This window comes from Akebia trifoliata, unplaced genomic scaffold (assembly GCF_017979445.1).
Source record: "Akebia trifoliata isolate Shusen 1 unplaced genomic scaffold, ASM1797944v1 Contig00268, whole genome shotgun sequence".
In the NCBI taxonomy this organism is placed as follows: domain Eukaryota; kingdom Viridiplantae; phylum Streptophyta; class Magnoliopsida; order Ranunculales; family Lardizabalaceae; genus Akebia; species Akebia trifoliata.
Genome location: NW_028236916.1, coordinates 1 through 51542, shown reverse-complemented (window position 1 = coordinate 51542; position 51542 = coordinate 1). Strand labels below are relative to the sequence as shown.

The 51542-nt window shown below is 37.9% G+C and overlaps 1 protein-coding gene across 1 annotated transcript; it reads left to right on the top strand.

Annotated features, from left to right (window-relative positions):
* Positions 1-8467: 8467 nt before the first annotated feature.
* On the top strand, positions 8468-51537 carry LOC147381773 (glutamine--tRNA ligase, cytoplasmic-like; the record flags this gene model as incomplete). The annotated part of the gene is made up of 23 exons (XM_086429994.1): positions 8468-8768; positions 8858-8908; positions 9006-9077; positions 9306-9405; positions 9783-9878; positions 20776-20837; positions 20960-21061; positions 21170-21265; positions 21635-21787; positions 21872-21927; positions 23226-23316; positions 23413-23499; positions 23653-23850; positions 23955-24053; positions 41738-41869; positions 41971-42107; positions 48655-48754; positions 48834-48929; positions 49758-49858; positions 49939-50041; positions 50149-50238; positions 50338-50467; positions 51422-51537. Coding segments are annotated over exons 1-23 (2400 nt in total), but the record flags the coding sequence as incomplete, so codon positions are not given.
* Between the last annotated feature and the right edge of the window lie 5 nt (positions 51538-51542).

The window sequence follows — 51542 nt, the reverse complement described above, 5'->3', positions numbered from 1 at the left end:
GAATATCTATGAACTATAATCTCTGAAATGAAAGGAAACAGAAACAACATACCATCTCAGCCTACAGACGTGACTCTCGCAACGCCATCTCCAGCTCTAACTCCTGGATCTTGGCTGCCTGCGCCTCTATACGAGCCTCCTGCTCCTCAATCCGAGCAGCCTGCTCCTCCACCTCCACCCTAGAGGCCCTCCATCGGTTCTCCATCTCCACGGCCCTCGCTGCCTGAGCCTCAATCACATCATAACCTTCTCGAAGACGACGAAGATCATTGGCCTGAAAACAAGAGCATCGATCAAGTGAGACAAGGATAGAATGAAACGCATAAATTTATACAGAAAAGAGATAATGATAGAACATATACCGTGACGGCATGCTCCTGTAGAAGGACCCCTCCGATCTTCGTGATCCCGGCTCGGGCGGTGACAGCAGGCATGATGCACCCAATAGAGGCCTCTCGAAACCAGGGCTGATAGTCACCACCTCTCACCAGTCCAGCAGCATCTACGCCCCTCGCCTGGGCAAGATACTCATCCACCGTCATCGCACCCGAGATAGGCTCAGGTGAAGCGACAGGAATACGAAGACTCCCGTCATGCTGAAAAAACAGGCGCTCCCCTAGGAAAAATGTATACCTCTGCTTTCCAATGAAATAGGGGTAGTGCTATCGCCTGGTGTTACGCCGATAGGCGTTCCGCACCTCCTGTCGCCCGCTAACGGTGCGGGGTAGGTCTCATAAAGTGACAAAAAAGATCTGTAAAAGAAGTAATCAGACAGCAGGAACAGACAATTTCAAACTTAAAAGAGTAAAGGGAAAAGGTTCAGATACTCACGTCTCGAAGACGACATCGGTCAATGTGGGCCCAAGCACTCCTATGGCTGCTCCTAATAGCCTGGCGTCTCTCGTAGCCCAAAAGGCGCCCAATGGATAGTCCTCATCAGGGTGGCGACGAGTGGGCAAGTAAAAAGAGAAATATACATGAACAAAAATCTGAAGAAAGAAAGAAAAGCGTCAGATAATGAATGAGACACCAAGAAAGAAAGTGAGAAGAAATGAAATGGAGATCCGTTTTACCTCAACAAACTGCCAGAAGAAGCGTGTGGAGATCCCAGCTCTACAAGGTGCAGTGATGCCCTCCACTACCCGATCCAAACCAGCAAGAATAGTACCATAAATGAGACTCCCCCAGTCGAAGTCACCAATGTGATCGATATCATGCATGATTGAGAGGAAAGTGGTGGAAACAGAAGAATCATCCTCCAAGAAGAAGCAGCTACCGATGAGGAAAAGAAAGCAAATGCGGAAGATGATGTCAAAATCTCTGTCTCCAAATCAGGCTGATCTCTCTCTATAGGTATGAGGGCCCCATCCTCCCCCTCAATCAACAGCAAACCCATCAACACCTCTGTACTGATCCTCCCCATCTTCCCCACCATAGAGGCAGGGACTCTAGTAAGGCCCAAAAGCTCGCCTACCTCCTGGACAGATAGCATGGCCAGGGGCAAGGGCTCTCCATCCATCGCTATGCCGGTAATCGCCACAAAATCCAGGGCCTAATGCCTATCTCCACCTCAGGTATGTGGAAAGAATGGGTAGCTGGGAACCATCTCTCCACCATGGCCAAGAACAAAGGTCGGTCAGCCCTAAGAGCCGGAATCTGCAAGAATGCGCCGAAGCCCACCGTCGAGAACTAGGTCCGGATATCATCGGAAAATATGGCAGCTGTGGAAAGAAAGGAGCTCCACCTGCCTCTGAAACTGGCTGAAGGATAGGGGGTAGGAATATCCAATCTGACAAGCATCGACACATGCCTCCCCAATCCACGAAGAAGAGAGGTATCTGGAACCCTCTCACTCTCTTCCACAGGGATCTCGACCCTGGGAACCTCTCTACCAATTCTGCCGGCACCTACAACCCTATCCACCCGGCCTCGGTTGCCACGTCGACCTCTACCGCCATTGCTACCTGGCAGGTCCTCGGTTGGACCACTCTGAGAAGTGCTGGCCTCATCTGCCCTGCTACCAGATGAAGAACCAGCCACCGATGATGAATCAAGCCTCCGTGACGGTTGTCTCGGCCAACCGTACTCTGTCGCCACGCCGGACCCCAGAGCGAAACGGGTCCGAGTCCTGGGCCTCGCCTCCTCCTCCTCGTCCGAAGAATGTTGTGCTACTCGAGTCCATCGCTCCCTACCCATCTACAAGCCGCCAAGAGGTCAAATCAACAACACAAAATCCTACTGTCACGTATCTCAATGAAACCAACCCAGTCAACTCAGTCTAGCCCAGCTTAACCTTATCAACCCGATCTAACCCAGTCCACTCAGTCAAACCCCATCAATCTGAGTCAAACCTAGTCCATCCAAGTCAAACCCAATCTAATCTGAGTCAAAGCCCAATTAACCCAGTCAACCCATTCAACCTAGTCAACCAAGCCAACCTATCCAACTCAGTCAACCTAAGTTAACCCAACCGAAACCTAGTCAATCCAGTTTAACCCAAGACCAAGTCAACTCAATCAATCCAAACCCCCCACTAAGTCTGGTCAACCCAAGGTCAACTCAGTCAATCGAAGTCAACTCGGTCAACTCAATCAATCTAGTCAAAATTAGTCAATTTACTCAGTCAACCCAGCCAAAACCCATCAAACCCACCCAACTCGGTTAACTGAACCCAACTCAGTCAATGAAAGTCAAACTCAGTCAACGCCAGTTTAACTCAAATCTAACTCAGTCAACCAGTCAAAATCCAGCCAAACCCAGTTCAAACCCGTCCTACCTAATTGAACCCGTACCTATGAACCATCACAATCATATCGAAGGATCATTTGAAAATAAGTAAAAACATGGGTTCTCAAAGCAAAACAAAATATCCATAAGCGAGAAACATGAAGAGAAAACAAGCATGGTCGAAGATTCATTCGAATAATTCCCAAGCAGTCCAAACCCAATTCCAAACGGTCCCTAATTACATCCCTTTCTCACCCAAAAACAATTTCCACATTACTTTTCTTCTTTTACCCAATCTATACTCTCACAATCCCCGAAATCAGTCCTAAGACAATCCCCTATCCACTTCTAACCTTTACCCCCAAAACAAATCCTAAACAATTCCCTAATCCATGCCTAACCTAGTCCCTAAAACCATCCCTAACACCCATTCTAAACAATCCATAATCAGTCCAAACCCACATCCAAACAAGTCCTCAGCAATACAAATCTAGGCCTACCTCTCGACAACTCCTGAACATACCCAATAGTCCCTATACAATCCCCTAAAATAATCCAATTTCAGTCCCTTAAACCAACAACCCAAGCAAACCTCCCCCTTTCAAGCCACCCAACCTACCATCATGGCCTCACCAACAAATTCAAATGTCAAAAAGACCAAGCCAGCATCCAAACCCCTCACCATCCTACCATATAAACCCAAACCAGAAAACCCATTCACCCTTAATTCAACCATTCGATTCCTAAAAATGCCAGCCACCTGCCATCATCCAACCCCGAACCAATCTCAAAGGAATCCAAACACCGACAATTCATAAGTCAGCCCCACTTCACCCCAACCGTTCTTCCAAAACCCCACAAACTATTCAATCAACGCGTCATGATCAACGCCCAGCATCCAAAGAAACTCTCCTCTAAAATAACCGCAAAAATTTCACAAACCCATCACCACCAACAGTCCATGCACTCAATGCCAATTAAATAATGCAATACCAATCAAAACGGAGTAAGTGAGATAAGGAGATAGTAATCGATAATTTCAAAACATGATAAACGTTTCAAAAGGTAAGCACGCTCATATCAGACGATCATGAAATTACAAAAGCATCACAACAAAAATAAATCCAAATGAAAGCATCAAAATGACAAAAAGAGGTGCCTAGGTCCGAGGCAGATTCGATATGACTGTCATCATAGGCAAATAGGAGCAAGAAAAAGAAGAATAAAGCGAAGATAAACTTACCTTAAACGCGTAAAATCGTAATCTACCCACGTCAAGATGCCTTCCAAAGCTTCAAATCGCTGTCACAAGCACCCAAAGGCCGCATACGCGTTCCGAGTAATCCCAACGACCACGGCAAGGGTCCAAATCAACGAAATCAATGAGAAGATGAAGAGAAGGGGAGGAAAATCATCAGAAAAGGGAGAGAAACCGCTGGAAAATCGAAGAGAAACCAAAGAGAATAAAAGAAGAAACCGAAAATGAGGAGGCGCGCGGGATTTAAAACGTTCAAAATCGTACTGGTCTGTGTTACCAGTATGGGTAAGGCAGGGTTTGTTCTGTCCGTGTCACCAGTACGGATAGAGGGAATTATGTCATATCCGTGTTATAGGCACGGATGAAGCAAGATAAGGTGAAATCCGTTCCCCAAGAACGGATAAAGCAAAACCAAATGATATCCGTGTCCGGAATACGGATCAACGTTAGTTCAATGCTATCCGTGCCTTAAGCACGGATAAGTCAATAAATAAAAGGGAAAAATCAAAATAATAATAAAAAATCAAAAAATCAAAAAAATAATTAAAAAAACAAAAAAATAATAATAAAAAAATAAAAAAATCAAAGGTCAAAAAAATCAGAAAAATCCTTTCGAGTTGCACTCAATTTCGATTCTTTAAAATACGACCGAGAAATACCCAAATCTCAAAAATCACTAAATCTTCATCAAATCCAAGGTCTCACACAAGCTTCGCGCCATCGAGACTAAGGAATCAATAAGGTAACTCTGTCAGACCCCGTGCTTGAGTAATCATTTTCTACAAAAGTCATTAATTCGACCGGTAATTCGAAGTCGTATTTTGCAAATTTTCGTCTGGCTCGTACAAATAGGGGTTTAGTCTATTTTTTGCAGTTCTTTGCACACAATTCCTGCAAAGAAGGGCAGCTGTAGACACTCCAATTTGAAAGGGCCTTTACTCGAAAGGGCCCAAAAACTACAATTTTCCAATAAACTGGGCCAATGGACCTCGAAGGCCCGAAGCATTAAAATCTGACATTTTTGTCAAATCAAAGCCTCTAAAACCTCTGAACAGGTTAGTAGGTCCACCAAAAAACTCGACATACTCCGCTTCATTCAAAATATCGATTTTCCAATAAAATAGGCCAACGGGCTTCAAAGGCCCAAAAAGTTAAAAAGTGGCAATTTAATTGAACCGAGGCCCCTAAGACCTCCCAATGGTCTAGGAGACCTACAAAAAGGGTTGTGACCCATCTTACACATGTTCAACATCACCGCTCCGCCTTTATATCCAAGAATAACCGAAGGCTCGATGAAATTCTCCAACGGGCCTAAAAAGCCTGATTCGTCAACATGTGGCATTTTAATCGATTTAATAATTTCTAAAAAATCCTAAAAAGATAAAAAATGAAAAAATGTGAGACTTGGGATGCCAACTCCTCTTCTACTTCCACCGCTCCGCCTCCGATTCCGCGAACACTCTACTCATCACCTCAGTCTCTTATCATGATTGCCACATGTCCTCATCCCCTTAATCCTCCCAAAATTCAACCAACCAATCTCTTACACTACCCATCCCTCCAAATCTAAACACTTTACCCCTTCCATCAATCCAACACTCAATTAAACACCTAACACTTTACACCCCCATTCTCTTCATCAACCATCACTCATCTCACCCCACCAAACATTCTACCTAAATGGATTTGGGTAAGATCCAAACCATTTGGGTTAAAACACAACCCACTTTCCTCATTACACAAATACCCTCACTTTCATTCTAAATTTCATACCTTCCACTCCTAAAACCTATGCCATTATCCCTCCTTTCATACTCTCACCCCATTATACCCCTAAACCTCCTCCAAACATCTATAAATACCCCTCCCCTCATCCCAAAAATGGTTACCAAGTCTTAAGAAAAAAAAAGATAACTATTACTCTACCCTTCTCTCTACTATTCTCACCATCAATCCTCTAAAAAAAATACTTCCGTACTCTACTAAGAACTCAAAAGGACTTAAGAAGACCTAGAAGAAGAAAGAAAGAAGAGAAGAGAAGCTTCAAGGTGGGTTCAAAATGTACTCCCCCCCTCTCTCTCTCTACCCTCTCCTCCTTCCTTTTCTATCATCCCCCTCCTCTTCATTTTATTTTAGATGATTTAGAATGAATGGACCCCAAGGCTAAAGGTCTATAAGGGTTATTTCCATCAATGAAATGACCCTATGATCAAGCTGAAAATAAATCCCTACTTAGGGTACAATTACACGACACGTGGCACTTAATTTTTCACTTTCTTTTAAAATCAAAATGACCGAGTTCTTTGAGGTTACCGCCACTTGGAGGGGAGAAAAGGGTGTCTAACACCTTCCCTTTTCTCCAACTGAGCCGCTTACCCAAATCTCAAGGCTTGATTACCCCTTATTTTTTGGAAAATGTACATCGAGTGACTATTCACACCCACTTACAACATGAATGGTGGTGACTCCAAACCATAGTAGGTGTGGCCATCGTAATGACGAAAATCACGTATCTACAATAATAATTTTTTAATTTCGATTTATATTTGTAAGGACTCTAAGAATTGTCCAATTTTTTTATATTAATTGTTCAATATTTTCAAATGAAATTTCATCATTTTGTTTAATTGAAATTATTTTGATTGGATCATTTGAAGAGGTATTGCTTACTTGTAATTTTTTTAAAAAGGTTTTAAAATTATTTTCATTTATCAAATTATATTTAAAAATTTTTGTTTTAGTGATTGGTCAATGATTTACTACTCATCTTGCAATACTGTTTGCGAGCTTTACCACTCAACTAGGAAGCGTTGGACCTAGATCTAAATTATAATATAATAAATAATTAAAAAACACTCAAAAATGATTGTTTAAGGAAATATTTTGATAATAGGAGAAGTCAATTTTGAAATAACTATTTTATTAGTTGTCAATTAAATCATGATTTTTCAAAAAATCACCAAGCTTTTTAAAAAAATATTTGATTTTTCAAAAAATCTCAATTAATTATAATTTAGTCTATGACTTTTTGAAAAAATCACAGATTATTTTTATTTTTAGCATTTTTGAGTGTTTTTTTAATCATTTATTATTTGATATATATTACATAATTTTTATACGTAAAAAAATATTTTTATTTTTTAATTTATATCTAATGTTTTTTCAATTTTATAGACTTTTTTGAATTATACTGTGGTTGAATTATTCTCGAACGACTTTGTCACTAAGGTGATGTTAAAGGCACCCCAGTTACTCATTAAGGCAACCCGTGTATAAAAGACACCCCAATAAATCTATTTTCTTGATTAGGGCACCCCATCTTCTTTTCCAATTTGAATAGAATATTTGTTTCCCTCATCCACCAAAGTCACCATCGTCGGAGTTCCTCCAAAAAATGCAGTGTTATTCCTCATTTTCGACCCACTACGCATCAATACCAAGGGAACATCTTATCGAGTAAGTTTTAATCTTTTTTTGTTTTCGTTTTCTTTCCCATGAATAGTACCCACCACTTAGGGGTAAATTAAGTTAGAAAGGATTTTAAAAAGCCTATCAAGTGTTTGATGCTTTGATTGAACTTCTACCTTTAATTCGATGTTCTGTCATATGTAGACAAAGTAAATCTTTTGAATTATTTAAATGAAATGAAATATGATTTAAATTTGTATTTTTTTATTATAAAATGTCGACATATTACATATCGACAGAGGTCAACATTAATTTTTTTTAAATGAAATAAAAACGTTGATACTTATATGTTGTCATATGTGAAAAATATAGCATATAACAAAAAAAAAAAAAAGTCCAGTGAGATGCCGACAATTGAAAATATCGAAATTTCCCATGAAGTGTCGACATTTTTTTTGGAAAACAAAAAATGTAGACATATGTTAAAAATATCGCTATCTCATGTCAACATATAAAATAAGAAAACTTTTACGAGACAAAGCTTTAACTTAGATTTTTTTTAATATAAATAAAATTAAATAAATATATAATTTATCATTGACATTGAAAAGTGTGATTAGATGAAATTATTCATCTTTTGGGATGAAGGGTTTGAAGTCCAACTCCATGTACACTGTCTTCCAATTTTTTTTTTTCTTTAGTTAGGGATTTTAACAAATAAATAATAGATAATATGATGTAGAGAATATAAAAGGAATGAATGAGGAGTGATGAGGGTGAAGAGAGAATGAGATGGTATTGGAGTTGGTCAAAATATTTGGGGCCGGAAAAGCACCACCTTGATTCAAATCTGATGAATGAAAAAATGAGGAAGATTTTAATCAGGTAATATTTATGGGATGCCCTAATAAGGTTAAAAACTTAAAAAAAAAATCATAAGCCTTCAAGTGTTCGGGTTGTCCTTATTAAAACCGTGGGTTGCCTTAAGCATCACCCTTGTCACTATGCTTCAAATCAGTCCCAACTCCCAATTCTCCCGAGTCGATTCGATTCGTTCGTTTTAAAAACCACGAACTCATTTGAACGAGTCAACTCCTAGAACGTCTTCCCCACGCATTGCATTTGCAAACCCTACCCCACGTCTCCACCTCCCGAACTTGGAAAACTTGAAGTTCATTTTGTAGGGTTTTAGGAATTTTTTTTTTTTTCTTTGCAAATCAAATAGGTGAGTCAAGTCCCCAAAATGGTAGTTAAAGAAGAGAACAGCGAGAAATCTCTGGAATTGTTTCTGAAAATTGGTTTGGATGAGCGAACTGCACGTAACACTGTTGCAAACAATAAGGTCACCGCAAACTTAACTGCTGTCATCAACGAGGTATCGAAATTTTACAGTTTAATTTTGCATTTATTTATTTATTTTTTGAGTTCCTAAGCTTCTGTCTCAGAGTTTTTATTTTATTTTAGGCGTCCGTGAGTAGCGGATGTAGCAAGGCCATTGGAAATCTTTTATATTCGGTAAAATTTTCGCTGATTAACTGATTATTATTAGTGATTTAATTTAATTTAAATCTTGATAAAAGGTGAAATAATTTTTCAAAATTATGTGAAACAGGTTGCTACAAAATTCCCTGCTAATGCACTTGTACATCGACCCACTTTGCTCGAATACATTGTCTCGTCCAAGGTAAGAATATGTAGGACAATTTGAACTTTGGGTTGCATTGACAGTCAATACATACCCTATCGGTAGCCAACACAACAAATTGTTCTCTAATGGTTATACTCCTTTGTGTATAACCAGTATATACCAATTTGTTGATTTACTGCGGCTTTCCATTATTCGAATTGTGTTCTCTAATGGTTATATAAGATGCTTTACAATTGCTAATCATGATGAAATATGATGTTGCAGATAAAAACTCCAGCTCAGTTAGAAGCAGCTTTGTTGTTTCTTGGGAGTGTTGGTCAGGAGAAATTTCAATTAAATGAATTTGAAGAAGCTTGTGGTGTAGGTATGGTGCCAAACAATTTCTAGACCAAAACATAAAATAAAATAAAATGAATACATAGACTCAAATCTATGAATCTACAACAAAATCAAGAACACTAGGGTGCATTTGTATTGAACTCACAAACACTAGTGGGTGAAATTTGAGTTTCTCTTCCACAAGAGACTTATTGATACTACCTTGCTTGTTTAGCAATCCATGTTCTACAATCTTCTCTTGTAAATAATTTTAATTACTTATCAAATTTTTTTTTCTTAACATTTATTTCTCTAAGCATATTCTATGTATAGATCATCGTCAAGTTCTTTTTGGAATCGATGTTTGTTTTATCTTTTGACTTGAGGGTTATTTTGTTTTAACTCCACGTTACTTTCAAGCAGGAGTGGATGTTTCAATAGAAGAAATTGAAGTAACGATTGCTAAGGTTTTGGAAGAGAACAAGGATGCCATCTTAGAGCAACGATATAGAACAAATGGTTAGATGTCTCATCTACTAAGTTTTTGAAATGGTTAATTACTCTTTTCTTTATGTTGTTTTCCTTTCTTTTTTGATATGCTCTAGCATATAGTCTATTCCATATTGTTGCTAATTTTACTCACATGTATTTCCCTCCTTTAATTGTTTAATTGTTGCTTGTATCATTCACATTTATGGGGAGAGCTGCTTTTGATTTTTGTAAAAAGAATGGGCCCATTATGTTTCTTCCTATTACTTTAATAGAAATTCATCTCTTATGTATGTATTATGAAGGTGCCACCTTTGTGAGGTCGTAAAGTCTACTTGTGGTAATACCACAGAGTTGGGATCAAAACCCTGCTTCACCCTTGAACTTGTAAAAAAATGCATGTATATATGTAAAAAGATTTTTGGTGATCAAACAACTAAATCCCTGTGATTTTGTAAAGGAAATATGGCAAACTAGTCACGAAAGTAAGATATTGAAAACCTAGAAGGAGTTTGATGGTGGAAAAAATGACAACCAATCACATCATGATTTATCTGTGGTGCATGGACAAGTACGAGCATCGAAGTTTGACATGGGTGCGAGGGTCAAATTGATGGGGACATTAGATCATCATTCTAAATATTACCATAGGAGGTAACCACGACTGTAGCGCCCCCAAATCCTAACAGGAATCTTCATGATCTTGTGCTAGAATCCAAGGCACTAAATAACACTCTCCATAAATGATAATAACATAAATAGTCAACACAAAGTTATGATGATAACATAAAAATGGAAATATAGTAAAATTGAATTATAAGCATGACAACATACCCACAAAGTATCTGAGTCCATGAGTATTCAAATATTAAACTCAAACTATAATAGTAGAAAGAAATGGCATAATATCGCCAATATATGAGTCTTCTCACTAACATCAAATCCTACTCTCTCACTAAAAAATAAAGCAAACAACCCTAAACCTAAACTGCAATTGGACTAATAGAAATAGTTCCAACACTCGCTTGGGAGTGGACTCTGATCGTCCGTGTGCCCCACAAGCTGGAATTCCTCTAGAGACTCCTCAATAGAAGGTGAATTTGCAACTGAAATGGTAGGGTGAGCAACGACTGGTTAGCTCTTAGTCAGGATCCGATTGTCCTAGATATGAAACAATCAATCATTCTAAAGCATTTGAAACACATGCAGGATTTTTTAGTGTAAATATGAGCAAAGTTATATGTAGTAATGTTGCAAACATAACACTTTGTAAATAATTTAATTATAATTCACATGACATTTCTAACAGAATTAAATACAAAAAATAGTAGTGTAGTTGATAAGAATGTTGAGAATCATGAGTAGATACCTTCCAGTCAGAATCCGATTATCCTAGACTTCACCAGTATGGAACTCCACTGTTAGTACCTGATTTTGTGGCCGGTCATTGCACTTATTACATTTGGGTGACCATTTATCCAGCTTAGGTTGGCCGTTGACTGTGACCATAAGGTATAGGTCCTTTCACAAAGTGTTAATACATTCGACTACTCTAGACTGTTAATGATTATTGATTAGCCATCTTCATATAAGTTTATTAGGCGAACATATGATTCTCGTAAGACATTTCTACTTGTTTACAAACTACCTTTACATTACACAGTTCACTGGTAAAGATAAAATGAAACTTCTCGGATCTCAATTATGATGCTACTCTCTTATGCATCTCATACTACATAGGAGTTTACTATCTCAACCGTACATCCTAGGATAGTATGTCACTTCGGAAATGAAATGACATGACAAACTATCCTTTCAGGCATTCATAGACTCTTTAACAGATCCCAAATAGTTACATATATATTCTTTTCTTTTTGAAAATAAAATGAAAATTAACATAAAAGTGTGTGGAATCGATATCTAGTTTCCTACCATGCAACCGCCCAACACAACAAATATAAATAATGATCACATTATCATTACTCATACAAAACAATAAATAAATATGCACCATCGTCTTACGATAACATAAAGTAAATGTTAACTCTGGACATCTACTCGCCAACACACTTATCCAAAGAGAATCTACACTCTCTGTTATAAATTCAAAGTCATCCCACCTATAATGTGATTCTTTGGAACTTTAACATTCAAATCATTTTCTTTTCAAATTCAACCAATATTGTACACGTTTTGAAATAAAAGCTTATAATAAATTTTGAATATTAAAATTTATTTTTCTAAAAACATTTGAGAACATGAACCAAAATGGGCTTCTAAGGTGATTCGCACTAGGTCGGACGATCGACACAAGTTTGGGTTGTCGAACCTGAGAAGTGCTGAATTTTCACTTTGTACATGGGGCTTTGGGTGGGTTGACCAGACCCAAGAGTTGCTCCCTTTTCACTTTGTACATGGGGCGATGGGTGGGTCGACCAAGGTTTGTTGATTGGTTGACCAAACTTTCGTGGGTTGACTGAGCAGAAGGGTTTTGTTAACTTCTACGACTTTTGCTGCAAATTCACCCGACTAAAAAAAAATCAATTACAAAATAAGATTCGATAAGAAATACACCAAACAACTAATTCTAAACATGAATTTTTGTAAAAGGTATAGTTTTTCCCTAATTTATAACAAAGATATAGGGTTTTGAATTGAAAACTATAATGAATCGAAAACTATAATTATTAGGAAGATCTAGAAGTTCCCTATTTTAGATCCAAGTTATAAAGTCCACGAAGAACGCGGGAGATTGAGTTGAGTCGGATGTTTGGGGCAATGAACCTACAAACTTTTGTCTATTAAGATGAAGAGAAGATTACAGATTTACTAGCATATTCTAATGCATGCATATACACCAAAAATGATACAAACACACACCCATAAGAAACTAGACACTTTACAACACTCCCCCTCAAGTTGGAGCATAAACATCAAACATGCCCAGCTTGACAGTGACATCCTGAAGGATGGATGGTTCGACAGCTTTAGTGAATATATCGGCGAGCTGATAAGAGGACATGTTGAACCTAAGTGAACCATCTTGGACTTTTTCAAGGACAAAGTGTATATCAACTTTTATATACTTGGTTCAATTATGCATAACAGAATCAGAGGCAATCTTTTCTGCTCCTTCATTGTCACAATATAGTGGCATAGATCTTCTGATAGGAAATTCTATCTCACCAATAAGAGATCTAAGCCAAAAAAGCTAACATGTACCAAAGCTAACATGTACCATGAGCAATAGCCTTATACTCAACTTCAACACTCGAGCGAGATACCATTGGTTGCTTTTTTACTTTTTCATGCAACCAAATTGCTTCCTAGAAAGGCACAATATCCTGAGGTCGAACGACGATTAGAAGTAGATCCTATCCATTTAGCATCAGTAAAAGCAGTGAGATCTAAATGACCATGCGAATGATATACAAGTCCACGGCTCGGACTAGATTTGATAAAATGGAGAAGACAATGAACTACTGTGAGATGGGTAGGACGAGGAACATGAATGAATTGACTAACTATATTCACAACGAAGGCAATATCTAGTCGTGTGAGGGTAAGACAAATCAGCCGACCTACAAGTCGTTGATAGGTATGTGGATCAGGAAGAAGATCATCCTCAATCTCATGTAGAGATAGCTTCGGATCCATAGGTGAAGTAGCCGGTTTGCAACCAATCATACCGGTATCGCGTAAGAGATCCAAGGCATACTTCCTTTGCGAGAGAAAAATGCCTTTCCTGGAACGAGCAACCTCAAGCCCAAGGAAATATTTTAAGGGGCCCAAATCCTTAACTTCAAATATACGGCCTAGTTCCTTCTTCACATAAGTGATGAAGGATGAGTCATCTCCAATGAGAATAATGTCATCAATGTAGACTATGAGGATGGTACGACTTGTGGAGCTAGGATGAATGAAGACAGTATGATTAGAGTGACATCTATGAAAATCCATGCTCATCACCACTTCGCTGAAGCTATGAAACCAAGCTCTAGGTGACTACTTCAAACCATAAATAGACTTGTTTAGTCTACAAACCTTCTTCGTGGACTCCCCCTGAAGCAGAAACCCAGGTGGTGGATCCATATACACCTCCTCTGTGAGATGCCCATGAAGAAAGGCATTCTTCACATCTAACTGATAAAGAGGCCAAGCCTGATTAGCTGCAATGGAGATAAGGACACGAACCGAAGTAAACTTTGCCACAGGAGCAAAGGTGGCATCATAGTCAAGGCCGTAAGTCTGTGTAAAACCACGAGCAACAAGACGAGCTTTGTACTGAGCAATACTACCATCAGAGTTATGCTTAACAGTAAAGACCCAGCGACAACCCACTGTTTTTTTTCTCAGGAGGAAGAGAGACCATGTCCCATGTCTGATTACTTTGCAAGGTAGTCATTTCGTCTAGCATAGTAGTTTTCCATGCAAGATTAGCAAGAGCAACAGAAATCGTATGTGGGATAATCACAGAGTCAACAACATAAAGAAATACTCGATAAGGAATAGAAACAACCTGATAAGAAACATATCTAGCAAGCGGGAAATGGGTTACACACTTACGAAGAGCAATAGGCAACTCAAGAGCAGAAGTATCAGTAGAACTAATAGTATCAGTAGGAATAAGAGAAGTTGTGGGTGCAGTAATAGGGTGAGAAAGACCTACCAGAGGTGCTTGCGTGGAGAGAGGTGGTGGCAGTGCATGAGAGAAGGAACCATGCCACTTGCGACAAACAAAAGTGAGATACTTCTTTGTTTGAGGAAGATCAACTTGGACGTGCAAAGACAAGGATACAAGAGGGATAAAAGGATTGCTAGAAAAAGTAGGGAACATCCTCAAAAACAGTAATATCTATGAAAGTAAAGAACCAACAAGATGTAGGATCATTACAATGATATCCTTTAGACATACTAGAATAACCAACAAAAATGCAACGAACCGCCTTATTGTCTAACTTGTGACGACTAGGACAAAGAACCTGAACAAAACAATACAACCAAAGAAACGTTGTGACTCAATAGGAAAAATGGGACACTCGGGATGAAGTGTTTGGAATGGAGTATGTCCATGAAGAATCCAAGAAGGCATATGATTAATCAGGAAACATGCAGTAAGAATAGCCATGGACCAGTAGGTCTTAGGCATCTGCATACCACGTAACAAAGAGCGGGCAACCCCAACCAAATGGCGGTTTTTACGTTCAGCAACACCATTTTGTTGAGGGGTATAAGGACAGGTAAATTGATGGATAAGACCATGGTCTAGAAGATAGTGGACAAAGGGAGTGGACCAATACTCACCACCATTATCGGATCGAAGAGCTTTAATCGGAGTACCAAATTGGGTGGACACCATAGCATGGAATTCTCGAAATTTAGAAAAAACTTCATCCTTAGATTTCATAAGGTAGACCCAAGTGGCGCGAGAGTAGTCATCAATAAAGGTAACATATTAACAAAAACCATCAAGAGATGTGGTTAGGGAAGGACCCTAAACGTCAGAGTGAACCAACTCAAACATGAACTTACATCAATGCATGTGTGAAGGTTAAACATTTCTAACATGTTTAGTGAGTTCACAAATCGCACATTGAAATTTAGATGATGAACAAAGAGTACGAAATTTTGTAATTAAACCACATAAGATCTGAAAGCCAACATGCCCAAGCTTGGCATGCCACAAATTTAAAGTATCCATATTAGCATCAATAGAAAAAGGATAAAAAATAGAAGGGTCGCTATCAGTAGCGGCGACAGTAGCAAAAGTTGAAGGACAAGTGTCCAAGTAGTATAGGCCTCCTCTCATGACACCCTTACCAACAATCCTACTCATAGACATGTCTTGAAAAACACAATTAGTAGGGTAAAAAATAACATAACAATTTAAGTGTTTAACAAGACTATTGCCAAAAAGAAGATTAGTCGAAAAATGAAGAACATGTAGAACATGAGACAAAGAGAGAGAAGAGATAGGGATGGTTCCTATCCCAGTGACAGGTGTAGAAAAGCTATTACGAAAGCAAACATTTTTTTGGAGAGGAAGGTAGAGAATATAAGAAATAACTTTGTGACTCACCCGCCATGTGGTCAGTGGCTCTTGAGTCTATGACTCATTGAGTTGGAGATGATGTAGCAGTGACTGCATAAGCTGAGGAATCATGGATACCTGAAGTTGCGGAGGAGGATGGGTCAATTGTAGAAGAGGATGCCACAATAGCTGTAATGGAAGTCACATCTCAACATAAAGTAACTCAGTGGTACACATATATTCTTCCATTTATGCTTTCATCAAGCTCAAAGCATCAACGGTAGACTCGAGTTGGGAAACATCAACAACTGTACAATCATTGGTAGCAACAATAGTAGAACAAGAACGGTAGCCCTCGGGATAATCATGAAGATGATAACATTGAGCACGGTCATGCCTTGCAATACCACAGTGAGAACATATCATATTGGAGCGACTACGACCACGATCACTACGACCTCAATCATTCCCTCGACCACGTCCGACAAAGGAAGAAATGGGAGAATGAGAGGCACTGGCAAAAGCAATATGATCCTGAGGAGCAACTGAGGAAGTCCCTGAAGACATAACTTCATGACTATGCTCCTCGCTAAAAACTGGTGCAAAGTGGGGGAATCTGGGATGTCGCTAGAATTTGAGTGCTCAACTGTTCCTACTCAGTGCGAAGACCTCCCAAAAAATTATAGGTCTGGCGATGTTGAACTCGCTTAGCAACAATCTTAATAGACTCAGGTTTAGTTCGGAAAGAGGCTCATATTGACTTAGCTCCTCCCAACGACGCTGGAGTGCACTGTAATAATTCGAAAAAGAACCGTCTCCCTACTGAAAAGTAGCTAACTCGCGAATAAGTTGGTAAATTCGCGCATCATTCTCAGCTAAGGCATATGTTTGTGAAAGTGAGGTCCACACTTGATAAGTAGTCTTATAAAAAAATATAGTTGACATTAACCTGGGACTTTATAGAGTTGAAAAGCCAACTCAGAATGATCCAATTCTCAGAATCCCACTTAGCAATAGCACCAACATCAATAGTAGGCCGAGGAGTATCCCCTGTAAAATAACCCATCTCCGATTGACCCCCAATGTAAAGATTAATAGCTCGATGCTATGCATTTATCACCATTGAATTTTAAATTGGTGATAGAATTAGTAATCGGATTGGAGAGAGTGAGAGAAACAAGGGATTTAGAATCCATTACAGAGGAGCTTCACCAAAAAACAACTATTATAATGGACAAACACTAGCTGTTGGATCCTAGATGAAGCTAACAACCAAAGAGAATCAAGGAGCAAGATGTTGACAACCAAAGAGAATTTCACAAGCCAAAAACTACAGAACACGATGAAGAAATAGGTTTTTAAGAGTAGAAACTGAAAAAGAAGGGTTAAAACCTATCAAACCTCGATGATCCAAAGGTCAGTGGTTGTAGATGTGATTTAGAGACAAAAACGACCTACCCTTTCAAGGGGTTTGAAAATCAGAGAGTTGGATGAAGAGATATTAACAAAACATGCAAATTGTGGATGATGAGTTCACAGCCTGCAACTACTCGAAAAACACATCAAATGACCTCAAAATCTAGATATGAATGAGACTCGGGGGATGAAACTCCATTGGAAGCACTCATCAATGGAGTCTTGGGGCTAACTAGGGTTTATGTCATCATGACATCAGCAAAAAAGGAGCAAGGGAAATCCTAACTCTAATACCAACTTTACTATTTGGGAAAAACATGCTTAGGGCAATGACCCTACAAGCCTTTGTCTATTAAGATGAAGAGAAGATTATAGATTTACAAGTATATCCTCATACATACATTCACACCAAAAATGATGCAAACACACTCCCCCATAAGAAATTAGACACTTTACAACAATAAAGTCCACGAAGAACGTGGGAGATTGAGTTGAGTTGGATGTTTCACTCCCAAAAGTGATCAAAGGCTTCACTTCTTTAGTTCCCCTTGAAGCTTGTGATGAGTTGATCGATTCTCTCTTCTACGCCAAAGCCTAGCAGAACCTCCAAGCAGATGGAAACCAAGGATGAAGGGGGAAGGAGGCTAAGGTTTTTCTTTAGGGTTTATTCTTGGAGAAGAAAATAAAAACCTGTAAATTTTCCCTAATTCTAGTATTTTGTTTTCTTTTACATATAAACTCTATGTCCCAAGTTTCGATTTTAACGAACTTATAGCCTATTTTGGTTCATTTTTCAATACGGACTAATGGTGTCATCAGATTTATTAAAATCAACTCTTATAATTTTTTTCCTATTTGGTTAATCTTAATATATAAACCCCCCAAGATATGAAAATTATGATGATTGATTTCCTTGAGATATGACTTAAATATTCAGGTCAACGTTCCTTGTGGATCAGTGATAGTTACTGAGAGGACTTGAAGACCCCATGTGCAGAATTTTTTGAAGACTCTACATTGGAGAGTGCATGTGGGCTGTGTTTAGATCGAGGAGGACTTGTTTGATGAATTAGAATGGCCAACACATAGCAATAATGTTATAATGCTTAGAATTTATCTAGTATTCTATTTTGAAGTTTTATTTTGGACTTGCTTTTATGTTTTGAGTTATTTTTTTGGTTTATTAGCCCATGATCATAGTATAGATGTTTGGGATAGTTTGGTAACTATAAAAAGACAAGGGTTGTAAATTTAGGAGAGATAAAGTTATAAAAATTATAGTATTTTTATTATTTATCTTTAAGTTAAAGTGTAGGTTAGGTATTTTTCTCTTCAAGATTTTGTTTAAGTATTTAAAGACATCTTTATGTTATTTTAGAAAAATTTTAGAATAACATTTACAGAATTTTCTGGTTTCTTGCATGAATGTTGAGGCATTCAACCTGGTGAATAAGATACATGCATCTACTCCATCTTTTTCTTCTTTATTTCAGGTACAGATCTTATTTTCTTCTTCTACATCTGCCATAGGTTCTTTAATTTTTCTGTTTCTAAACACTAAATCAGTTCTAATCATCCTCTTTTAGAGTCCTTACACCTAGTTGAACCTCCCAAATCCTCTCCCAAGTCATACATGTTTCCCAGCGCAAACCAGTCCCAAAAAACGTAGCCAAATCTCCATAAACCTCTCCCAAAATCATTTCTACTTGCCGTCCAATAATTTACAAGAAGTCTAGACTAACCAAACCTAAATTTTTTTAATAATCTAAAACCCTAGAATTAACCTTAGGAATCCTAGTTTTTCTATATGTTTCCAAATATTGTTAGATTAATACCCTAGGCTAGTTGGAAGTTCTATCTTCCATAAGATCCCTCATCCCTCAATTTAATATTTTAGATTCAATCCCGCGGGACTAAAATACTGAGAATTATTTGTTATTTATTTATTAGAATTCTCTTATTTTCTGTGATATTCATTGTTGTTGATAATTCTGTTGTAGTCTTAGAACCAACATCTTCGTTCATCGCAAATTCAACAAATTTTGAAAAATAAGATTCAAGTACTCGTGTATATTTTAGTTTTTAATTTATTTTAATTGTATACGTTAATTTGAGTTTCGAGGGAAATAGAAAATTGAACATAAAACTTAAATCAATGCATTTGATTGGATGGCTAGGATCATTGAGTGGGATGAATTATTATTAATTTTTTTTTTTTTTTGATAAGCAGTGGGATGAATTTCAGCTAGGAGAACTTCGTGAATCAATGCAATTGATGTCTAAGGTCATTCGGTGGAGACAATATTTCATCTAGGAGATCTTTTAGATAGGGTCCCTGATTTGTACAGTTTAAATTGATCGGGATATTTCCCACTTAACATGAAGAAGTGTTCTTATATTAGAAATACTGTAATAATGAGACTAACCATGCGTGTCATATAAGTTATGTTAATTTATTAATCAATGAGAATGTTGGTCCCATCATTTCCAACTCCACAAACACAGATTCTTTAAATATATGGCGTTCATCATAGATAAAATTCCTGTTTAGAAGGATAAGCATGATGGTCCTTGGGAACACAACTCACTAATCTTTAGACAGTCTAACAGTTTGGATCTAAGTAAAAGCTTCCTAAAATGATTCTCTGATTTTTTATGAATCCCAAGGACCCAAAATACTTTGTGGCATGCTCTTTCAGGCCTACTGGTTGCACGAATGTTTGGCCTACCTCTTGTTGGTCCTGCACAAAAAAAAACCTGATGGATGATTTCTAGCTAGTTGAATTTGAGGATTTTTTGGAGGGATTATTTTTCCCTTATTTTTAATATTTTCTTTTAGCTACTGTAATCTTCTGGCAGGTTGCTCGACCTCCATTCTCTTAGTAATTATCTTTATCTGAAAAAAAATATTGAGGTGGCAAAGATTTGCTTTAATGGGCCTAGATGAGGTGTTATATGGTTTGATTGGGATGTGTTAAACTTTTGATGTGCTCATCAAAATCAACTCCCCACCCCTTTCCCCTTGGGCGTGCGAGTCATTGAGAAATCAGTGAAATAAAATGAAGAAATCAGTTAAGGCTTAGGGGGAAATCAACAACGGATTAGGAGATAATTCAATGAGAAGACAACCATGTAGAAATATCTTTTTATTTTTATTTTTTATTTCTCCCTTTCATGGTCCATTTACGTGAATAGTAATCCTATTATTCCTAATCTCTCTCCCTCTTGATCCGATCACAGACCGAGTGTGGTTTGTGATGGATTGCTGATATAAAATTTTCTTTTAAAGTAGTAAAACGAAAATAAGTTGCTACCGAATCCATGGCCATTCATATGGACTCTCAACACTCCTGTGTACTGGACGAATCCATGTATCACGTCTTTGATATGAAACTTTCTTCTACAGTTGATACTTTGAAATCCAAAATTCAGTCACCTATAAAAAAAATCTGACATTCGTGTCTCACTTTCCTTTTCTAGTTGGTGATCTGTTTGCGCAAGTTCGGAAGATACACCCCTGGGCTGATCCAAAGATTGTTAAGGTAATCAGGTTTTTTTTTTAACACCTTATTACCTCTTCTGGTATATTAAATAACGTTGAGCTGCTTTTTTTTTTCCCACTCTTCTTAATTCTTTTGCTTGCTGTGCTTTGCGTTTGTTACAGCACGTAATAGATGGGAAGTTATATGGATTACTTGGTGAGAGAACTGCAGCTGATGATGAAAAGCCTTCAAGGAGGAAGAAAGAGAAGCCTGTTAAAACAGAGGTAGGGGCTTGTTGCCACTCATCTTCATAAAATATTGCTTCTTTCATTCATGTCTAACCTTTACTTCCATTTGTTTTTTTTCTTTCTGCTTTTGTTCAAACTTTCTAGGATCAAACCTCTGTTGTCGATACTCCTTTAGTGGCTCCTTGTGAAGAAGAACTTAACCCTTTTGCAATATTTCCTCAACCCGAGGAAAATTTAAAGGTATTTGATTTTCAATCTTCTGTTTAATATAACTTTGAATGTTCAAGCGTTCATTGGCTGGTGCAAAAATGTAAATGTAATGTCGCAGTACTAATTTAAGCTCTAATGCTCTTCGTCTTTGTTTGCTCATACATGTGCTTTGGTCCAATCTGTTGGCTGATCCATAGCTTTAGGTGTTCATATACAAACTCATTGTTTTCCATTTCAATGTGCAAATGTACTTCCTTTGGAACCTTACCCCCATTGATGATTCTCCATGAAAACTTGAAGATGGATATTGTTAAACTACTTTCTTATTTAGTATGATTATTGTGTTCCTCGCTTGAATTTTGATGAAAGCGAGATGATATATGTTTTGTGGATTATCAGGTGCATACTGAAATATTTTTTAGCGACCGCCCTGTATTGAGAGTTTGCAATACGAAGGAAACACTTGAAAAACATTTGAAAGCAACAGGAGGTAGAGTCTTCACCCGCTTCCCACCGGAACCAAATGGGTACCTACATATTGGTCATGCCAAGGTAATAACGTCTTCTAGTAAGAAAGCTACAGATCCATTATTTTCTTTGAGACTTTTTAGCATTTATCTAATATCAGTTTTACAGGCTATGTTTGTTAGCTTTGGCTTGGCAAAAGAGAGAGATGGGTGTTGTTACCTTAGGTAAGCATTGCTCTTCTTAGCTTCATTTTCTTACCCCTGCCATTTTCTTTCTATATCGTTCAACAAGATCCAAACTGTATAGTAGTAAAATGTTGTTCTTCTTTCTAAAGTTCCTCTGTGCTATGTTTTATTAGTTGCATCTTGCTTGTTTCAACTCATGAAAACTGTATTGTAGTAAAATGTTGTTTTTGGAGGGATTCTATTGCCACAATAACTTTTGCTAACGCCACCCAATTCATATGTAAATCACCAAAGAATTAGCACACATCTGGGGTGGCATTAGTAAAAGTTGGTGTGGCAATAGAAGTTCTCTATTTTTGCTAGCATCCTAGAAAATAAAAAAAATATTTTGGTATGGCAGACAGGATAGGAAATCTCTGTGGTCTCTCTTGAGCTGATCTTATCTGAACATGGGTGCATGGGCATTGGGAAGAACTATGTAGCGTTTTACCTGAACATTGATTTTGAAAGATTTTTCCTTGCAATCTTCACATGACTGACTGATATGGAAATAAATAAAGGTGAAGAAAGTGTACTTGTTTTGTTAAAAAGTTTACATAACGTCTTCAACCATTTTCAATTTCCTTGGCCTTTTCAATGTACTCACTCACGATGCTTTTTGTGGAGCATGGGATATTATTTTATATTGACCGACTTTCCTGTTTTTCTCTTGATCGATATATTGTGATTATTGTTCTCTTTTGTCATAAAAGCCTTATCCCACAAACTTGGGATCGGATGAATTAATTTTGTTCCTCCATTCGATTCTTTCTAAAGCCAAACCCTATTCACGTCTTCTGTAGATAGGGATCCCATCATTTTTTCTTTCAGGAAGAGAGATCTTGAAGTTACTATTATGTAAATAATAATAGTCATCATTAAGAGCATCTTATCCCAAAAATTTGATGTCAGTTGAACAGATTCTGGTCCTCCATCCAGTTATGTAGAAATCTATGCCCACTATTATTCCAAGTGTGTTAATATCTGCTCTCACTACCTCAAACCATGTTCTTCTGGTTCTTCTTTTTTCCCTTTTAGAACCTTCAACTTGCTCCTTTTAACTGGTGCTGTAATATTGGCCTTCATCACATATTTCATGAATTGGTAAATAAAGTATTCATGCACCAAGCTTGAGGATCAGTTGTTCTTCTCTAGTAATTAGATACATGTCCTCGGGTTCAGAGATTGCAGTAATTCAAATATTGGCCCCTGTTCTTTTTTTCTTTTTTTACCTTCTCTTTTTGGAAGTCTAAATTGCTTTAGTTTCTCAGCTTAGTACTTTTCTCTGGGGCTTCTAGGTATGATGATACAAACCCTGAGGCTGAAAAGAAAGAGTATATTGATCATATTGAAGAAATTGTCCAATGGATGGGTTGGAAGCCTTTCAAGGTATGATCTTATGTTTTTGGCAACTATACTTTTTACTCATGCTTAACTATTTGTTCTGTGCTTTGGCAATAATTGACAAATTTTGGATTTTTGCAGATCACTTACACTAGTGATTATTTTCAAGATCTGTATGATCTAGCTGTGGAGCTGATACGTAGAGGCCATGCTTATGTTGATCACCAGGTTGCTAGGAGCAGCACAATTAATTTTTTACCCGACCTACATGCTAATGGTTTTATGTTGATATGCAATTTTTGCATTCACGATGTTTTGTCCTTGTACCTGTTTGAAAATAGTTAAACTAAATCATTCTCTTAAATGTGGCTATTTTTTCAGACTTCTGATGAGATAAAGGAGTATAGGGAGAAAAAGATGAACAGTCCTTGGAGGGACAGGCCAGTTGCAGAATCATTGAAGCTGTTTGATGAAATGAGACGAGGAATGATTGAAGAAGGCAAAGCAACACTTAGAATGAAGCAAGACATGCAGAGTGATAATTATAATATGTATGATCTTATCGCGTATCGTATAAAGGCAAGTGTGCACTCATAACCTTCCTTTTTTTTGAGACGTAACCCTTTTCTTACTTAAATTCACTGAGCGACTCATATTTCAGTTACTTGATTTCCTCTATCCAGTTTACTCCCCATCCACATTCAGGAGACAAGTGGTGTATTTATCCAAGTTATGATTATTCTCATTGCATTGTGGATTCTCTTGAAAATATCACACATTCGGTATGTTCTTTTATTTGCAGCTATATCTCTCTTACTGTAATTATCCACAAGTGATTTGTCTATGAAAAGTTAGTCTCCTCTTCACGTGTTTCTTCCTTTTTAGTATCTTTCTTTTTTATTTTCCTCTTTTGTACCTAGTTGGTCATCTAGACCACATTTTTCTAGCTCTTGATGAAATTTTATTACCTATAAAAACAAAGAAGCAATACGTATTTCATATTGTGTTGTCCTCTTTACAATACATTGCCTGTCCCAAGCTCGGATTAAGGACGGAAGTTGTATCAGGTTGGCAGCCAATGTAAAAATCTGCCACCCCTTAACATGAATCTTGATAGACATTTCATTCCTTTCATGCTAGTGATTCTCCTAAAAGAGCAGAAGAGTACACACTTTCAATAGTAGACCTAAGGCGTACTCGAGGCATTTTGGGTTCTTGAGGCAAGGCGTAAGCCTCAAGGTGCATTGAGGCATAAACCTCAATTAATTAATTTTTCTTTTTTTAAAAGTGTGTGTATACACCAGGAACAGGGAATGAAGGAAATGACCCCAGGTACTAGATTAATCCTTTGCCATCTTCTGATTATGATCCAAGCCTTGAAGAACGAGTGGAAGCCATCGATTCGTCCCCATCTCGTGTCCCAGTCCCTTCCTCCGAACCCAGGTGGGCAATAGAAGCGAATGAGAGAAGGTACGAGGAATGGGATCCACCGGCACCAAGGAATCTATCTCTTTCGGACCCTGCCTTAGGTGTCTTAGTTCGGAATGAAACTTAGGGCATTCCTAATCCCTTCCAACCTCTTCTGCAGTCCTTTCACCCGAGCCAAGCGGCAAATAACCTCCCAACCCTACCCACCCCTGGTCTCTCTTCTGAATGAAAAGCCTCTACGAGACCAGAACTCCTAAACCTTTCTTCTCTTCCAGGATGGGCATTGCTAAGGCAGCAACAGAAAGAAGAACCCGGATGGATGTCAATTTAGCTATTGGAGCAAAAGTCTCTTTGTAATCCACCCCATCAACTTGGGTGAATCCCTTAGCTACAAGACAAGCCTTGTATCTTTCAACAAAGCCATCTGACTTATATTTCACTGTGTAAATCCATCTGCAACCTTTCACATGATGTCCTATTGGTAGTTCAACTAGATCCTAAGTTTTCTGCTTTTCAAGGGCTACCATCTCCAGGTCCATAGCCTTTTTCCATCTAGGATGTGCTAAGGCATCTGCAAATTTAGTAGGAATAGAAATAGACGAAACAGAAGCAAGATAGGCAAGGAATGAAGAAGATAAAGAATTATAAGAAACAAAATTGTTAACAAGATAACGAGTACATGATTGAGTTCCTTTTCTAAGAGCAATTGACAAATCAAGAGATGATTGTTCAGGGACAAAGGTAATACCTGACGAATTCGATGTTGGTGGTATATCAACATTATGAGCTACCTGCTGATCTTGAGAAGGATTTCTTCTACTGTAAACCTGCAATGGTTTCTCAGACGTATCTATGCCTTTATCCATAGTAGACGCTTCAGTTGGATGACTAATAACAACAGGCAAATGAGTATCCGTGTCTAAACAAGAAAAGACATAGATTTACCCAAGTTTGAGAAATAAGGAACATCTTCAAAAAATGTTACATCTTTAGACATGAACTTTCTGTGTAATAGGACAATACCACAACAAAGACACATTTCAAAGACTGAGGACCCAGCTTATCTTTTGTAGGACCAAGAATATGAACAAAAAGATACACATCCAAAAACTTTGGGAGGAAGAGAAAATAAGGACTTAACTGGAAACAACAACTGGAGTGGGTACAACCCCCCAAGATCCGCCAATGGCATTCGATTGATCATAAAGGCATAAGTCAAGATGGCTTCATCCTAGTAGGTTTTAGGAACCTTCATTTCAATTAAATGAGACCTGGTAACTCCTAAAAGATGACGCGTTTTTCGTTCTGCAACCCCATTTTGTTATGGTGTTCCTGTACAAGAGAATTGAGTTTCAATACTTTCATCTAAGAAACAATCTTTCAAACCATGATAGGTATACTCCCCTACTTTATCTGATCTAAATACTTTGAGTTTATTATCAAATTGAGTCTTAATCATTTTGTGAAAACACTAAACAATATTAGTCACATCATCACAACTTTTCATCAAATAAACGTAAGTAGCTCTGGAGTAATTATCAATAGATGACACAAAATAACGAAACCCAAATAATGAAGTAATTGGTGCTGGTCCCCATACATGTGAATGAACTAATTGAAAAAGAGAAGAACTTTTATTCAAACTAGGGGGATAAGTAGTTTGACAATGTGTAGAAAATTGACAAGTCTCACAAGAAAGCTTAAATTCACTACTTAAATGAAATTTATTGGGAAATAACAACTGGAGAGACTTCAACGATGGATGACCAAGAAGGTGATGCCAAAGGTGTATTTGATCAGTAGAGAAGCCTGATTTACCAAGCATGTAGTAGAAATCTTCTATATGTCCAACAATTATAATCCATCCTGTTCACATCCACCACCAATCATCTTCTTTGTTTCCAGGTCCTGAAACACACAATATGATGGATAGAAAGTCACACTACACTTCAATTATTTAGTGAGACTACTAACAGATAACAAATTAGAAGGAAAAGAAGGAACTTGAATAACTGAAGGAAGTGAAAGGGATGAAGAGAAACAAAAAATGCCCTTTCCTGAAGCATTGGGAAGTGACCTGTCTCTAAGTTTAATTCCCCCTGAAATTGGAACTAAGGATGAAAAAGCATTTTGCTTACCAGTCATGTGGTCAGATGCCCCTGAATCAATTATCCAGGAGGTAGAAGAGGGATCCTTAACAGAAATGTTTGCAGATATACCTGAGTACTCATCTTTAGTAACAGATCCCAAAGAGGCTTTGAGGGCAGCAATATGTTGTGTAAGATCCTTGATAGCTTGATCTTTTGGGTCTGGAATTGAACTTCTTGGAGTAGGTTGGTTGGTACAGTTACTCTCCCCCTCAATAGATGCATTATTAGCAGTTGATGGTCTGAAAATTTTGGGCTTCAGTTAAGGATTTAAATCTCAACATCTTTCTTTAGTGTATCTTCTCTTACCACAATGGCTGCACTTCAATTTTTTTTCTTCTTCTTCAGACATAAAAGGTTGAGATTGACTTTTACTCATTTCAAATCTTTTATTCTTCTTACAATCTGCTGCAAGGGCGGACCTCTCTATGTTAGATGTGATAGAGCTCATAGAAGTAGCATGTCTGTTGGCTTCTGCCCTTACATAGTTGAACACTGAATCTAGTGAAGGAAGAGTATCCTTTGCCAAGACCTGGACTCTTTGGAGTTCTAATTCTGGATTGAGACCAGCCAGAAAATCAAACTCTTCTTTGCTCAGTCTGCTTCTTAATATCTGCCATAGAATTTGTTGGGGATTGATAGTGGTCTAGTTCTTCCCACTTTTGTCATAGAACACTGAAATATTCTTCAATACTGAGACTTCCTTTCTGCAATGTATCAATCTCCCTGTGAAGTTGATAAATTCGGGCTAAGTCATCTCTCTGTGAATAAGTTCGAGATACTGCTTCCCAAATTTCACGGGGGCTGTTCTTGAAAACAAGAAGTTCCTACTGATAGTGGATTCCATTGAATGAAGGAGCCATGACATCACAGTGAGGTTTTCACTTTCTCAATCACAATGGGATGAATCCTCTTCTTTAGGTTCTTTACATGCTCCAGTTAAATACCCCAACTTCTTACAGCTTCCAATAAACATCTTGGCTGACTGGGCCCATTCCAAATAGTTTCTACCATTCAATTTCATGGTGGTAATCATCAGACTTGGGTGGTCATTGTGACTACTTTCCATAGCAGTGATTACCTTCTGATTTTCTTCAAAGCTACTCATAATAAATTTCAGATCTAATTAATAACATAAATTTGCCAGAAAAAATTAAATCCAACCTGATTTGGAGGTTGTGCATCATCATCACAAACAGATCCTAGGGCAACCTTCTTTCATCGAACCCTAGAAACCCTTATTTCTGATTGTGGAGAGTTCCAATTACAAAGTTTAGGTCGGAACCTGCTCTGATACCATGTTAAAATACTTTACTTGAAAAAGAACAGAGTATAATCAGAAATTTACAAGAGAATAAGAAGGAAGAAGGATATTGGAGAAAAGATAAAGTAGAAAGCCAAAGAAAAGAGAGAAGAGAAAAAGGAGACTCGTTGGGGGAGAGGAGAGAGTCGAATTAGACTTGTCGCCACCTGGGAACGCTAACACAAATCACCATGTCAAATCCTGAGATACTAGGTGGCACCTCAAGACTTGGATATGGTTTCCTCTGTTTATTGTAAGTATTCCAAGGCACTCAAAAAACTGATAAACCAAAAACATCTCCTGTATATATATATACAAAAAAAATAAAATAAACAAGTAGCGGAAGACTATATACGTCTAAGAATGTAAGATAGATTAGAGTGTGGAAGGAGTAAAAATATACAAGATTACAAAAATACTTTCTCTCTAATATGAACCTAACACTTAACCCAATATCTATATACATCATGGACAAACTAACTTCTAGTGGGTGTAGCCCCAGTGTTCACCAGGTAATGGACTTTGGTCGTTGGTTTGACCCCCACCAGATAATCCTTACTCGCCGGTTCTAAGCTCGCCTCACCAACTGTAGGTTCTAAAGCTAAAAAAAAAAAAGGAAGGAAAGGGTGAGTAACAATGGTTACCCAGTAGGTCCACAAATAATTCCTACTAATAATCTCTCTTAACATGAACGAACAAGTATACTGAATCATTTTAATACATGCAAAGTTTTACAAGATAAACTGCGAGTAATTGGTACATATGGTTAGGGATGAGCAACTAAACATTGGAAAGATTCACAACACATCAATTAGTAGTACTCATTATAACATTTTCTTCTTATATAAATCTAATTGATAAAATGAAAACATTAAACACGCATATCATTTTATAATTCAAAGTAAAACAACAGATACATAATACACACTGGTGGAGTAATGGAATTAAAGGGTTGGGATTCCACGATTGGATTGCTCTCAATCAGGACACGATGCAATATTTTACTGATTTTTAATTCTTAATTTTGTGATTGGTCGCTCATTACCACGGTTGGCTGACCATATATCCGACTCAGGCTGGCTATTTAATGTGATCGTAAGCAATGGGTCACTTTTCGATATGTTAAAACGTTCGAATATTCTAGATTGTTAGTAATCACTGACCAATCATCTTCGTCTATGCCTATCAGGCATGCATGTGATTCCCATTATACATCCTCATTCGTGTACGACATCTTTACATTACAAGTTCACTAGTAAAAATAGAGAATAATAAACATGAATTCTAGTTGTGACTCCACTCTCATACGCGTCCCATACCATGTATGAGCTTGGTTGTCTTTACTGTATGTCTCAGGATAGTACATCGCTCTGGATGATATGACGGACTATCCCTTCAGGTATTTACAAACTCTTTAATAGTTCACAAAACAGCTATATATATCATTTTTCTTTGAAAAAAATAAGAAATTAACATTATAGAGTTGAGAATGGATATCCAGTTTCCTACCATGCAATTGTGGCCCACCGGCCTAAAATAAATAACAGTATAGAAAAGTAAATCAACGCTTCGCGCTAACAGAAAGGAAATAAACATGCAACCGAAATAATTATCCCTGGATATCCGTTCATCAACCCACATACAACACAACAATGTAAAATGCAGACATAACCCCTTGGGTGTGATTTTGACATTTTACCGTTTCATTCCCATTTCCTCTTTTTCCGATATTTTCACTTTTCGATTTTTCGAACACAACATTTATTTTGCGATATTCATCAACTCAATATGAGTTCATTGAATATTAAATCATTTTTCAAACTTTAAAATTCATTTGGACAATTCAACTGAAGAACTATCACAATTTGGTCAAAACAGAGTCCTGGCAAATGTGTGGAACCAAACTGTCAAAACTATGAAAAGCTAGTAGAAATTTGACTGAGTGTCGGAAAAGTGATGTTTCAAAATTCTTTAATTTAAAAACGTGTTTTTGGAAATGAAAGCCATGAATAAATGTATTGATATCATGTAATTTTTATAACTCAATTCAAAGTAATGCAAAAGATATTCGGGTTTGAAAATCTGACGAAAACGTCGAATTTATGTTTTGTTCTTGGAATAAAAAAATTAGATTTTGATCCTTTGAGATTTGGATTTTTAAATCATTCCCATTGTTTCCAAATGAGGGGTAAGTCCTTAATTTCATTAAAGAACTTAAAATTTGATGTTTACTTAAATGTTTTTAATGTAAATAAGGTTGGAAAAATATATATAAGTTGTGGGGAGAATAAAACAAGAACCATATTTCAAATTCTAACAAAAATTATTCCTGACGGCGGTGTCGACAGCAAGTTGAAGTCTGCGTGAAAGTTTGGTTTTTGTCCAATTTTTTTTGGATTTCTTCATTGGTTTTTTGATCCATTATCTCACCCACGAATCAATTGTTAAAATACGATTAAACACACATTAAACATGTAGGTCTCACATGAATTTGAAATAAATAGAAAGAAATCTACGTTTTGAAATAATATCACAATTTTGATAAAAAGTCCTAGATGCAATTTTCGCAATCTATGATTACTAATAGGAATTGTAAGTCCCCTACCAAAGATCGTGGTTGTCGGAGGTGAAGAAATGTCACGAAAGTCGAGGTGCATAAAACAAAAATCGAGGTTGGGTGTCTTGGGTGCAAAATGATCGGTGGCTGTGAAGACCTTGATGATGACATTCTCTTTCCCTTTTACGATGGAGGACGGATCTGTCTCCAAGTAGATGAAACCTCGAGTGGAATGTATCGAAACCCACTCGCTGGTTTTTGATGAGAAATACAGAAGAAGGAAGGGAAACTAGAATCAACGGTGATGAAAACGTAGAGCTCATCGACACCGGTAACTTTCTCTTCTTTGTCGAGGCTCAACGATGACTCGTGCGTTACAGATCTTGAGGTGAAGAGGGTTGAAACTCTTGGTGGTTTGATTGGTTGGGTTTTGGTCTATTTGGAGAGAAGAGAATTAAATAAAAGAAATTTAAGTTTCTTTTATATAAAGACTTGAGGGGCATATTTGGTATTTCCTAACTTGTTTCTATGGTTAACGGTATTTCAACTTCTCGAACTCGAAAATCGACGAATAAATACTCCATTCTTTATAATTTTTTGTTGCGGACCTAATGGTGTTATCGGATTTTACTAATTCTCACTCTAACGAAAATTCACCTTTTTAGGTCTTGCCCAACATGAAAATTGAGGGTTTTATAACTTTTTCGTTAAAACTCGAATTCGAGCATACTTTTTTTTTTTTGATAAGTAGTATTGTATTCAAGAAAACAAAACCAATCGGTCGAGTTGACCAACCTGGACAGACCTTACATTACAGTACTACTCACGTACAGATCTACAAATCCCATCCCACTTATACAGTAAATCCTCAAAAAACAGACCCCTAAACTCCTTATGCACTTTGGACCAACAAAAGATAAAACCCAAGATAGACATAATCGTGTCCGGACAGTCCTTTTGTTTCCCCTCAAAGATACGTCTAATCCTTTCAAACCACACCCCCCAACAAATTGCAAACGGTGTAATAGTCCACAACATCCTCTTTGTGCCGTCAAACGCATGGCCAATTGACGACCAACCAATGAAGATATCCTTAACTGATTCCGGTAAGCATGTTGAGACCCCATACAACTTAAAAAAATGAGTCCAAATACCGTGCGAGAACTTGCAATGCATTAGAAGGTGATCTGATGATTCTCCACTTTCCATACATAGCACACAACAACTCGCCCCGCACCATCCACGCCGCATCAAGAAATCCGTCGTTTGTATCCTTCCCAAAGCCGCCGTCCATGTGAAGAAAGCGACTTTGCTTGGCACTTTTGGACCCCAAATCAAAGTATGAGGAAATACATAATCCCCATTATTGCACAAAGAATTGTAGAAAGAGCGTACCGTGAATCTTCCGTCCTTGCTTGCCGTCCATATTCTCTCATCTTCTCTTCCCGTGTGAAGCTCGATACTCGAAGCGGCTCCAACTAATCTCTCAACTTCTTGAAGTTCCAACTCATTGATATCCCTTCGAAATCCAAGATCCCATGCCCAATCTCCACCCATGACTCGTCGGACGGATGTGATTAATTGCCCTTTCTTCGAGGAAATAGAATACAAGGTTGGAAATACTTCCATTAGGGGCCGATTGCCACACCATGTGTCTTCCCAAAACCTTACTTGGTTGCCATGTCCCGTTCTGAATTTTATTCTCATATTAAACAGTGGGATGATCTTCATGATGCCCTTCCACAACCCGCACCCATATGGTTGTCTGGTTGATCCGCTTTCCCACCCCGTCCGACTCAACTTGTATTTGCTTTCTATGACTTGTTTCCATAAACTGTTCCCATCGTTCCCAAACTTCCATAACCACTTTCCCCTCAAGGCCACATTCATCTCCCTGAGTCTCCTCACGCCGAGGCCACCATGCTTCTTAGATGAGCAAATCTGTTTCCAATTCACAAGATGATGTTTTCTGTTTCCAACTCTGTCATGCCATAGAAAATTACGAAACAAGTTGTCCATCCTTAGCTCTACACTTCGAGGCATTGAGAGAAGAGAAAGAAAGTATATTGGAATGCTAGATAGAACACTTTTAATCAAAGTCAATTTACCTCCCTTCGAAAGGTAATTAGCTTGCCACGTTGCTAGCCTTCTTTCGATTCTTTCCACTATCGGGTCCCAAATCGCCACCCTCCTGTAGGGGGCCCCCAGAGGCATCCCTAGGTAGGACGAAGGGAGACTGCCCACCTGCCATCCTAATGAGGCTGCCAAAAGAATTGCACATCTAACCAAACCGACCGGGAGGATCTTACTTTTCCTCGTGTTAACTGGGATACCTGACATCGCTTCAAAGCAACAAAGTAGACCGCCTAACCTCCTTGTCTGATCTATGGAATCATCCAAGAAAACTAAAGTATCATCTGCGAATTGGAGGTGCGAAATATTAACCGTGCCTACTCCTATTGAGAATCCTGAAAAAGAACCATTCGCTACCCCTCTATCCATCATCTTACCAAATGCTTCTGCCACTATGATAAATAAGAAGGGTGATATAGGGTCCCCTTGTCTGATACCTCTCGTACTCCGAAAGAAACCGTGAGGCGTTCCGTTCACCAAAATTGAATAAGAGGGCGTAGTCACACACGCCATAATCCAAGTGATCCACTTTCTACCAAAACCCATCTTTCCCAACATAAATTCCAAGAATTTCCAGTTGACACGGTCGTAAGCTTTCTCAAAATCCACTTTGCACACCACTCCCGCTTTCCTAGATTTTAGTCTAGAGTCGATGCACTCATTTGCAATTAGGACTCCATCCAGAATCTGTCTCCCTTTGACAAAAGCACTCTGATTACACCCTATTATACCTTGAATGACCCCTTTCAATCTTCTGGCAAGAATGCTTGTGATGATTTTGTAGCTTGTATTCACCAAACTGATGGGCCTCAGGTCTTTGATGTCTTCAGTTCCTGCTACCTTTGGAATTAGAGCTATGAAGGTACAATTGGAATCACGATCCAATACACTATCTCTGAAGAATTCATCGATAAGAGCGATGAAATCACACTTGATGATCTCCCAACAAGTTTTGTAGAACTCCACGGGAAATCCATCGGGGCCCGGTGCTTTATCGCTTTTCATACTTGAGATAACTTCCCAAATCTCGTCTTCTTTAACGAGTCTTTCCAGCCATTCGCTTTGTAACTCCGAGATTCTATCAAACTGTAACAACTCAGGTTTCGGTCTGTCATCAGCTCCATCAGTATACAGATTCGAGTAGAAATCTACAATTCCCTTAGCAACCCCTTCTTCCCCTTCCAGCCACTCCCCATTCACACACAACCTTGTGATGTGCTTATTCCTGTCTCGAGCATTGGCCATACAATGAAAAAATTTTGTGTTGCCATCCCCTTCTTTAAGCCATCTGATTCTAGATTTCTGCTTCCAACTGATCTCCTCTAAAAGTGCCAACCGCTGATACTTCTCACGAAGGTTTACTCTCGTTGTCTTGTCGTTAATCGAAATCGGACTCATCTCTTCCATACGATCCAAATCTTCGATTCTCACAAGGATATCCTTTCTTTGTGCATCCACCCTACCAAAAGATTCTTTGTTCCATTCTTTTAATGTCTTCTTTAAGGCCTTCAACTTCTTCCTGAACACCTCCCCTGCTGTTCCTATAAAAGAAAAGCTCATCCACCGTTCGGATATCAACTCCTTGAAGTTGTGGTGCTTCAACCACATCAATTCAAAACGGAACGGAATGGGACCCCTGTTGAATGGCCCTGCTACCAACTGAATAGGGCAATGATCGGATATCGGATTTGGGATAGCCATTTGAGAAATCTGACAAAAGATTGAAGTCCAGTCATCTGAAATCAAAAATCTGTCTAATCTGTTGAGGGTGGGAACGGCTTGATGGTTGGACCAAGTGAAGCTTCTACCTTGGAGTGGAATGTCCATTAAGTTGTTACGATTCACGAACTCCCCAAATCTCCTCATCCTTGTTGTTATCCTCGATCCTCCTTGTTTCTCACAAGCAAACCTTATGACGTTAAAGTCTCCTCCCAAACACCACGGTCGATTCCAATAATTGCCTACGTCATCCAACTCCTCCTAGAATTGCTTCCGCTCCCAATCTCTAGTAGGTCCGTACACTCCCGAGAACACCCAACTATCTTCTTTCCCTATACATCGACACAGTATAGAAACAGAAAAAGCTCCCACTAAAGAATCATCCACCTCGATCAAACTCTTATCCCATAACACCCAAACACCCCCTGCTGTCCCGTTTGCTGTAATATGCTTCCAACCCAAGTTCCGCCCGCCCCAAATGTCACGCACTACCGCCCTATCCACTTGGTCCAACTTTGTTTCTTGAGAGTTACAATGTGTGGTTTTTGAGCTTTTATTATTGCCTTAACCGAGGCCCTTTTGACCCTATTGTTGAGGCTGCGCATGTTCCAAGAAAGGAATCTAATTGTCATTAAGAAACTTAAGTTTTCTCCCGCTTCTTAAGACTAAAGACGGGCCAGCCTTGACCATGGCCCCTGACTTGCACAGTTCCTGAACCTCTTTAACCAGTCTGACTCTTAGATTCTTCACTCTATTTTCATCTACCGTCTCAGCTCCTTGCCCTCTACTCAGACATCCTTGCTGCCCTGTCTCATTTTGATTTACCTCTGTCCCAAGAATTAATTCCATCTCATCCCGTATACTAGCTTGTTCCTCTCCTAACGGCTCTTCCTCTCTAATCACTGTGTCATAACATTTACCAATTTCTTCCCGTTTCTTGAGTGCCAGCTCGAATAGAATACCAGTTCCTTCTGCTTGCCCTTCTTTAGGTAACCCAGCAGTCCAACTGATCTCGCTCAAATTACGTATAATCCAATCAGCTAGAACTTCTACTGTCTGGTTCTTCGAATTATTCCTTCCCCAACACCTTGGGCTTTCCTCTCCATCTACCATGACTAAGGGGGTGGTATCCGATTCAGCTACCTTTTGTACTACATCTTCTGTGACAGAGTTAGGGTGCTCACCTCCAAAGACCAACTCCCCACTGCCACATCCATCCTTTCGAAGATTAGATCCTTCGACGGCCTGCAGAAGCTGTAAAAAACCTCCTTGTGCCAAGACCCCCTGTTCTCCACACCTCCATTCATCTGCCAGCTCTTGTTGCGACTCCTCAAACCCTTCTACTTGAGTTCCGCCTATATATAGTCGACTACACGCCCTTGGCTCCTCTTGTACCCTTGCCATTACTCCCTCAGTGGTTGGTGTTAACTCTGCAATTACTTCCTGACAAGCCTCCTTAGCCAGATCTCCAGTCCCAAAATCATCGGACTTCAACATGTCTTGAATGAGCTCTTCTTCTAAAAAAACATGGCTCAATGAGCCATTCCTTACCGACTCGTTGGTGTTCCCATTTATTGAAATCCCCTCTGTTGTGTCTATGAACTTGTCTCCTGTATCCAAATATCCACTTGGGCCATCTGTTTGAATTAACTCAAGAATAGGCTGAGGCCATACCTTAGAGTGTGTTGATCCATCTAAAGTGGACATTTGGTCCGTCCTGCGTACGGGCTGAATATTCCTTATTTGGGCCTGTTCTGTGCCTGCTTGAGTGGATGACTGGCCTGTTTCATAACATGATGGGCCGTCTGTCCTAGAGATCAGCTCCGCATCACAGACGGGCTGAGCCTCAAACCCGTGCATTGATGGGCTGCCCGGCCCAATGGTTTGGTCCATAGCCCCTAAGGCGTGTTCCCTCCATGTGTTATCTAGTTCTAACGTGCTGCCTGAACCAACGTTCTGCCCATCCACGTGCACGTGCTGTCCGCTAGGTCCAAAAGTCCGTGGGCTGTCCGGCCCAATTGCTCGATTCGTCTCAAATAAGGCCTGGGCGCTACTCAACTTAGTTTGAACCGACTTTAAAAATTGACAGGCCTGCTGTCTCGGCTCAGCCAATGCTCCATTTGTGATATAGACCCCTGCTGTCTCTACCAAATCAGCACAAAGGACATTAGAAACAGTGCCTTTGCTTGACCCACACTCAAGAACAGCTGTCTTCCCTTTCATAGGATCTGTCAGGGCTGTTTTATATCCATCTAAGTTGGTCCTTGCTACAGTACTATCAACTAAAGGTGCATTAAAAGTCTCTGACACCCTTTGAGTTGTTATTCCCACTCCATCTTTACTAATGACAGACATCATCTTCTCCATTCCACTCTCCCTATCCTCAGATAGTTTGATACCCACAGTCACCATTACATATCTTGCTGGAATTTTGACCCATCTGGGTATATCTATGGCCCTCCGCCTTACCTTGATGCTAGCTACTGTGAGGTCTGCCATGGAGCGAGTACACTCCTTGACCTCCAAAAGACCTCCTAGCAAATCACCGATAAGAGTAAAAGTCTTCGATTCCCACCTATGAAATGGGAGCCCAATGATATCTATCCACGTGCCAACCTGCGTCCAACTCTCTGTAATACTGTTACAATTGGCATACCACCCTCTCAGGCTAACCACAACGTCCTGGATCTTAAGTTGTTTCAAATTTTTGAATACATCGAATTCTCTCCTCTTATGGCATACAAAAATTCTCCTGCTAATCCCACACGGTCTTAGAGCAAGTTTACTAGGACTCGGAGCTATGGAATTAACCACCCTCTCCACCTCTTCCCAGCACACCGATTTTTCCCCCATTTCGCAAATGAACGCCCACCTCCAAGCACCAAAATTTTCTAATGGGCCAATCTCAGTGATGGGAGTCGATTGTTTCTGAAAGACGTTCATTCTCCTACGGTCAACGAGCTATCAACAACCTCTCCCCTCCTAGGACTTGCATCAACTGCTCCGCCTCTACTCAAGGCCTCACCAAGGTTGTCCCATCCCAAGCCTTCGTCTCCCTCGGGGATCAAAAGTGACGGGTACCAACCTTGCCCTGAGTATTCCGAGATTTTAAGGAACCGGCCGTATTCATTCACATAGCCTCGTGCCATCTTGCAGTGCCCCATAGTCGTCGATTTCTTCCAAAACAATCTATCAGTTCTCCAACTCTTGGCCTCCTCCAAAGTCTCTACCAACCACAGCCTTTCTTTTGCAAACAGCACAAGCTCCGACCCTCCTTTATCTCTTCTCTCCACTATCCTGACAGCTTGATTGTTCTTTACCCAACATCTCTGAATCTCGAAGACCTTTAGATCAACTTGGACTATAGCGGCCCTCCCCACTAGAGAGTAGTTTGTGCGTTTCCTTGTGCTTGCCACCATTTCTCCCATCATGCGAAGGAACGGTTAACAAATTTTGGAAAACGAAAACTAGCTTAACAAAACTTATCTTCTCAGATCACTATTCATCATCTTCTTTAATCCTCAGACGTTGTTTGGCTCTCATGTTTCACAACTCTCATGATTCACAAGTCTCAGATGTCGTTTCGAATTCGAGCATACTTACAGACTAAAATATGTTTTTCGGCCTTTTGAATCCAATAACAAAGTTAGATTTCGTTAAAAATGAACATAACAAAATCCGAGTGTTTTACCCTAAGTTCTTTTATCAGAATTTTCTCAAAATTTTACTATTTGATTTTCTCGAGATACGAATTAAAAATTTGGGGTATTACAAGACGCCTCACTCAAACTCTATTTTTAATAAAAAGATGGTCTTGGGACAAAACTACCCCTATATACTTCAGATATGATAAGGTGCAAATGGGTGCACCATAATATAATGCAACGAATTACAAGAAGAACATAAATTAATATCTATAACATGAACATCTTCCCCTCTTTTGGAAATAACAATTTTTTCAAGCTGTTTGACTTGGTTTTGACCTACTTTTATCTACCAAACCAATGTTGAATATGGCTTTGATTTGCTTTGACCACCTCAACTTGCATAATTTCTTATTGAAGGGAGCTCATTGTGGAGCTTCTTGCAACGATTTTTTGTCTAGTTTTCACAATTCTCCTAATTATACTTGAATACATTGATCCCATCAGTATTGTTGCAGTCCTACATGCTAGAATATATTAAAATAATTTAGGAAGATGGTTTTTCTGGCTGATGGATTTCTTGACACAGTATGAAATTCTTAGCGGTTGGTTATGATGGAGATATGGGAATAGCTTCTCAAATTGTTTTACTAAATGGAGAAAGAAAGATGTTAAATGACGAGGATGTTGGGGAAAGGTTCCTTAGATTGTCTTATAGAGGTCATGGGTTAGAATCTTTGGCTCTTTTCCAATCGATTAATAATATCAATATTTGTGGTTTAAAGAATTTGGAAGGAGTGGCAATTAAGGCATAAGAATTTTAACAATTCAAGAGGGGATACGGGACAAAAAAGTGTATCCAAAATGTACGAGGGTTCCTCAGGCAAATAAGTAGGTAATTAGGTTGGGGAAACTAAGGAGCAAGATGAGTTTAATCTTTATTGGTCTACATGGGTCGTCTAAAAGGAGGCTGTAGGGCATACCCTTAAATAAGGGAAATATGGTTTGAAGCTCTCTAGGGAAGTGCTGATTGCTGAGAGTTTCATGTCAAACAAATTGTAATGGGAAGGCCGGGAGGTGAGTGATGGCTAGAAAAAAGCTATAAATTTTATCTTATAATATGAGGTGTTTGGGGTTTAGGGACCGATGAATTGAGGTTAAATTTTTTTTTCCCAAACTTGCAGGAGTCAAGATTTGGGTTATTGGAGATTAATATGACAGGGGAGTTCTGGGGTAGGAGGAATTTTGCGTGGTGTCCTCTCTTTACCTCGGGTACAACAAGAGGTCTAATTGAAGTATTGGATAAGGGGATTTGATAGTGTGGAGGATGTCTTAGGTTGAAGCATTCTCATTTACTTTGCAAGATTGAGCAATATCCTGTGTTCTTTTAAGTATTTATAGGCCTACATTTATTTTTTGATACCTTGGGTATCCGAGAATCTAAGAGAACCTAATTAATACCATGGGGGCATGCATGTCGCCCCTTCCACACATACCAGGTGCACTGGGATAAATCCCAAGGGGTGGCCACCAGGGAGGGGGAATCAAATTGAGGATTTCTGCTTCCTGAGGGATGCCTGTGATAATTTTCATGGTGGTGTGAGGCAATTTTGATGCTATCAAGTTCTCTTACAAAAAAAGTGATGGTATGCTAAAAAGGAGCATGAGACTTTGTTGAGTTCCTTGGTAGGAACATATTAACATTTCTCTTTTTGGGTCGTTTGTTATCAAGCTCTTTTTGTGTTTTTCTTTGATCGTGCTCTAAAACCATTTCGGGGGTTGGAGGATGAAGAGGCTCTAAAGTTGGAGTGTTTTTTTCTATCTTCTACAACAGGTGTTTAGACATTGTAAGAAGGGATTTCATGGCTGTTTTAATTAATTTTAACAAGCAGGCTTTTTTGGACCATTTTTCAATTGGTACTTTGATTCCCAAAGAGCAAGGTGCTAAAGCATTCAAAGTTTTTGAACCCCTATGCTGAGTGGGGTGTCTGACAAGTTGTCACAAAAGTATTGGCATTCAGAATCAAATAGTGTTAAGATCAATTATCTTGACGACCTATGGTGTGTTTACAAATGGTAGAAATATTCAAAATCGAGTGTTTATTCCCGATGAATGTGTTGATTCTAGAATTCAATCGGGAGAGAGTGAGTATAGTCTGTAAGGCTCTCATAGAGTTTTATTACCATGTTAACTTGGGCTTTTGATAATATTAGCTTGGTAGGTTGGGGTTTTGGGCCAAAGTGGTAGAGGTTAGGTTGGGGTTTGGTCCAAACTGGCAGAAGTGATCCATGTATGGATTTCTTTGACATCCTTTTCTACCACGGTAAACAAGTACCTTGTAGGATATTTCTTGAAAGATCTGCTCCTCCCCCTTTTTTTGTTATAAGCATCAAACACGATGACAAAGAAAGCAACATAATTGAGGATTGTGGATGGTTTTGGGGCTGACGATGGTGCGTCTTTGACATCTTATTTGTAGCTCATTGACGACAACTTGTTCTTTATATGATCTTCTCATTCCCAGTTAAGATATTTGATATCTATTCTTCGATGTTTAGAGGCGGTGTTTGGTTTGCATATTTATCTTTATAAAACAAGGTGACCTGAGTGGGTTAAGTGGTAAATTTCTGCATTCTAGTGGCTAATTTGGGATGTAGGTTGGGATGTCTTTCACAACTAACCTTGACATACTATGGGGGATGGGCTTGATTCTGGATTGTTATTATATCTTCTTATTGAAAGTTTTGATTGGACAGTTTTTTTTGCTAAGAAAGCAAGGTGGTTAGTAGTCAACGTGAAAGTGGGTTCAATAGGATTTGAACCTTGGTCGTGGGATCAATACTCCACAGGCCTTTACCAACTTAGCTAAGTTGGCACGATTGATTGGAGATTGGTGATATGGAAGGACAACTTTTCTAAAGGTGGGAATATCACTCCTATTAGAAGTTCTTCACAGTCTATTTAGTTTTGGTTCATCACATCTCTATTTGCGATTCCCATGTTTATTTTCCAAGAAGCTGGAGAAACGAATACTTCATGCGGAAGGAGATGTCAACAAATGCCATCTAGTGACGTATAAGAAGGTTGTACGATGAGGAAATTAGGGGTTTTGGCGGTAAAGAATTCCAAAGATATAAATAAAGTTTTTTTTTTTTTTTTTTTAAAACTTATCAGGAAAAAAAAAGCTTTTCTAAGGGAATGATATTAGTATGGTAATGAAGTCAACCATTTCTTAAGGACAATAATGGAATGGATGTATGGGAGCTGATAAGTGCATATAATGATGAACGATTCCCTTAATTTATGGCAATTATTTAATACTAATTTGATTATTTGACATTAATTGGCTAATTTTTATGGTTGTAGCTTCAAAAGGAAAGAAAGATGTTAAAGATGGACTTTTGCTTATGCATGTTTGCCATTTAGAGTTCAACTTAGCTAGATTTCTTATGTGAGATGTTGGGATTTTACTAATGATTCAAACATGAGTATGTTGTGCATGGCCAGTAATGCTTGCGTCGTTCTATTTTGCAGCTGTGTACACTTGAATTTGAAACTCGCCGTGCTTCATACTACTGGTTATTAGATGCACTAGGCCTTTACCTACCGTATGTCTGGGAGTATTCACGGTTGAATGTCACTAACACAGTGATGTCAAAGCGTAAGGTGTGTCAGTCTATTTAGTAAATTTGTAGCTGTTTGAAGATTTCTCTTCTTATGTGCATGGTGACTTTTACCTCAGTTTTGTTGACTCTTTTGCTGTGTAGCTCAATCGTCTTGTGACGGACAAGTGGGTTGATGGTTGGGATGATCCACGTCTAATGACACTAGCTGGTTTACGACGTCGAGGAGTGTCTTCAACCTCAATCAATGCTTTTGTTCGAGGAATTGGAATCACTAGAAGGTTGAATCCTTTCTGCGATTCATTTCAATGGCAATTTTAGATGTTTATGATCAATATACGATAGTTAGAATCATATTTTGTCATGTTGTTTTTATGTTCATTCTTCCTAGGAGATCCATCGTGCTTGATCTGCTATTTCTTTTAGGATAAGTAGAAATAACTACTATACCAGTTGCTAACTGTTGATTATTTCAAAAGTTGATGCTTAAATAATTGAATTTTACAAAATAAAGACAATTGTATATTTGACTTTATTATAAGATTAATTATGCTAACCCTGCGTGAAATATTGGACTTCATTAATGAGATTTATGTTGCGAAACACAATAACTGGAATAATGTATAGGCGATGACGATGTATGTGGATCTGTGACTAGAGGTGTAGCATCCATGATGTAGATAAAATCAATACCTGAATAGTTGTCTCAAAAGCAAAACATGATTAGACTGAGGTTGTTGCACAAATGTAAGGAACTAGCAACTTTAACTTGAGAAAAGAATGCTGGACATTTTGATACAGGAGTGAGAATTTTAATCGGTTAGAGTTGAATCTTTGGATATAGAAGCATGTAGCAGCCATCCTATAGCTCTTTTTAAAAAAAAAATACATAAACCAAATTATAGCTCTTAGAGCACAGAGAAGCATACCTGAAGCTAGAACGAACCCTAGGTACTGGAATCTGGCGACTATGATGCATAGACAGTAATACTTTTGAAAACCTGCATACTTATGAATCAGTTTCTATATGTTGTTGAGGATCTCTTTAAAAGTTAAAGTATATTTAGGATTCTATTTTTTCACTCTATATATTGCTATCTCTATAAAAAGGCAACCCCCAGTTATCTTCATCAAGGCCAATTCTACAATTGAATTAGTGAAGGAGCCGAAAATGCTTTAAACTATTTTGGGTAGTGTTAGGAAAATTTTGACCATCTATTTTGCATTTTCTTATATTTTAGTGTCGTAGGTATTAAGAATTTCCCTTCTGAAAATGAGAACTAATAAGTTTGTGCAGACTTCATCTATTTAGGGGGGCATGTTATTTTATCTGATTTGAAAGATATCTGTGTTGATGAACATCACTGTATGTTATTAGTTTTACTTTTTTGCACCCTGGCATCACCTAGGTATTTCACAAGTTTGGATATAGAAATAAGGGCCTTTGAAGGAAATTGAATTGTTAATGAGAAGACATGGTTTAAGGCTTGTAAATCTGCGTTGAAACGCAAATGACTGAAAATAATAGGCAATGGTAGTTTGGAGTTGCAAGAATAAATCTATCTAATACAATAGGACGGTTGTCCTTCCTCTTTGTCCCAATCTTTATCTCTCCATAAAGAGGGGTTGTGATTTAATCTAGCCATGAATGTTGAGGAAAACTTTCAATTGTAAAATTTCTATTATCTTCTCTTCTCTCCCTTTCCAAGAATATTGTTCCAATTTTATTGTCTTTTCCTATTCTTGTCACACCCCCAAATCCGACTATTGTTGACTCGGCAACATGACTGGGGGATACTTGACCGCACCCCAAATCCGAAACTTGAGCATAAACCTCAATATTAAGCGAGGGAGAGATTCGCTATCACCTAAAGCTTATTGGTCTAGATACCACGCCCTGGGATTCTTGTGATTCCCAAGGTATGGGTTGAGAGTTGAGGTAACTCAAGGACCTTTATACTCAAAGAAATTTCAAATTACTTAGCAATAAAAATAATTAATTATTCTACAAGCTAATAATTTGTAACACAAGAATTTTATCTAAAGCATAGGTGATACTATCATATATAGATGTTCAGTGGCATAACATATCATAGTGATAACAAATGAGTAATACATAGGGTATAGCAAAAGTAAGAAACTAAGGAAGTCCTAAAGGACAATATACATAAATAAACAAAAAACATCCCAACATCTAACAAAAGACCTACTGTCAAGGAAAGCAGATCGTAGCAATAGCAAACCAATGGTTTCACAAGGCACGACCTCTGAATCAGGGTCTCTGGCTCGTAATACGGCTCTGACTCCTAGGACTTCTCCTCAACCTACTCCTCCACCAAGAAGGTGTCCTCTATAGGAAAACTTGAAAGGTGAAAAAAAATGGTGTGAGCGACAAAGTCGCCCAACACGTACCGACTAACCCTAAGCTATTCACCCAAGGGTGAGAAAAGAATCTAGTTTCTAAGTTTGTGTCTTTAAAATATGGTGTGAAATGAATTTTATTTATGAAAATTATGATGCATAAATCGAGAATTATATCTAACTATGTTTAAATGCATCTACTATATGTCATCTAGTAATAAAAGAAAACAAATAAATCTTACGATAGTCGCATATCTAAAGCATTGCAATGATAATCAATTAATTTTAGTTTAGTTAGAGTTGTTGTATAATGTCATAATAAATATGCATACAACATCACATTACAATACATGAGGTGAGGGGTATCTCTAGCGGGTCCAAGCTTGCAACTAATCTTCAGATCAAAACCGGCCTGCTAGTCGTACAGAGTTGTACTATGTACTGGTGTAGAATGGAACCGGGTCCCATTAATTTACTGATGAGGGATCCTAACTTCGTTGGCCTTTTAACACAGGTCTGGCGTCTTCACCTGTCTTGATTTTTCAGTCTGGCATTGTAACTGTTAGCTCTCATGGAGGGCGTGGGGTCATTCGCAATATGCCATCTTTTTTGGCCTAGGTTGCCATTTGACAATAGGATTAACGACCCAACTAGACCTAATGGCAATCAACTATTCGATGACTACAGTTTAAGATGGATCCATGTCTAAACCAGGTGTGAACCTCGCGTCTAATGCCTATCAGGCGTACGTGCAATCTCAGATCCTCCTAACTATTGACCTCAACCTCTTTACAACCAAAATCAAGGTTTATTGGAAAAAGATATAACCAGTACTTCCCAGACTTCATTGGTAACGACTGTCTCCCAAGTGTCTCATACCTCCAGGAAGTAAGTCAAATCCATTGACATCTTAGGTAATTCCTCATTTCTGGAAGAGCCAAGGGATAAGGTAGTTTCATGGTCCTTTTCTGGCTCACCAATTGTACTATAAAATAATATAAGTATGTGTTTTATTTGCTAGAAATCCCGAAGAAATCGGTGAGATGTTAAATCATCGGTATAATATTGTTTTAATTTCGGTTTGTTAAAAAGAAAATCAAAACACAAAAACAAAACTTTTCTACTCATTCCATGGATACCTAGAAATTGCCCGTCAATTCCAATGTCATGTTTCATCTATACTCACTGAATTATCCATCCATAATCATAAACAATGTATTATCCATATCCAAAATTAATCGTCTATATCACTCCTAAACTACACCACCGGCTATCCACGAGACGAGTATATATCAGTCATCTATACATAGTAAATACGCATACTTATATCATAGATAACTTTGAAAATAGAAGAGGTTTCTTTATTTCCAAAACAGAAACAATTGATAATAAAATGAGATACTTTTAAGTTACTAAACATGATATCTCATAGTAAACATAAGAGGTTTTTAAGTTATAAATTATAAATTTCTTATGGTAAATAGGAAACATTACTACGATTTACAAAACAAAACCTTTTATGGGTGAGATGAGATGAGCTTTCTAGGTAATAAAACATAAGCATTTTATGGTAAAATGATGTATATTTATATAGCAAAACAGAAATATTGAGAACTTCGTGGATAATAAAACATACACACTTCATATTAACATGTCATGATTACAATAATATACTTCCATATTATAAAACAAAAATATTATATGAGTGACATAAGAGTTTTCTATGTTATAAAATGGAAATATTACATACCAATTATGATAGTTAGGTTGTAAGATTTCTAGTAATGTTCTTTCTTTGAATAGTTATGTTTGTAGGGTCTAACAAGATGGTGAAAACAGTCCATAATTTAGAAGTATATTACATTTTAGGATGAAACTTTATTCTCTAATGATTCATATCAAATAACCAAGTCATGTATAATTAAGCCAAAAAAATCATTCTACATATGACAAGTAAAATATAAAACACATTATCTTTTCCTCCTATGTCAAATAAGTTGAATGAAGCAGATTTTGAAAATTATTAGTTTTAAAATCAGTTATACAAGTATTTTAGAAAACATACCGGGTGACCTATCTAGGGTGAGAAGGTACATACCTTTTCAAACTGTAAGCACAACTTGCACGAACCCCATTCATCGGTGTCGTTTTCATGTTCCAGTTCCGCTACCTTGAGTTCTTTTTGGGCTGAAATACAAAGAGACTTCATTAAGTATGAATGTCTATAATTCATATTTTGGCTAGAGTTACCTTTACTAACAGACCTTACTTAAAGTTGTATGTGTTTTTCTTCAAGAATGCTTTAAGGTGGACTCTCCTAGAAGAGGTGAGGTTATAGTTTCTAAGTTAAAGGAGAACATAGTAAGCAAGAATGATGTAGGAATAAGAATTGACAAAAGGAAAATGAAAAATATAAAAGAATATGTAGTAGTGGGAAACCACTTACTTTAATAAATATTAAATGAAGACTTCTTCTCAAATACCAAACTAGGTAACATAAGAAGGTTGCTGATTTTTCTTCAAGACTCCTTTAGAACTCCTTAATGGTGTCGAGAGAAGAGCTTTAGAAGAGGCATATACACTAGACTTGAGTTATGAAGATTTGTGAAGGTAATTGAGGGGGATGAGAGGTCTCTAGAGATTCTTAGGCAATGGAGAATGCATGAAAAAGTAGAGACAGAGAGATTTACCTAATTGTTATATAATGAAGAGAACTATGAATTGAGGTGGCAATATGGAGCCATATGGACTAAGTAGAGGGGGTCAAGTTGTAAAAAAAGTACTTGCATAGGATCATATAGATTGAGCCGAGATTTAATCATGGGTGGAGATAAACTAACTAGGGTCAAGTTAGTTAATTAAGATTAGTTAGAATTTCATCCTAGTTAAGAGGTGGTTGGGGTTGGTTAAAGTTTAAAGCAACCATGGTCAAGTTAAGTTCTAATTTGGGGTAATGCATTGGGGTTAACTAAACACTTGTCTCTTAGCTAAAGACATGGTGTCTTTGAGTAGAAATCTTATGTGACAGCTATGATGAGGTGAATAGCAATAAGAGAGTTAAATTTTTAAGTGACAAGTGTGATTGGATGCATGGTAGGTTGGTTGGACACATGACAACCAAGTCTTACATGCAGAACCATATGTAATAATTTGCAACAATGATATTGCTGATGTAAGCAATCAGTTAGAGGTGACAAGGGATATAATTTTTTATTGTATGCTACATGTAGTAACATGCAAAGTTATCCCCAATGGACGAGATTTCAGATCGCTCTTCCGGGTTTGTTTTGAGTCCGATTTTGGTGATCCAATAGTCGATTCTCATCTATTCGACTAGATCTACGCAATGGTGTAGTTCGATCTTATCGATGATGCTCTGATCAACGATCGTCTTACAAGTAGTTATGCAAATCTCGAGGCAATGTCTCGAGGTCCGATTTATGCAATCTATTAGTCTATCTTGCTTGATGTATCTATATCTTTCTATTGGTCATACCCGATCAGATCTGATATTTTTGCTGCACGTATTTTGAGGTAATTTCTTGAGATTCATTCCAACTTTGATCTAGGTGATCTTATAATCCATCCTAAGTAGTTTTATTTTTTTTCTTTAGTTTTGAGGGGTAATCATTGGTGATGTTTTTTCGTTTGGTTAATTCCTTGGTTAACCTTTAATCCTTATCTAATCCTAGTTCATATCTCGAGGAATTATTGAAAGTTATTATATATAATTATTCCTTTTGAGACTAATAACTGTATAACCAATAAAGTAACATGAAACAATTAAATTACAAGTTCTTTCTTCGCTCGTCTCAATCAATGGGCTTTGACACGTGTTTCAAGAAAATTCTTGATAACTAAAATCAAGAATCTGAAAGTTACCCGACCTATCTAGATGAGTGTCGTTTGGGGTTATCACAACTCTACCCCCATTTCTAAGAATACCCCTTCAACTTTATATATTGTATTTCATCTTCTCCACCTTTTCAAATAATACCCCTCCAACTTTATTGCCTTTCCTCTTCTGCCCTCTTAACGCCGAAGATGATGCTCGTGCTTGTAGGTATGAGCAAACTCTAGTTATTAAATAAGAGATAAAAAGAAAAGAGAGGGATTGGAGGATGCAAACCATGTTTTGTGCCAGTACAATAGGCAAAAGAGGAGGTTGCCGTGTTTCAGGAGAGAGCAAGAAGCATGGAGCAATGTCCACTTTGTCTACTAACCGAAAGCACATGACATTGCCATTAAATTCTGTTCAAAGTTTTATAATTTTCAAAACAACGGCTCTATTCTTGGGAAATGTTATTAAATGCAATTCTAGTCACCCAAATTAAAACTTCTTTTAAAAGAAGAGGGCAAGGTGTTGGCATGTTTCCATGAGGTTGTTCATTCTTCTATATATTACGGAAGTTATGATATATGTATATCTTATTTCTCACAAATAGTGATGATAATCTCATTATACAGTGACAATAGTATGATACGTTTGGACCGCCTAGAATATCATATAAGAGAAGAGCTAAACAAAACAGCACATCGGACAATGGTTGTGCTGCATCCTCTCAAGGTATTTATCACTGTTCGAATTCTTAATTTATTAGAGAAATTATATTGTTCTTTGACATGTTATTTTTCTGGTTTTGAAGGTTGTTATTACAAATCTAGAAGGCAACTCAAGGATGGATCTTGATGCAAAAAAATGGCCTGATGCTCAGGCAGATGATGCTTCTGCTTTTTACAAGGTTTGCGTGGAATTCTCAGCTAAATTTACAGTACATAATTATATAACTTCAACTAGTTTAATGCATTTGGTAGTCAAGACTTCTTTCGATCTGACTTTAGGTCCATCAACTAGGGCTGCAACTTGGGTGGGCCAAACCCGAACCCGACCTTGGGTCAGGTTTGGGCATGGTTAGCTAGGGTTCGGGCCCGAGTTTGGGAAACTATTTTTGACCAAACCAAACCGGGTTGGGTTCGGGCATGGACATTGGTTGCCCAAATTTCATATGGTTATAATTTAAAAATATTTTTAAATATCTTTGTTTCTCTCATTCATAATTCACTTTTCAAACCTTAGTTGATCGTCAACGTCATTTTCTTAACATTTCTTATAATTTCATGTATGTGAACTTTGAAATATATTTTCAGGATAACTAATTGTAAATTTGATACTTTTTTGTGTACCACTGATCTTTATATAAGTCTTAACATGTCTAAATTATCTAAGATTAATGAGGAATGGCCCAACCCGACCAACTTGACCAACCTGAACTTTGAAGTGATGATCCACAAGGTTTTGTCTTTATGTTCATGTACTCTGTGATAAGAAATTAATCCATTAAAATTTCAATTATTGGTTAGTCGAAGCAACAAAACTGGATTTTATTGGAAGTTCGATTAGGATGAGCCATTCAACGATTTTTATTTTTGGTTCAATGAGAACAAAGTAGCTCAAAAGCATCTGTTGTACTTAAGGCTTAAATCTTTGGCTGATTAATTTTTTGACTAGGCCAAGTTATCTTTTCGTATCACGAGGTAGAAATCTTTTTTTCTTTTTTGGTTCTTGTTAGGTTCCTTTTACAAATGTTGTGTACATTGAACGTTCTGATTTTCGGACAAAGGATTCAAAAGACTACTATGGGCTTGCACCCGGTAAATCTGTACTGCTCAGGTTTGTATGCATATTTTCACATCACCAGTCCACTTTGACAAATGCTTTCTACACACTTAACCTTTCCTTTATGCATGCAGGTATGCTTTCCCTATAAAATGCACAGATGTAATCTATGACGACAAGGAGTCTGTTGTTGAAATCCGGGCCGAATATGATCCTTCCAAGAAGATGAAGCCCAAGGTTTTTTTTTTCCTGATGGCTGTAGCAGTTATTTAAATTAACATGTAATTTGAATTGCAAAGTTACAAAGCTGGTAATTTACATATATTTATTGAAACTCAATGTAGGGTGTTCTTCATTGGGTTGCACAGCCTTCTCCAGGGGTTGATCCCATTAAGGTAGAAGTCAGGTTGTTTGACAGATTGTTTGTTTCTGAGGTTGGTAACCTTTTTCTTTCAATATGAGATCCTTCTTCAGTTACCAATTTACCATACAATCGCCAACGACTTAACTATATTTCTTTTTTATTGCATCAGAATCCTGCTGAGCTGGATGATTGGCTTGCTGATCTGAATCCACGGTCCAAAGAGGTGATACCAGAAGCATTTGCTGTCCCATCTCTTGGCAGTGCTGCAGTTGGAGACAAGTTTCAGTTTGAAAGGCTTGGTAGATTCCTTAACCCTCTTGTAGTTGTTTCTTTGGATTATCTGATTGGACTTTCGAACAATAATTAGGGTTCCTCATACGTAACCACTAACCACATTGAGAGGCGCAGGTGCATCATTTACTTGCACACACATTCACACATACGACACTTGAAAATACTCCCGCACCCACACCATATATGTTGGTCCTATCCTCAAAAAAAAAAAAAAAAAAAGGTTTAAATGAATGATTTACTTGTATCCATAGTCACAAAGTTAGAGTACAGGTTTAAATCGGCAAGGAAAAACTTCGGAAAAAATGTTGAAAATGGGAAAGAAAACGAGAAAAAAGCGGGAAAAAACAATAAAAATAAAAGATAAAAAAATATATTAAAAGTTATGAAAAATATATATCTAATGAAAATTCATAAAAAGAAGTTATTATCATCAAATTTCATATTTTTACATTTATGAATCACCAAATTCTATTATGTATCAAATCTCACATTCAAAAAACAAGTGTTGAATTTATTTTTCCTATGAAAAAAAAATGTGAAAAAATGGGAATAAAACGGCTTTTTTTTGTCACAAATGAAAAAGTCGCATTTTAATTGTTTTAACCATCAGAGATGCAAGACGCGTTTTTTTTTTCAAAAAATCACCATATTTTGTTACTATGCTTGTATTATCATTTCTATTTCTACTATTGTTTTTTAGTTGTAGTCTAATTGTCTTGAAGTCTTAAAACTCTCAAATGCTATATAAGATATTGTATCTTGATCTTATGAGATTAAATCTCAGTTTCCCTTGTGAGCATACCTTCTAAAATTTGTTTCCTTCAATATTTATCTTCGCCTTTTCTATTGGCAGTCCCATTTTTTGCTAACTAGCCTGGAAAACAATATTATGCATTTCAAACACCCTGAACTTTGGTTGAGGAAACCTTTTTAAGTTATATATTTTCCATTTGTTTCAGGATATTTTGTGGTGGACACAGATTCTACCTCGGATAAACTCGTCTTCAACCGAACTGTCACACTACGAGATTCCTATTCAAGGCTGGAAATAAGTAGATTATTAGAGGTGAGATTCAGAAA